This window comes from Muscardinus avellanarius, assembly GCF_963383645.1.
Source record: "Muscardinus avellanarius genome assembly, chromosome: 19".
In the NCBI taxonomy this organism is placed as follows: domain Eukaryota; kingdom Metazoa; phylum Chordata; class Mammalia; order Rodentia; family Gliridae; genus Muscardinus; species Muscardinus avellanarius.
The window spans coordinates 13,215,317-13,285,947 of NC_137805.1; the positions used below are offsets into that span (position 1 = coordinate 13,215,317).

The following is a 70,631-nucleotide window of genomic DNA, read 5'->3' on the forward strand; positions in this document are numbered from 1 at the left end:
CCACTTCCCTACTGACAACCTTCATTAATGAGGGAGAAAAATCAATGCATCAAAATTGACCCAGAATTGACTCAGATGTTATGTGTGCAAAGATACTAGGGCAGTTACCATCACTCTATTCTATATATTCAAAAGATAAATATATACATTGAAAATATTTAAAAGACCCAAATCGAACTTATAAAAAGAAAAATTATCTGGGTGTGGTGGTGCATACCTGTAACCCCAGACTTAGGAGGCTGAGACAGGAGAATCAAAGGTTTGAGGTCAGCCTCAACAACTTAGCAAGGCCCTCAGCAACTTAATAAGAACTTGTTTTCAAAATAGAATAGGGCTGGGGGCATAGCCCAAAGGTAGAACATTTCTGGGTGCAGTTCCGTGTGTGTGTGTGTGTGTGTGTGTGTGAAAGAGAGAGAGAGAGAGAGAGAGAGAGAGAGAGAGAGAGAGAGAGAGAGAGAGGAGAGACTAAACCATCTTAGATGGAAAATATTAATAGCAAATTAGACATTGCAGAAGAAAAATTAATAACATGAAGCCATAGCAATAGAAACTAGCTAAAATAAAATACACAGAGAAAAAATAATTAGAGAAGAAGAAAGAAAATGAGAAGGAGGAGGACAGGGAAGAAAAAAAGAAAAAGATGAGGAGGAAGAAAATACAGCATCAGTAAGATATGGAGTAACTTCAAGTGGTGTAACATATGCATAATTGGAGTCTCTGAAGAGGGGGAGGGGGAGACCAATCAATCCAATATACATCATCATCAAATTGAAAAAGCATTAAAGAAAAAATCTGAGAGCAGCCTTGATGCTCTCTATATAACATATAAAGAACAAATTTAAGGAAGAGCAGATTCAACTATATGCTGGCTACAAGAAATATAAAGTACCTATATAGACAAAAGCAGATTTTAAAAACACCATTATGACCTAGCCATTTCATTCCTACATATTTACCCAAGAAAAATGAAAACACACGTCCATACCAAGACTTGAATACAGATGTTACAGATGTTCACCATAGCTTTGTTTGCAGCATCCAAAAACAGAAACAGCTTAAATGTCCATCAACAGATGAGTAGGTAAACACATTGTGGCATATGTGCGCACACACACACACGCACACGCACACACACACACACATGCACACTGATGCATTGCTCAGCAAGAAAAGATGAATTATCATTTCATAAGACAACATGGATGAGTCTCAAGATAACTATGTTGAATGAAAGAAGCCAGACCATAAACATTAGTTCAAAGTTCTTAAAAATACAAGCTAATCTATAGTGACAAAATTCAGATCAGTGAAAGATAACGAAGGCGGAAACTTGGGGAGGAATGTATATGTTGATTATATTAATCGTGATGGTTTCACAGTGTACTCACACGAACATTTAATGAGTTAAGACTATCAAGTTGTATACTTAAAATATGAACAGTTAATTGCATGACAATTAAGTTGTTTTGGGGGGAAAATGTCAGTATTACCCAAAGATAACAGCTGAGCCACTCTGGTTGGTACAATGGAGGGGGAAACCTCCAAAACCTCACCTGCCTGCCTTAAATGGCTTCTTGGACTCTCGAGACCCATCAGATTATACGGCATCTACCTCCTTCTACCATAGAGAAAGATAGGAACATTGAGTCAAACTTGTCATTTCTCCCACAGAATCCCTAGCTATTCGGTCCTTCCTATCCCATCATCTCCCAGGCACAGAGCAGACCCATCTTTTAACTCTTTGGTTGCCATATCCCAAGCTGTGGGGCCTTATTAGAAAGTACCGCAATGTTCTAAGTTTCTTCTCCCGGCAGGACCTTTGGGTTACTTAGCAATCCTACTTATCCTTGGACAATTCCCTTTCCTTTTTCCCTCAATATTTATTAAACATTTTCATTACTTCTTTCAAATCCCCCATTACCCACCACTCCCTTCAGGCAGGATTCTTAGATTTCCTCCCAAGAAATCCACAAGCATCTCCAACTTCCCCTCTGCTCATTTTCTTTCTGAAGCCAGCTCCCAGTGTAACCTTGGTCTCCCCATTCCTGAAAACCGCTGAGCACCTTTCTCCACTCATGTGCTTCCTGCTCCTGAACCCTCAACTTTTACCTTCCTTCTGGCTCAGAAATAACACTCCAAGCTTTCCCAGCTGGAAAAAGCCATCTTCATCCCACCCCTGCCCGTCTCCAGCACAGGTCTTTCTTCTGTTATTCCCAATAACATCCTGTCTCTCCTCTCACTCCCATTCCCTCCTTAACCTCTTGTGATGGACTGAAGTACATTTGGGTTATTTTTAGCTTCTGGTATTATGAGCGAAATGCTATGAACATTTTGTACATATCTATTGGGGGACCTAAGACTGAATTGTTATGTCACTGGCCATTTGCACATTAAGCTTCAGTATGGGTTGCATTGTGATTCAAAGGCAGCAAATACTTTTCCCAAACTGTTAATGTCAACAGAGTCTGAAGTCGAAATGACTCAGTGCTCCTTGTATGAGTCAGCCCTTGATACATAACAAACGACCACAAGACCTCAGTGGCACGTATTTCTCATTCATGGTCTGCCGGTTGGTTGGGGAGCTTTACTCCTGGCACCTCATTCTGGTGCCGGGTATGGAGATGCAATGGCCACCTGGAATGTGGTATTCCCATAGAGATGGCAGAAGCAGGAAAGCACAAACCTCACCACACAGCACCTTCCAATCCGGGCTTTCATCACTCTGCTAACTTCCCATTGGCCAAAGCAAGTCACGTGGCCAAGCCAATGTCAAAGGTCAGAGACACGAGATCAGGAAAAAAAAATGTGTAGATATACAATACTGCTATAGGAGAATGCGCTTTGGTGACTATTTAATCTTCAGATACGTATAGACAAATCTTTGCCTGTCATAATTGCTCAGGGGACATGTATATGCACAGTAGGCTGAGTGTCCTCCTTGAGACAAAAACCCAAAGCTTACTGGAATCTTGCATCTCCTCTGAATCCCAGGCCTCGATGAGGCCCTAAAGAGCCTGTTGATGGGGCCCAAAGAGCACTACACGCAGGCAGACCTGCCTATGTGGAGAGATGGGCTTCACCTAAGGAAGGGCTTCCTAGAGAGGACTTACAGCACACAGAGCTGCAGAGAAAGTTCTGCTTTCTCTGGGCAAGTCTCTCCCACGGTGGGAACAAGGGCATGAGCCACTCTGTCCCAGCTCCCTGTCTCCTAGTAGGAGAATGGGACCCCGTCCTGCCCCTGAGACATCAGGCTCCCTGGAATGCAGAAAAGCCCTCCCCACCCATCTATTATTACCAAAGGAATGGCACTCTGGGACAGAGGCATGGGCCTGAGCCCTCGGTGGCACTCAGCGTACAGTCCGAGCTTCCATTCGTTCACTCATCTGTTGTTCGTGACTCAACAAACATTCGCTGGGCAACTTCAAAAGACCAGCGCTGCACTGACTGTGGAGATAAAATGATCGGTCACGTCACAGAAAAGCCCAAGAAACTCACTCTCCAGACAGAGCAGGTAAACAAAATTGCATCGCAAGACATCACCAATGCATACATCAGCGACCATGGAGAAACAGAGGAGGTAAATGGGATTCTTGCAGACTCCTTAATCCCTAGATGGGATAGGATTATTATCGCCATTTTACAAATGAGGAAATGGGAGATCAGAGAGCTTAAGTGACTAATGCACAGAGAAGATTGAAAGGAAGAACCGTCGGGGCCCAGGGGATACGGATGGAGAACATTAAAGCAGGGAAGGCCAGCCTCGGCTCCTCATTTTATCCTGGGACAGTTGAAGTTTTCTGCTTCTTCCATTCTTCCATTCCTCCAGGGAATCATTATCAAGGGAAATCCTCCTTTCTTCACTTTCTTCTCCAGAGACTGAATCTTGGCCCAGGAGAAGGGAAGTGGAAAATGGCTTTGGGCCATCTTCTTCATGGATGGGAAGGTTGACATCCCAGCAGGACTTGTCTCAGCCTCCCTGATGGGACTGGAGTCCTGTAACCCTGCCTGGCCTCTCCAGTTGATCATAGACCACTTCCTCTACAAGAAACGCGCCTATTTTAATTCTGAGTTAGGAAATCTCTCTCATTAGAATTTGCTGCTCCATTTGGGGGTCAGAAAACCCGTCAGGTTAGAAAAGTGCATCCCTGCCAGGCGTGGTGGCGCACGCTTGTAATCCCCGCGCTTGGGAGGCAGAGACAGGAGGATCGCGCAGGTTCGAAGCCAGCTGCGCGCACTGGCTTAAGAGACCCTGTTTACAAATTTTAAAAAATGTAAAAATAGGTCTGGGAGTGTAGCCCAGAGGTAGCAGGGCTTCCAGGAACCCCAGTACCACCAAAAAAAAAAAAAAAAAAGAAAAAGAAAAGAAAAGAAAAGAAAAGTGCATCCCTGCCGGGCGTGGTGGCGCATGCCTGTAGTCCCCGCGCTTGGGAGGCAGAGACAGGAGGATCGTGCAGGTTCGAAGCCAGCCTCGCTGGCTTAAGAGACCCTGTTTCCAAATTAAAAAAATAAAATAAAATAGGTCTGGGAGTGTAGCCAGGGTTCCATCCCCAGTACCAGAAGAAGAAGGAGAATGAGGAGAAGAGGAAGAGGAAGAGGAAGAGGAAGAAGAAGAAGAAGAAGAAGAAGAAGAAGAAGAAGAAGAAGAAGAAGAAGAAGAAGAAGGAAGAAGAAGGAGAAGGAGAAGGAGAAGGAGAAGAAGAAGAAGAAGAAGAAGAAGAAGAAGAAGAAGAAGAAAGAAAAGTGCATCCCTGGAACTTTCTATCACCATGGAACAGTCTCACAGGACATCTTCCTCTCTTCTCCCACTATCCCATCCCACCATGGGTAATCAGTTCCCGGGGATCAGAGATGTTACCTTGTATGTCACCCCTACTAGGAGGTTGGAAAACTCTGTAATGTAACAAGAAACACATTGGCTCGTGGAGTTAGCAGACCTAGATTACTAGGACGGAATTTCAGGCACCGATAAGGGAAAGTGGGATTCTCACTGGTTTGGGTGGATCCTAGAAAGAGACATTTCTTACTCTCCATGATGGTTTAAACAAAGCTAGCCCTCTGTATCCTCCTTAATTCTCCTATTGTATTTCAGAGCTAAGCGGGTTAGAACTGTCACTGTCACCAACACATTCCCAAACGGCATTCCCCAGTCTCCTTTTTAATTAGTCATGCTGGAAAGGTACATATTGGGTGCGATCTAGAAGGACTAGCACGTGAAAAGCCATTGAACTAGGTTCGGAGCTGCTGAGCTAACTGCTCTCTTCACAGTGCGCCCATCGGGCTTGCCCAGCTCATGCCCAGCGGAGCCTTTCTGGGCTGCTTGCCCTCCTGCAGCCACACAGGCTGGACCGTGACTAAGCCCATTCTCTATTCCTGGGCACTTGGCTAAACCACATCTAAGTGGAGACGTGGACTGCTGGGCTTAGATATAACTTCTGTCCTTGGCTCTTAAAATATCCCCATTCTCCCTATTTTCTTTGGGCACTGATATAGGCAATCTGCAAGAGGTCCCCAGGGCTCTGGAGGACTCTAAGTCTCTAGGAAGCAGTGATGCCACATATTGGAAGCACCTGGCTCCCTGGAGTCCTACTGTGGAAGAGATCTGCCCAAGAGAGCTGCCCAACCAGAAAGAATCACATTGGACTTTGACTAAATGAGTAAATTGTATTATTCTACACCACTGAAATTTGGGGGTTTCTTAGTACGGGTTTTAATATACCCTGACTAATCCCCATCCCCAGAGTTTTTCACTCTAACGGGTCTTCCAGCTCTGTCCAATATCCTGCTTCCCAGCTTATTTCCTCTCTTGAAGAAAATAAAAAGAAACAAAACAATATCTCTTAGGAGCAGAAGAAAACACAGCTGCAAAGCAAACAGCTCCCCACCCTCCACCACAAGGATCCCCAGAGCAACGGGCGCCTTGCCAGGCTTTGAGCGGGAACATCATCCTACCGCTGCCCTCTACCATTTCCACTAGAAGGGGAGATCCAGTCACTAATTCCCAACTCCATTAAGTTTAGGCAAATATTAGCATAAACAATCAAATCATAACTGGCCTCAAATTCCCTCCAGCCTCTGTTGAAGATAGGAATGGACCACCCAGTATCTCCTCCCCGCAAGTAATATCCTTCCCCCAGATATTCCCTAAGCCATGACCCCTGAGCGCCAAGATCTCTGAAGGTGGTACTGAGCCCTTATCCCTGCTTCCAGTGCCCTTGCTGACCAAAGGGATAGAAAGGCTTAGGTTATGGGTGGTCCAGATTATGGGCCGGGGTGTAGCCAGAGTTAGGATTGAGTCACCACGGTAAGGTTTAAGGTCAGGCCAAGGCTAGAGATGAGTTTGTGGCTGAAATACAGAATGGATATCCACATTTTTCACAGGGACTGGTCCCAGGAAGCGGTAGCTTTAGCCAGGTTTTCCAAGAATGTGCATCAGTTTTACACCACATGTATATGCCATGTGCATACATTTTACACCATGAGCATATATTTTTACACCATGTGCATACAGTTTATACCACGTGCATACTTTTTTTGTGGTTCTGGGGTTCCTAGAAACCCTTCTACCTCCAGGCGACACTCCCAACTCCCAGACCTATTACAGTATATATATATATATATATATATATATATATATATATATATATATATATAAATTTTTTTTAAAACAGGGTCTCTTAAACCAGCAAAGCTGGCTTCGAACCTGCACAGTCCTCCTGTCTCCGCCTCCCAAGCGCAGTGATTACAAGTGCGCGCCACCACGCCCGGCACACGCATACATTTTTACAGCTTCAGGCTTGATGCTCAGCTCCTCTCTGCTACTCTTAGCTACATTGCTACTTTACTCTGTTAAATACTCTGCTAAGAGGTACTGAAAAGAGTTCCTATGGAATTAGGTTTTCTTTGAAGAGTTCGTTGAAAAAAAGATCTCCAGGACCCAGATATCAAATCCAGAGAAAATTTTTGTCCCTGGCAGCAGGAACGCTTTCCTCTTAACTCCTCTTGGTAGCATTTTCTGCCATTTGAATGCCAACTGCAAGTTGGCAGGGACTTTATTCAACACCGTACCTCCAAGTGCCCAGAACAGCTCCTGGCACACAGCTGATTAGCTTAATCTGTCTTGAATAAATGACGTTGCACAGGACTGGTGATGTGGCACTAAGGGTGGACCAGCTGGTGCCAGACCCAGAATGTACCTGGCACAGTTGCCTTCCCAGTCGGCACTGCCTCTTGTTCACATCCTGACTCTGAGTGCCAACCAATCGTGCCCTCGTCATGAGAGGGGGGCTGGTCCAGATGCTTCAATCCCCTCTTGACATTTTATAGGGTTCCTAAAGTCTGCTTTTATTTAAGAGTCTAGAGTCTCCGGGCATGGTGGCACACTCTTGTAATTCCAGCACTTGGGAGGCTGAGACAGGAGGATCACGTTTTCCAGATAGCCTCAGCTATGTAGTAAGGCCCTTTGCAACTCAGTGAGACCTTGTTTCAAAATAAAAAAAAATTTAAAAATAGGGCTGGGGGTGTCGCTCGGAGGTAGAATGTCCCTGGTTCCATCCCCAGTACTGCAAAAATAAAAAGAGTCTAGAGTCTGCCAGCCTAAAAATTAACTTCTTACTTATGAGAAAAACCTTTCCCCCCCCTTTCTTTCTATACTACCACTTTTCAGGGGTCGCATAAGGGAGAAAAGATAAATATAGGTGCTTAGTCTCCCATCTTAAACTGGGAGCCCTGCCACTGAGTCACAAAGAACCCGAAGGCCAGCAGGGTCCCCAGAGGCCACGGCTCCAGCAATTTTCCCACAGGGCTCCTTGTGCTCTCTGACTGAGGTGCCCCGGGGGTGCTTTGGGAACCAGAGGGAGCCTTGAGAGAGAGGCCAGAGGACCAGATGTAGGGGCTTCCCCAAGCCCACCAGAGGTTCTCTGCAAATATCTGCTTGTTGATAGTAGATTTTCTGCCATTTCTGCCAAGACTTCACCTGGAGCAAGAGGTCCAGAGCTTTAATCTTCTAGGCATTTGCCCCCCCCCCCATTATAAAGACAAGGGGGCCCAGAGATATGCCAGAGACCACACAGGGAAGAGGGCAGAGCCTGAATGTCACTATAGGGCTTCCCGCTAAGATAAGAGCTCCTACTGAGGATATCCTGCTTTCCCCAGGAAGGCTCTGCAGTTGGAAGTCCAAATGTCGGCCAAGGGCTCAGCTCTAACAGGAGAGCTCAGTGCAGGTTAGATGCAGCAGAGGGCGCTGTGCACATCGCATCCCAACGGACCACAGCGGCTCTTGCCCATTCTCCTACTGACTTTTTTTTTTTTTTTTTTTTTTTTTTTTTTTTTTTGGCAGTACTGGGGATGGAACCCAGGGGCATTCTACCTCTGAGCTACACCCCCAGCCCTATTTTTTATTCTTTATTTTGAAATAGGGTCTCGATGAATCGCAAAGGACCTCACTGAGTAGCTGAGGCTGGCTGCGAACCAACACCCTCCTGTCTCAGCTTCCCAAATGCTGGGGTTACAAGCGTGCACCACCATCCCTAGCTTGTGATAAATATTTTAACCAAACAAATAAACCCAATCGTAAGTGTTGTTCAGCTGAGCACATCGATAGGTCACATGCAGGGCAGTTTCACAAGGCACCCAACATTTCTTTAAAGGGGGAGTCAAGGTCAGGAAGGACAAAAGACAATTCTTGATCCATGTAATTTCTCCCTGAAATTCAGTTCCTCCAGGAAGTCTTTGAAGATGGTTACAAGGAGGCAGATTGGCAGGGGACAAATGGAAAGGCACTGGGCATGTGCCTAGGAATCTGAGTTCCTAGACCTGGAATTCTAGCCTTCTGGGGAGACAGTCTGTCTGGACAGCGTCTATTCACATATGCAAGTTTAAAACACAAACCTCACATGAGAACCACTTCAGGTATGAAAGCCTCTGGCTTGCATGTATCCATTTGTAGTCCAAGTAAACTCTGGGTAGGGCCCCAGGAATAGCATCTTCTAAAAACGTAGCACTTCGTTGCACTCCTGGGGGACCACCTCCTAAACTAATTACCTGGAGCACTATCACAACTCTTTTTTTAAAAAAAGAAGTTTATTAGAAAGATAGAAATACAGAAAATAGAAATACAGCTCCATACCAGACTGGCATGAAGGGGTGACTCGAAATGAGTACACCCACTATCACAACTCTTAACAAAAGAGATTTTTTTTTTTTTTTTGGTGGTACTGGGTTCCTGGAAGCCTTTCTACCTCTGGGTTACACTCCCAGACCTATTTTATATTTTGAAACAGGGTCTCTTAAGCCAGCTGAGGCTGGCTTCGAACCTGCACGATCTTCCTGTCTCCGCCTCCCAAGCACAGGGATTACAAGCGTGCGCCACCATGCCCGGCGCTCAAAAGAGAATTTTTTTTAAAGAGCAAAATGACCTTATTTCGAACTGAGAGGAGATATTGTAAGTGTAGAAATGAACATTGGAATGAGAAATTTTTCAGCCTGACCTGAGGTTGAGACTGAGGAGAGAGGAATGGACTCACAAAGTCAGGTAGGCAAAAACAACCAGTAGAACCTGAAGACGGGCTAGATCTGGGGTAGAGGGTGACTGGGAGGAGGAATCGGGGTTCCCGGCTACAGCAGCAGCCTGCACAGTGATTCCATTTTTTTTATAAGGAAATGGAGCAAATTGAGGACTTGAGTATCTAAGATGGTGAGTTTACTTTAGAATGAGTTTAATTTGAGGTGCCCATAAGGCACCCAAGCAAAAGTATGGGTATGGATGGCGTGCCTGGTGGGGTAGTGAGCTCTATCCCAGCCCTCCACCACTGAGACCTCCCTTCAGAGAAACACAGTTCCTCTCTTTGCCTCAGCTGGCAGAACATGGCCCCTGCCCCTTCTTGGATTTAAGCATCATATAAGCTGCCACAGGAGCCGACAGATGACCCCACAGCTTTCCTGTCCCCTTCCAGGTCCCTTCCCCAAGAGCTCGGGAACCTTGTACACGGAGGACCACCCGGCCTGAAGTGGGGTGAGGCTGCCCCATCTTCTTCTACATCTCCCTCTCCCCCCCTGTTGGCAAAGATCCCTAAGCCTTCTGCTGGCTCTCTGGATATAGGGAGCCAAGCAGGCCCCCAGAACCCCAGCTCTAATTATCCTAGTCACAACCTTCTTTGAAAACTAACCGTACCCAAACCCCAAGCCCAGGTGGATTCCACCAGTTGTGCCTACCCCACACTCTGAGAGCAGAGCCCACCACCCAGCACTCCCAAGAGGGGCTCCTGGCTCCCCTCCCAGGCCCTGTCTTCCCCTACGGAGAGGAAGCCCAAACCCGGGGTTTTGCTTTGGGTCCGCTGCCAGCTAATCCTCCTGAGTCACACTGCTTACACTGCCACCCTCCATGCTAAGTTCCAAAGACCCAGGGAAAATACGGGTGATTTAATAGGGCAGCCTCTGGCCTGGAAGACCTGTTTCTATGCTGTGATTGCGACAGCCCGGGCTTCCTAGGCTGGGAGGAGGGCTTTACCCATCTCGCAACAGTCCTCCCGCGTTCCGTTCTTTCTCCAAAGCAGCTCCTCATCGGGCACTCAGGCATCCGCCCCTGTGACGGCCACGGCCAAATGGGCACCAAGGCCGCGGGTTCTTCACCTGTCCCGGACCACTCTGCAAAGCCTGACCCCGCCGTCTCCACCCTGGCCCTCGCCGCAGCGTCCAGGCTCCCTTCCTAGGCCACACGCAGTGTCCAGCACAGCGCCCACACCGACACCGCGTGACCGCGGCCAGATAAGTACTTTTATGTTAACTGAATGACTGACCTCCAGTGTCTCTTCCTCTGGACCTGCCACTTAATGAGGCTCCTCCTCCCCTTCCCGGCACCTGTGCGCTGGCTTCGGACCAGCCGCGCCTCCTCTGTCCCGCCCTCCCGTTCAGGTCCAGCGTCCTCCAACTAAGACACCCGCGACCCCCGGGCCCTCTCCCAGGCTAATCGGCCTCGCGGCCCCGCTTCTAGGTGGACGCCACTCTTCCCGGGTCCACCAGCTCGGGAGGGCGGAGCCTGGGTCGGTGCAGCCCGCCTTCTCCCTCCCTCCAAGGCTGTCCATCCCGCCAAGTGACCTTTCCCACCCTCCAGCGCTTCGGCCCGCCCGCCCCGAGCGAGGGCCCCGCGTTTGGCGGAGTAGGAGGAAGATTCATTTCAGCCTTTGATGGGGAGTAGAGTAAGAGCGCCGAAGTTGATGTTCTGTAGGTCGCTGTGCCCCGGGCGGGTCGGAGGACCGTAACCCCCCAGGGTCGGGTCCTGCGTCCTGCGCGCCCAGCCTGGGTCAAGCGGGCTCCCTGCAGACCCCGCACGGGCTCGGTGTCGCCGACCTGGCCCGCGGCCGGCGAGGGAGGAGGTGCGGCGGCCGGGGCCCGCAGTCCCAGGTGGCTCCCGCCGGCGTCCGCAGATCCCGGGCGCCTGCTGCTCCCTGGCGGACGGAGTCGGCAGCCGGGGCCCGGACTCGCGCCTCCAAGGCTCCTGCGCGCCCCGGGGCAGCGCGCGAGTGACCGGGGGCTGGAGGGGGGGACCCAGGGGCAGCGCGCGAGTGACCGGGGGCTGGAGGGGGGACCCAGGGGCAGCGCGCGAGTGACCGGGGGCTGGAGGGGGGGACCCAGGGGCAGCGCGCGAGTGACCGGGGGCTGGAGGGGGGACCCAGGGGCAGCGCGCGAGTGACCGGGGGCTGGAGGGGGGACCCAGGGGCAGCGCGCGAGTGACCGGGGGCTGGAGGGGGGACCCAGGGGCAGCGCGCGAGTGACCGGGGGCTGGAGGGGGGGACCCAGGGGCAGCGCGCGAGTGACCGGGGGCTGGAGGGGGGACCCAGGGGCAGCGCGCGAGTGACCGGGGGCTGGAGGGGGGAGCGCGGGAGCCGGAGGGAGCCGAGCGCAGGGGCCGGGGGCCGGCGAGGCGCGGGAGCGAGCCGGGCGCGGACTCGGGCGCCCCCTCCCCGCCGCCCCGCCCCGCCCCGCGCGCCCCTCCCCCGGCCCGCCCGCGCCGAGCCGGGAGGGGGCGCCGCCGTGGCCGGCGCGCAGTGAGGGCGGCGCGCTCCGCGGGTCCGGCTCGCGGTCCGCTGCTCGCCCGCGCCCGGCGATGCCCGCAGGGCCCCCGGCAGCCGGCGGCGCGTCCTGCGGGCCCGCGCGGGCCCCGACGGCGGCGCGCTGAGATGCCCTTCCGCCACCTCCTGGGCGCCACCTTCGAGGGACCCCGGCCCGACGGCGGCGGGGGCGCGGGCGCGGGCGCGGGCGGCGCGGGCGGCGCGGCCGCCTCCGAGGCCCGGGCGGTGGGCGGCGTGCCGGGGGCGGCGGGCGGCGGCGTGGGGGGCGCGGGCGGCGGCGAGGACAACCGCAGCGCGGCCGCGGAGCCGGGGGGCGCGGGCGCGGGCGGCGAGGTGAACGGCTCGGCGGCCGTCGGGGGGCTGGTGGTGGGCGCGCACGGCGTGGGCGTGGGCGTCTTCCTGGCGGCCTTCATCCTCACCGCCGTGGCGGGCAACCTGCTGGTCATCCTCTCGGTGGCCTGCAACCGCCACCTGCAGACGGTCACCAACTACTTCATCGTGAACCTGGCGGTGGCCGACCTGCTGCTGAGCGCCACGGTGCTGCCCTTCTCGGCCACCATGGAGGTTCTGGGCTTCTGGGCCTTCGGCCGGGCCTTCTGCGACGTGTGGGCCGCCGTGGACGTGCTGTGCTGCACGGCCTCCATCCTGAGCCTCTGCACCATCTCCGTGGACCGGTACGTGGGCGTGCGCCACTCGCTCAAGTACCCCTCCATCATGACGGAGCGCAAGGCGGCCGCCATCCTGGCGCTGCTCTGGGCCGTGGCCCTGGTGGTGTCCGTGGGGCCGCTGCTGGGCTGGAAGGAGCCGGTGCCCCCCGACGAGCGCTTCTGCGGCATCACGGAGGAGGCGGGCTACGCCGTCTTCTCGTCCGTGTTCTCCTTCTACCTGCCCATGGCGGTGATCGTCGTCATGTACTGCCGCGTGTACGTGGTGGCGCGCAGCACCACGCGCAGCCTCGAGGCGGGCGTGAAGCGCGAGCGCGGCAAGGCCTCCGACGTGGTGCTGCGCATCCACTGCCGCGGGGCGGCGGCCGGCGGCCTGCGGGGCGCCAAGGGCCACACGTTCCGCAGCTCGCTGTCCGTGCGCCTGCTCAAGTTCTCCCGCGAGAAGAAGGCGGCCAAGACGCTGGCCATCGTCGTGGGCGTCTTCGTCCTCTGCTGGTTCCCCTTCTTCTTCGTGCTGCCGCTCGGTGAGTGACCCCTCCCCCGCCGGCCTCCCCCGCCCGGGGCTGGAGAAGGGCGCTTCGGCCGCTTCCCTGGTCTCTTACTCTGTAGAGGAAGAGCGAGAGGTTCTTAGTGCCTGCCCGTTTCGGTTTACAGGTTCCAACTCTTAGACACCATGGCCTGGCCTGGCCTTCCTAACCCTGTTGAGTAAACAGAAGTCTGTTGAGATCTCTGCAGACCTCTGTCGTAGTGTGCGGTCAGCGTGTGTGCGCCCCTGGTGTTCCCCGCCTGGGGTAGGTTCAGAGCTAGGTGGGCCCGCAGTGTGTGCGCCCCTGGTGTTCCCCGCCTGGGGTAGGTGCAGAGCTAGGTGGGCCCGCAGTGTGTGCGCCCCTGGTGTTCCCCGCCTGGGGTAGGTGCAGAGCTAGGTGGGCCCGCAGTGTGTGTGCCCCTGGTGTTCCCCGCCTGGGGTAGGTGCAGAGCTAGGTGGGCCCGCAGTGTCTGTGCCCCTGGTGTTCCCCACCTGGGGTAGGTGCAGAGCTAGGTGGGCCCGCAGTGTGTGTGCCCCTGGTGTTCCCCGCCTGGGGTAGGTGCAGAGCTAGGTGGGCCCGCAGTGTGTGTGCCCCTGGTGTACCCCGCCTGGGGTAGGTGCAGAGCTAGGTGGGCCCGCAGTGTGTGCGCCCCTGGTGTTCCCCACCTGGGGTAGGTGCAGAGCTAGGTGGGCCCGCAGTGTGTGTGCCCCTGGTGTTCCCCGCCTGAGGTAGGTGCAGGGCACACGTGGGCCCACGGTGTGTGTGCCCCTGGTGTACCCCGCCTGGGGTAGGTGCAGAGCTAGGTGGGCCCGCAGTGTGTGTGCCCCTGGTGTTCCCCGCCTGAGGTAGGTGCAGGGCGCACGTGGGCCCACGGTGTGTGTGCCCCTGGTGTACCCCGCCTGGGGTAGGTGCAGAGCTAGGTGGGCCCGCAGTGTCTGTGCCCCTGGTGTTCCCCGCCTGGGGTAGGTGCAGAGCTAGGTGGGCCCGCAGTGTGTGTGCCCCTGGTGTTCCCCGCCTGGGGTAGGTGCAGAGCTAGGTGGGCCCGCAGTGTGTGTGCCCGTGGTGTTCCCCGCCTGGGGTAGGTTCAGAGCTAGGTGGGCCCGCAGTGTGTGTGCCCCTGGTGTTCCCCGCCTGGGTTAGGTGCAGAGCTAGGTGGGCCCGCAGTGTGTGTGCCCCTGGTGTTCCCCGCCTGGTGTAGGTGCAGAGCTAGGTGGGCCCGCAGTGTGTGTGCCCCTGGTGTTCCCCGCCTGGGGTAGGTGCAGAGCTAGGTGGGCCCGCAGTGTGTGTGCCCCTGGTGTTCCCCGCCTGGTGTAGGTGCAGAGCTAGGTGGGCCCGCAGTGTGTGTGCCCCTGGTGTACCCTGCCTGGTGTAGGTGCAGAGCTAGGTGGGCCCGCAGTGTGTGTGCCCCTGGTGTACCCCGCCTGGGGTAGGTGCAGGGCGCGGTGGGCCGGCCTGTTCACTCACTCCTGGGCGGCAGGCCCTGGCCACTCAACCTGTACCTCAGCAGACACCCGCCCCTCCTTTCTGCAGCGCTCTTTTGGTTTGGAAGCTGACCCCGCTGGCATCTGGGGGGATGTCCTGGGCTCCCCTGAAATCTTGTGGAGGAGACACAGGAGGGGACTGTGTGGGGACAGAGGGAAAGGAAGGGGCAGATTATGAATTGAACAGTTAATGATCATGGTCGCTGACTGAACGCTCCTGGTTCCTTCTCAGGGCAGCTATTCTGGTGGATTCCTTCCACCCCTTGAGGCCTGGGGGCTGGACCAGCACTGGGAGGGGAAGGGAACGCCATCCCTGGCGACATTTGCCCTGAGTGAGTTCCGCCGTGGCTACCATCCAAACAGGGCCTCCTGGCCTCTGAAGCTGAGTGAGGCAAGACGCAATGGCCTCCCTCCTGCCCCCTGCAGGCGCGCAGCCACAGTGAGCTTTATGTGTCATCAACCAGATGTGTCACTCTCCAACTACATGCCTCAGTGTTTTCCCACTGCCCCAGGAACAAAACCCAAACTGGCCTAGACACAGTGGCCTTTGAATTTGTTATTTTCCAACCAAGACGGGACGCTGTGAGTACTGTCAATATTTACGATAGGACCACAGGCATGAGCTTCAGCAGCCTTGAATATGTGGTTCCCCTCCTGGGAGGGAGGTACCAAGCAAGGGGCCACCTCCCTCTGCCCTGCCCCTGCCCTCTCTGGGCTCCTTGCCCAGCCCGGGCCTTGCCCTCAGCCCCTGCACTTCCTCTTCAGTCTGCCTGGACCGCGCCCAGCCCCTCCTGGCCAACTCCCCCGCCTTTAGGCCTCCATTTAAGTGTCCCCTCTTCCTGGAGCTACCAGTCTTGGTCGTGTCCTTCCTTTTAATTCCCCTTGAAAGAACAAGGTTCTCTTTCTTCACTAGATCATTGCTTGTAACTACATCTGCGTGTGTGGGCTTCATCTCACATTTGACGCCCCCACTGGCCCTGAAGGTCTGTGAGGGCAGGGCTCTGTGACTGTCCTCACCGCACCCACCGCACCCAGCATGGCATGTGAGGAGCAATAGACTGCTATAGAGAGGGCCCAGGTTCTGGTACCAGATAGCCTGGTTTTAAATCCCAGCTCTGCCTCTAAATAGCTATGTAACTTCAGGCAAATCCCTCAGTGTGTCTGCTGTTTGTTCATATGTAAAAAGTGATGGTGGGGAGGATCATAAAGCTGGCCTAGAGGAATGGCGTGAGGCCCGGGCATGTAATTGCGATCCATAGTGAGTGTGGGTATGCTCATGACTAGCTCAGCGTACAAGACAAATACAGCCTTCTCTCAGAAATCACCTGCCAAAGGCTGCTATGGGAATAGGAGCACAGAATGTTCTCAAGCAACAGGACCTGGAGGAGGGGCAAATGCTGTGCCCTTCACATACACCTACTCACCTCCCCAAACCCCTGCTCTGGCCTGCCCAGCGGTGGGCACCCTCGTCCTCCTGCCTTTAGTGGACACCAGCTCCCTGTAGAGAATGCCACTTCTCTTTTTCTTTTTAATTTCTTTTAAAAATTTAAACAATGCCCAAATGCAGAGAAAATAAAGTAACAAGTACCTATGTGCCCACAGCCACCCATACCTTCTGCCATACTTGCCTTAGATCCCATCCTCTCCTTTCAAAGAAATAAAGAGTCCAGCTGCAACTCTGTGCCTCCTCTCCTTCCTCTTTCTCCTGCCTCCCCAGAGGGGAAGCTGCTGTTTATCATGCCCGCATACTTGTTTTATACTCTTACCACAATCGTCTGTATTCATAACAAACTACAGCATTGCCTTGTGTGTCTTCAGAATTTATATCAATGGCACCTGCCCATGCATGTCATTCTTTGGTTTGCCTTTTTTTACCCAACATTATGTCCTTGAAATGTATGCACTACTGGCCCATTTTTGTTTTGTTTTGTTGGTGGCACTGGGGTTCCCAGAAGCCCTTCTACCTCCGGGCTACACTCCCAGTCCTATTTTATACTTTTTTTTTTTTTTTTTTTTTTTTGCGGGTCTGGGGATGGAACCCAGGGGCATTCTACCTCCAAGCTACAGCCCCTGCCCTATTTTTATTCTTTATTTTGAAACCAGGTCTCACTGAGTTGCAAAGGACCTCACAAAGTAGCTTGAGGCTGTCTGCGAACCGCGATCCTCCGGTCTCAGTCTCCCGAATGCTGGGATTACAAGGGTGCGCCACCACGCCCCGCTTTTTTTAATTTTTGGAAACAGGGTCTCTTAAGCCAGCGCGGCTGGCTTTGCGAACCTGTGGGATCCTCCTGTCTTCGCCTCCCAAGCGCGGGGATTACAAGTGTGCGCTACCACACCTGGCTACTACTGGCCCATTTTGATGGCAGTACATTTGGGAGTAGTCCAGATGCATTGATCGAATCTCCTGCTGAATGTTTGATTTTTCTCATCTTTCACCACTGAGATCAACACGACAAAAGGCTCCTACTAGTTTGTTTGTTTGTTTTGAGGTACAGATCACACATCCCCCTTCTTCCAGGAAATCATCCCTAGATTTCTATGGTGGTTAACCCTCCTGGACACACACCACTTTTTCTCAAGTCCTACAACTCTGCTGCACCAGGGCCTTGATAGACGTTCTGTATCTTGCTCTGGGAATAGACTGCAGGGGCATTTGCAAATGTAAGGTCATGGAGCTGTATGTTTAAGATATGCACACCAGAGCTTGGCACACTGGTGGAGCTGAACTGAGAGGAGCTGTCAATCATTAGCCAGCGGCACAGCCAACAGAGGCCAGGCAAGGAAACAGAATATTCCAGTCTTCCCCATGTGGTTTGGGGGGGCTAACAGGCGGGCAGGGGCCACTGTAGGATCAGGGTATGGGCAGGATGTCCTGATGCGACCATGCCTCTGGACCTGAGATACGGAGGTGCCTTAGAAAGAACCAGCAGCATTTTGAGCAGCAACCCTTCCAAGGGGCTGGCATGCCTTGGCAGAGAGGTGCCAGGTATGTGATGGGGGAAGGGGATGTGAAGAACTTCGATACAGGGGTCAAGAATGGGTATGCTTGCAGAAACATGGGTGAACCAGCCTCAACCATGGCAGGAGTTACTGGCAAGTAGCCCCAGCAGCCCAGGGGGTACCAAGAGCCTTAAGAAAAGGCTGGAGCCCTGGGGGCATTGGCACAATGGGCCACATACCACCTGCTCGATGCTGTGGGTAGTGAGCAGCAGAGAGAGACAGGGCCACCGATGGGTGTCCTGAGTTATGAGGGCCTCTGGGGATCCAGACGCTAGACACCTATCATCCTGAGGTCCTCAGAGAGGCTCACCCCCACACTTCTGGCTGCTCCACTTTCCCAGCGAGGAGGGACCACAGGTCACGCATTCTTCTGAGGCAGGCCGAGGGTCACTCAGTGGAACCTTAGATGTCACATGTCCAGCACTGTGATGCCAGGCAGCAAGGGTTGCTGTGGGTGCCAGGGCTGCCTGTGGACACATGAGGCACCCCCTCCCCCAGTGACGGGCACACCCTGCCCGGCCGTCTGCCATGCATAGTGACGGCATGCCCCCCACTCCTGGGACTCTCCTGCTATGTGCCTTCCAACCAACCTGATTATGAGGCACACCCCTCTTTCAGTCTCCAGGGTGGCCCAGGTTGGACACTAGTCTGTGAGGCCTGTGGAGGAGGGGCTCTTGGCAGCCCTGCCCAGGACAGACGCATACCCCTGGCCTCTGCAAGCTGGCACAGGGCTGAGTGCCATGGAAAATCACAGACAACTGTGTAAATGGCCCATCTCCAGCACCTTGTAGCCCAGTGTCTAGAGCAGCCCAAACCCACAGTGTGGAGGGGAGGGTCGGGAGGGTCAGCAGGCAGAGACCTTGCCTAGGGCTTCCCTGGGAGGCCAGCAGCCTGGTGCTACAGACCTGGGAGGCGGACAGTGGGAAGTGTGCCCAATCAGAGCCTTTGGGCCCTTGACAGATGAGTCTTCTCATCCCCAGAGGTCTGGGCCAGTCTTTTGGTGTAGATATGCATATCACCTTTCCTGTGAGCCATAGAGGGCCAGGAGGGATAGGGGAAACCCCGCCCCCATGAGCACCCATCCTTCCTCTTCCTCCCCAGAGCCTCCAGAGGCCACGCCTCCCCTCAATGCAGTACTTTGACTTTGGCCTGCCTGGCAGTGCCCCAGCCAGGCCCAAAACTGGAGCTGTCCTGTGAGACCTGTACGCACACCAGATCCCCCAGTCACTTCTGATGACCACTGGCAGGCCCTCCTTGTTGGGCAGGTCACCAAGCCTTGCTGACCTCTGATGTCATTTTTCAGCCCCCCCCCCAAGTGTACTTCAATGTACTTGAGCTGTCCAGAGCTCCAACATCTTGATTCTGGTTTCAAAAGTCCCAGCACAGCTGGCCATGGTGGCACAATCCTATCACCCTAGTACTTGGGAGGCTGACCCAAGTTTGAGACCAGGCTAGGTAATTGAGCAAAAGCTGTCTCATAAAAAGGGCTGGGGTATAGCTCAAAGGTAGAGTGCCCCTGGGGGTTTCAGTCCCCAGTACACACACACACACACACACACACACACACACACACACACACACACATGCACAGTCCCAGCCCAGCCAGTGTCCCAGGACCACACTCCAGCCATCAGGAGGCCACACATGGGTCTCTCTCTTATACTGTCAGTATGTCCCTGTGATACGCATACCTCCCTGACCCCCCAAGACTTGGGTGTGCACATGTTCCTCAAACACCATGCACACTTTGCCCATAGTTCACGGCCCCATCGTCACTCGGCGTGTATCACAAAGTAGGGGCAAAGAGAGCTTACCCCACAGTCATAGAAGAACAGCAGCGGTGTGGCTGGGCGTTCTTGGTGTCTGAAGCCTAAAATGAGTAATTTGTGAGAAGATGCCAGAAAGAGAATGGAGAAGGTACAACTCCCTATGTGCACCACGACGTAGGTGAAGTTTGCGTACGTGCTATTGAACAGGATAAGCCAGATCTAAAGCTTAAAGCTTACGAACGGTATGGTTCTATATAGACAAAGTTCAAAAACAGGCAAAACTAGTCAGTAGCAATAAAATTCAGGATGACTGCCTGTGTGTGTGTGTGCGTGGTGTGCGGCACCTACTGGAAGCCACGCCCCAGGGCTTCATCAGGGCCAGGAATGTTCGGTATCTCACTCTAAGCATTAATGTACTACATTAGTGTGTGCGTATATAAGGCATCAGGCTGTGCACTTAGAACGTGTAAACTTGAGTCTGTCAACCTGACTGCCTTAATTAGAGCCAGAGAAGGCGGGAGGAAGGCCGTGAGCCATGCTGAGGGTCGACGTGCAGCAGCAACAGCTGGGAAGGCACACTTCAACAGTCGGAAAAGGAGCGGTGTGCGCGTGTGTCTGAGAGTTGGCCAGGTGCCAGGGGAACCCTCTCCACGGGCTTCCTGGGATCCTTCTGGGGCTTGCAGATGCAGGGAAAAGAGGTGGGGTGCTTCGTGTCCCTCCTAGGTAATGACATCATCCCCCTCCCACTCTAAAGCCTGAAGAAGAGGCCAGAGCTTTAACTCTCCCCTCTGTGCCTTTGTGGCTTCAGCAGGTGCTCAGTAAATGTGTGCAGAGGAAGGAAGGGGCAGAGCCCACGGCCTCTTCATGTTCTGCCGTGCCAAGGGTCTGTGTGGCAAAGCAGTTGTTTCTTTACTTTATTGTGGTAGTATGGCATTCTGTTATTTATTTTATCCACTTAATGTGAGATACCCGCTTAATAAAAGTTTAAGTGTGTGTACAGTTTTGCTAACTATAGGAACAAGGTTATATGGCAGATCTCTAGAACTTATTCATTTTACTGAATTGAAACTACACCTGTTGGTTACCAGCTCCCCTTGAGGAACTGGAGAACCACCATTCCACTCTGAGTCTATGAATTTGACTCATTTAGGGACTTTATATCAGTAGAATCATGCAGTGTTTATCTATAACTTCTCTCTACCACAAGTGACCATCCTTACTAGTGATGGGTGGGGGTGACCCTCTATATGGCCTAAATTTTTAAAAAATATAACATCTAACATTTATTAAGTGGCTGTTATGAATAAGCAATAAGTTGGGGTTTTTTGTGAAGCTTTAGTTGGTGTAGAGTGCTGGGGATTGAACCGAGGGCCTTGGGCGTGCTAATCACGCACTCTACCACTGAGCTATATCCCCAGCCCTAGGTTGTTTTGTGCTTTGTTTTGTTTTGTCATTTACGTTTTCATCATGAAAAGTTTTAAATGCATACTTAAGCGGAGAGAACAATTTAAAGAGCTACCATGGCTAGGTGCGGTGGCGCACACTTGTAATCCCAGTACTTGGGAGGTTGAGACAAGAGGATCACGGGTTCATAACCAGCCTCGGCTACTTAGTGAAGCCCTCTACAACTTAGTGAGACTCTATTTTAAAATGAAGAATAAAAAATAGGTCTGAGAGTGTGGCTTGGAGGAAGAATGCCCCTGGCCCAATACCCAGTACGCAAATATATACATACATACATACATACATACATACATACATACATACATACATACGAACCTCTATGTACCTGTGACCCAGTTTCAAAACAAGGCTCATCTTGGTTCGTCCCAACCCCCATCCACTTTCTCACCACTGCAGATTATTTTGAAGAAAATTCTAGATATCACATCACTTTATCTAAAACATTTTCAGCATGTATTTATAGAAGATAAGAACTTTTTAAAAATAACTCTAATCCATTATAACACATTAAAAGAATGATTTAATATCATCAAATACCTTCTCAGTGTTTAAAGGTAGCTGATTACTTTATAAACTTTTAGTTCATTTGTTTGAGGACCCAAGGAAGGCATACACATCAAACATGTGGTCCATTTGCCTACTAGATTTCTTTAATTGGTAAATCCTCCTTGGTCCCACCCCCGTTTTGATTTATTTAATGAAAAAACTAGATTGCTTGCCTCCCATCATGCTATTTACCATGCCCCTCTGTTCCCTGTACTTCCTTTAAGCTGTTTGATGAGGCTCGGGTTTGATGGTTTGGACGTGAATTCTCTTGTGTGGTGTCAGGATGACCAGGGTTCAGGTGCTGTCAGACTCATCCATCCTCTGAAAGGGGTCACATCCATCTCTCACTTGCTGGTCTTAGCAGCCATTGACCATGGCATGGACTTGTTATATCACTGGGCTTAAAATGGTGGTAGTCGGCCGGGCGTGGTGGCGCACGCTTGTAATCCCCGCGCTTGGGAGGCAGAGACAGGAGGATCGCACAGGTTCGAAGCCAGCCACGCTGGCTTAGAAGACCCTGTTTCCAAAAATAAAATAGGTCTGGGAGTGTAGCCCGGAGATAGACGGGCTTCCAGGAACCCCAGTACCACCAAAAAAAAAAATATATATATATGGTGGTAGTCTAATCCTGTCATTACTTCTGCATTTATTCACTTGAAAGAATTCCAAAAAGAAATCACAGCTAGCTGTTTGGTTGAAATAGAATCTATAGGAAAAGCAGGAGGAAGACTCAGTTCTTCTCCTTACTTATCAGAAGAGGAGCTGATTCTCGAGCATTCTTCCCAGAGGTGAATTTTTAGACATTCGTGCTATTTTGACACTTTATAGACATGATTATTTTGGGTTTGGCCAGTGGGCACCTTTTTAAGTAAGCTACTTGGCACAGCTGGAAGAATCTTGAATACTTCCTTGCTTTCTGGTTTGATGAGACATTTCAGGCCCAGCTTATAATTTTTCTGCCCTGGGCCTAGAATTAGCGATTTCTCTAAAGAGCCCTGGTTTCTTTTAGTGGAAAATAGCAATTCAGAGACCACAATCTGAACTCCCACCTGTTCACTGGTATTGAGTTGGTCATTGACAAGTGGGCAGAGCTAGAAAATATTTCATTTTTTGTAAAAGTAAAAATACACCACTGATGGTGGTGGGCTTATGTCTTTGGACACAAATTCCTTCCTCCCTGAGGGTCTTATCCTCTCCCAACTCCTGCTAAAGTATTTGTCCTGAACATTCAATGAACTGGTAATTGCCCTGCCTCATTCATTAAAGATTTAGGTGTTGGGGTCACAAGGTTTATCCCCATTTCATCCCTACTCTGGTCATCACGTATGTGGCGCCACTATATTGAGGCTGACCTGTGATGATATCTGGGCCTCAAAGTACGGTGGCCATCCCCTCCCCCTTCCACCATAGCCATGCCCAAGCACGCTATGCCTTCCTCCCCACAAATCCCCGGTGCATCTCTGCAATAAAAGTGCCATCTGCTCCTGGCCTCCCTGACTCTCATTACACCTGCTCATTGATCTCAACCACAACCAAACCTTCACCTTCTTGCCCTTCATTTTGCCCTGTGGTCAGTTGCACCTGCCTTCCCTGGATAGTTAGTCCCACGATCCATCACTATATTCTAACCATCTTTAACTCCCTCCCCTCCACCTACCTCTGTGAGACCCCAATCCCAATTCGGACCATTCATCCATGTACACTGGTGTGCTGGCAGTGCTCAAGCATGCCGGTCTGTTGCTTTCTTCCTCCTCCTCCTCCTCCTCCTCCTCCTCCTCCTTCTTCTTCTTCTTCTTCTTCTTCTTCTTCTCTTTCTTCTTTTTTTTTGTGGGTCTGGGGATGGAACCCAGGGACATTCAACCTCCAAGCTATACCCCCAGCCCTATTTTTTATTCTTTATTTTGAAACAGGGTCTCACTAAGTTGCAGAGGGCCTCACTAAGTAGCTGAGGCTGTCCGCGATCCTCTGGTCCCAGCGTCCTAAATGCTGGGATTACATGTGTGCGCCACCACACCCAGCTCTGCTACTTACTTCTTTAAAGAATCATCTGACATTGACCCTTCTCCAGATGCCCGAGCACATCAGCCCCACGCAGGGCAGCTCCTGGGTCCTTGCCCCGCCCCACCCCGCAGTCACTACCCTGGCCCTGCTTCTGCACTGTCTCTAGCTTAGAGCCCTTTCCGGCCTGTTTTCATTCTCCCGTGGTGCGTCAGCTGCCCTCTCTCCTGGCCTCTCATGACCCCTGTATCTCTCATTCCATCCCACTCCCCCGCTGAGCCATCTCGGCTGCCCTAAAAGTCCCCTCTGCCCCTTAGGTCCGTTAGTAAGTTCCAGGCCATCTTCCAGCCACCGAGGCCCCCAGCCCTTCAGACACCCCACACTACTTTCCCATTGCTGCTATGACAAACTATTGCAAGCTTCATAGCTTAAAGCAATGTACCATCTCCTAGTTCTGAGGGTCAGAAGCCCTAACACCAAATCTCCGCAGGGCTGTGTTCTGAGGCCTGGGGGAGACTCATTTCCTCACCTCTCCCCACCTCTGGAGGCAGCTGTGTTCTGGGCTCCTGGCCTTTCCCCATCCGGCAGCTGGCAGCGAGGCCGGCTCTGCCCCAGCTCCCCCTCACCCTCCTGCTCCCTCTCCCCCACGGGGCCTCCAGTGATTACTCTGAGCACCTGGATAATCGAGAATCAGCTCTCCATCCAAAGGTCCTTAGCTTGTGTTTGCAAAGTCTCCTTGGCCAGGGAGGGCAGTATGCACAGGGCCACACATCTGGGACAGCTGTTCCCTGTACCATCTTCCCACACTCCAGCCGCACCATCACCTTGAGCCTGCCACATGTGCACGTACACACACACACACTGCCGCCTTCCACGTATGGGCAAGGGGCATTCCTGTGCGTCCTCTGTGGTCCAGGCTTGATCCTGAGCAACAGCCCCCTTCCTCATCCCCTGGTCATTCACCAGGCTTCTTAAACATTTCCTCAGTCTTCATCTTCATCTTTCCATCACCTCAACTAATTAATCAGTGATGCCACAGAGCCCACGTGCCGGACGCTGTTCATCCTCTAAATGGTCCTATGAGGTAGACAGTCCCAGCTGCTCCATTTTACAGATGAAGAGAGTAAGGGACTGGAAAGTTAAGTAGCGTGACCAGCGCCCCCAGCTCCTAAATGTCACGTGTGAAATTGGAACCCAGTCTGGCTCCAGAGTCCTGTTACTTCCTGCCTGGGTCAGAGGTCAGGCTGGGGCTAGGGGAAAGGGTCAGTTTGCAGCCATACTCTCACTGAGCCCCCAGCCCCCGCACACATGCCCCGGGCCAGCGTCCGCTCCCTCCTGCCTGGATGCACGCCAGGAGCACGTCCTGAGCGTGGGCCGCGGCTGCTTCCTGTCTGTCCTGATCCTCCTACAGACCCCTGCAGACCACGGAGCTCAGGGCCCCTAACGCCTCAGGGCGCCCATCTTCAGCCCACAGGAGCCCTGTTTACCCTCACCTAGGGGGTGGAAGGTGTCCCTTTCCTCGTGGTGTGGGGACAGACCGAGAACGCGAAGTTCAGGGCCCACAGAGCCGTCCCAGGGCTGCGCAGGCAGTGCCCAGGCAGCCGTGCCGGGTCGCCCAGGCAGCGGCCATTGCCGGCAGCCTCCTCCCCTCGCAGGACTGCTGTTCTGTGCAACCTGCTCAGCCCAGCGCCTTGCTCAGCATGGCCCCAGAGCTCAGACCTGCCTGGTCAGCGTCCGTCCGGGTGGCTGAGCAGAAGGGCTTTTCGGCTGGACCGTAAGCTTGGTCACTCAGAGCTCAGGTATGGCCAGGGACTGGCCACAGATTAGATCAGGGGAGATCAGTGAGGAAATGGTAACAAAGAGAGAAAGAAGTGGGAAGGAACAGGCAAGTGAGGAAGAGAGGAGGCGAGGGAAAGACAAAAGAGCGGATGGGGCCGGGCAGGAGCCGGGCAGGCCCCAGGGAGGCGAGAGGACAGAAATCCGCGCTCCTCCGCCACGGCTGCCAGCCTCTGTGCTCCAGGAGTGCCCAGCCCAGAGGCCAGACCAAGAGCTCCCTGAAGGCCCCAGGGAGCTCAAGGATCCTAAGGCCATCGTGGGGCACCGAAGGACTTCTGATCTATTCCCGGTCCATCTCGCACAGAGGAGCCCGCCAGTTACCCCTCACCGTGGAAAATTGGCAATGCCAGGAATCTGAGAGACTTGGCTTGGCACTGCTGACCTCGAAGTGCCCTTGGCAGTCCATAGAAGCTCTGGATCTTACTACCCAGGACACCGCTTCCTGGGAGTCCCCCGTGACTGCGCCCACTTCAGAATGGCCTTGTCCCTTAGCACTCTCCCCGTCCCCTTCTCTGCTGCACCTCCAAACTTCCAGGAACCTTGATGTCCCAGGAGCTTGGCTCATCTCCTTGTCTCTCCCAGAATGCTATTTCCTCAGACAGAGGCGTGGCTCGGTCTCCACAGCGTCCTCGGGTCTCCACGGCGTCCTCGGGTCGCGGCTCCAGTGTGCTATAGTAGAGAGGTTTGTCTGACCCTTTCTAACGTAGCAAAGAGGGCTTCTTCGAGGAGGCAGAGATCCAGCCCCTCTTGGGAAGTGCTCCCACCGAGGGAGCAGCTAGAGTCTGGGGCTGGAATTCCTCCTTTCCAGCCCTGCTGGTGGGACAGGGTACTTTTAACAGCCTGTGGGCATGGCGTGCTGTGGACCCAAACGTGACCAGTAGAGGAGAGGGTCTGCAGAGTGGGAGGCCGGGTGCAGCCTGGTATTTCATGGTTGGCTACAAGTTATGAACAAGGCTGGCTGTGAATTCTGACCGTCAGCCAAGAATGAGTTCTCTTCTGGTGATGCCAAAAGACTGCTGTTAATCACACAGCCCCCCTTGGCGTCGGCGCTGTCTGTCCTCTGCTGGGCTTGGCTGGTTTGCTGGGCTCTGGTCACCTCTCCCCCCTCCCGCCCGCCTTCCATCCGCCTTAGCATCTCAGCAGCTCCTCCTGAGCCTGGCCATTCCCATACCTTAGGAGCGAGGACTGAAACAATCTAGAGTGCAGACCACACCCCTGCCTCAGTTTCTCCAATAGTTCATGGGCCAAGCTCATGGGCCAAGCTCACCCAACCAACATGCTTGTTTGATGACACAGGAGAGGCCCAACCTCTTCTGACCAGTGAATGTCTGGTCCCCTGGACACTAGATTACGCCCCTGAACGTGCCCGTGTTAGCTTTGCCTCTCTATAACAAATGCCTTCAATAATTAACATATAAAAGATGTTTCTCTGGGCTCAAGGTTTGGGCGGCTGCAGCCTGTGATTGGTTGGCCCGGTTGCTTTTGTTTCCGTGTCAAGGCAGCGCATTGTGGTGAAAGTGGGTGGCAGGGCAAAACCACTCACCTCATAACCAAGAAGCAAAAGAAGAGGAAGAAGGAAGGTCCAGGGCCCCACAGTCCCCTTTGAGGCCACGCCCCAATAACCTGTATACCTCTCACTAGGCCCCACCTCTTAAAGGTCCCATCACCACCCTATAGCTCCACCCTATAGGTCCCACCACCACCCTATAGCTCCACCAGCTAGGGACTGAGTTTAATACATGGATCTGCAGGGGGCGCTTATATAAACCATAACAACCCCCATACAAAGGATGGGGGGAGGCAGGCAGGAGCAGTCAGCCCAGCTGATGGACACCATTTGAGAAAACAAGGTCAAGGATCAGAGAAGCAGCAAGAACTTGTTTATGATCATCTCCCTGTGTCCTTCCGGTTTCTGTAGGCGATGAGTGCAGCCCCACCCTACCCCAAGCCACCTGTTGAGTGGGAATAAGTGGACAGGAGTGTACACTCTTCTGTCCCCCTTTCCCAGCAGTAGGCAGAAGTTAGGGTGATAACCTAGGACTCATCGCTGGATGGAAGTTTGGTACCAAGCAAAGGATCCTGGAGACATGTTCATGAGCATCTTGGGACAGGAGCCCTAGAGGCAGAGTTTGAGATGGGAGATTTTTCTACAAAGGAATGAGGGAGTGCTCTCAGGAAACAACTGGGAGGGAGCCAAGTGGGCTCAACACCCAGGTAATGGCCTCCAGCAAAGGCTGGCCTCGACCTCACTCCTCCATAGATCTCTGGAGCAAGAAGGGCAGCAATGAATTGTGCCACATTGATGCTAGGGGCCTGCATTTTCTATCCCCATGTCTGTCATAGGCTGCAGGCTGCCCCTTAGGGGCAGATGTCATCTTCCCAGTTGAAGTCACTCCTGTTGGTTAAGGACAGTTCTCCAGAGAAGAAAAGAGCAACTAGGAGCCTTTGTCAGCAGCTGGGGGTGGGGCACTGGGTAGAGAGACCAACAGCATTCACTTTATGCCCCAAAGGTAACTTTTGAGCAAAGAAGGTAAAGGAGATGTCCAGGCAGCAGGCAACAGCTCAGCCCTTCTGAGCCCCGTAGGGTACCCTTGAGGACATACAAAGCCATCAGTGCCACATCAGCTTCTGGGAGGAATAAAGGGGCTGAATGTAGCCCCTGACCCCAGCAACCATGTTGTTTCCATCTTTAAGTGATGTCATGGGAAGACTAAAAGCTTTAGGGCTAGACCAGCTCAGGTGCATATCCTGACCCTGATCCTTGCCCTTTGGGGTTACCTAGAATTTCTGAAAAGTATGATGTCTTGAGGATTCAATGAAAAACCCAGCAAGGGCCCAACCTGAAGCTTATTAGGTATTGAGCACTCAAAAAAATCATCTCCCTTTCCTTCCCAGTCACTTAGAGACCACCTATCCAAATGCCATTTATTTATCCATTCATTCAACAAACATGGGTCAGGCCCATGTAGCTAGACACTGGAACTAGAAGAAAAAATGGACCCTATCCCTACCTTCAGGAAACATAGCACCTCATAGAGTAATGGAGCAGTAACAAAAGTTGCTAAAGTGTAAGCACACACAACAGGACACCTAAGCAGCGGCAAAGGGAACTGGCCAGGAGCAGGAAGACAACACAGAGTGGCATCCTGGAAGCCAGCGTGAGATGAAGAGCTTCCAGCGGGAGAAGAGCATGGTGGGAAGGCTGGGGCCATCCTGGAAGCTGCCACGAGATGAGCAGCCTCCAGGGGTAGGAGAGCATGGTGGGAAGGCTGGGGCTAGATGGGTGGCAGAAGCACAGGTGGGAAGGAGGAGCAGCAAGCATGGGCTGGAAGGATAGAGGGAACAAGGTCGCAGCTGGAGACTGTGACAGGGTGGGTCAGAACCCCAACCCAAGCAGACACACCAAGCTTAGGAGGAGGGGAGACTCCCTTCTTACAAAGAGGACAAGAGGCCAGATTGGGTAAATGGCAGCTTCTGTTGCCTCTGCTTCTTCTGTGAGACAGAAGAAGGGGTGACAGAAGGCTCAGAAAGAGGGTGGAGGCTGGAGGACAGGGAAGGGGAAGGGAAAGGAGGACAGACCCCAGGACCCTGCACACTCTGGACACGGCTGTGGGGGAAGGAGGTTTAGATCGCTCCCAGTAAGAATCTGGCCGATAAATCCAACTCAAGTCAAGAGGGATGAGGATGTGGGAGGATGGAGCAGGCGTGTCAGCTAAGCAGAGAAGGAGGTTGGGAGGAGGGGTCCAAGGAGCTCACCGTGCAGACCAGAGAGAGGACTGGAATTGCCCTTGGCAGCAGAAAGTGGGTTTTAAGTGGAGAAAGGAATGCTCGGGCTTCTGTTTTCAAAGATGCCCTTGCTGCTGTGTGGAGAACAGGCTGTGGGGGCTCAAGGGCAGGAGCAGAAAACCACATAGCCGGGCACCACAGGTCGACCAGGATAATAGCTTGGTCCAAGGAGGTGGTGCAAAACTGGGGGAGCCTGGGAGCCATCGGGAGGTGGTGATGGATGAGATGCAGGCTGCTACAGGATGAGGAGAGTCTGTGACTGTATCAAGTGCCATTGGGTACCGAGCATTTAAGGGCAAGAGAGGAGGCTCGTGGTTACCCAGTGAACTTGGCACTGAGAAGCAAGTGTGATGTGCTGGCATGGGAAGAGAAAGCAAGCTGGGTTGGGAGGGGTTAGTACAGAGAAGGCTGCCAGGAGGAGGTGCCACTGGAGCTGGCACTACCAGGTATGGAGGGAGGACATCCAGGATGGTTCTGTGACAAAGCCCAGAGGCAAGTCTGGGGAACCTGCCAGCTGTGGCCATGGTGCATGAAGACGGGTAAGACTGCAGAGAGATGCTGGGACCACAGCGAGGAAGGAGACCATGTTAGGAACCCGGATGGAGAGGCAGGAAACTCTCCTGCCAGAAAGGCCACAGACGATGTGAAGAGTGGGAGAGGGAGCCCCTGGCCCGAGAAGGATGCTGCCCAGGGACTGGGAGAGAGTGGCCCTGTCCCCAAGCCCCCATCCACCCAGCAAGACTTTCATATTATCTTAGTCCATTTTGTGTTGCTATAACAAAATAACTGAGGCTGGGGATTTATTTCTTTGACTCACAGTTCCGGTAGATGGAAAGTCCAAAGAGCATGGCGCCAGCATCTAGAGAGGGCCCTCTGGTGGCATCAAAACTTGGGGAAGAAGTGAGAAAGGAAATGGCTGTGTGAGAAAGGACCAAGCATGCAGGGTAGCCTTGCTTCATAACAATAGTGAATACCACTCCCATCACACAAGCACTCCCCCAGACAGCATCACTCCTTTCCAAAGGTGGGGCCCTCATGACCCCACCTCTTAAAAGTTCTACCACGTCCACATCACACACTGGGGGTCAAGCTTCCAGCACACAAAGCTTTGGGGGACAGACTATGGCCAACCCTGATACCTGTATAGGATCAGCAAAGGTCTGCACTGGCAGCTGGTCAACCCGGTAGCCATAAATCAGACTGGGGAGGAGGAATCTGGTAATGGCTGAGATGGCTTTGTCCATTGACCCCCACCCCAAGAGCAGGGTAGGGACAAGTGCCCCCCTCTGAGGTCTTAGGACAGTTCTCCATCACAGACTCCAGGCAGGCGATGGGGAGGGAAACTACCTGACCCCAGAGGTCCCCGCAGCATCCAGAGGTGTTGGGGGGGGGAATGGGGGAGCGAGGCAGGGTGCAGGAGGTGCAGGCAGACACCAGAGTAGAAAGGGTTATGTGAGCCGCAGCCATCTTTGAGAACAGGGCAACTGTCTCACAGGAGCTCACCCTATGGAGTCCGAGCCTGAGGCACAGGCGTCTATGTCTTCTAGACAACGTGTGCATACAGTGGGCAGGGCAGCGGCAGCGCCATGTGGCAGAAGCCGTTGGTGCCCACCCACCTCCCCTGGATCTTTGGCACACGCAGGTCCACTTCACCTGAGCACCTGTCTGCACCGCTCTGCCCAGCGGCCTTCTCTGCCCACCAAAATCCTTGTCCACCAGGAAGTGAGCAAAAAGTAGAAAAAATTAATACCCAGGAACCGCAGCCCAACAATGGCAGATGAGTGTGTGAATACCCCACCTCCCTTCCCAAGCAGGGAGCCTCCAATGGGATTAAGCCCTGGTTGCCACCTTGCTAACCGACTTGATAGCCCACTTCTTATTAGCTTTCTGCTGCTCCATGTGTCTTTTCTCTCTACGCTCTAGGTTTGTTTGTTTGTTTGTTTGTTTGTTTGTTTGGTGCTGGGGTTTGAACAAGGCGCATTCTACCTCCACGATACACCACCTGCCAGCCCTATTTTAGTTTTTACTGTGAAACAGGGTCTTTCCAGGTTGCTGAAGTTCTTATTAAATTGCTGAGGCTTGCCTTGAACCTGGGGCCCTCCCGTCAGCCCCCCAAATCCTGGGATTACAGGCATGTGCCACCAAGCCCAGCAGAAAAATCTGGGGGGCTGTAAGGCTGAGTTTGCATTCCAGCTCCTTCAGATGTAAGGAGTTTCCAATTCATAGCAGACCCCACAACCAGTCAACTGTGCATAAATTAGAACATGAGTGTTTACAAGACTCAGGCCATATTATAAAGTGCAGTGTTACCCACCAAGGGGAATCAAAACCGCTCTGGTAATAATGTCGTTCGGCCAGCTCCAGGCTTACCACTGGAAAGCATAGTCCACTGATATGTCACCCTGGGCTAAATATAAAAGAACCGTAGCCTGAGTCAGAAAGTTATTTTGGGCATGTGGTCTGCCTTCGCAGCCCTTGAGGGATGCTGCTCTTGAAGGCGGCCCTCCTGGAGGCTGAGGCCCACCCCAGCAGCCTCCGCGTTCCAGAGACAGCCCGACTCATGTGTCCGACGCATCTACCCAATGCCCAGCCAGCCCCAAGCCCCACATCTCAGCTACTGTTTCTGGACACAGAAACTGGCTCCCTCCCCAGGGCTGTGGTCTCCATTCTCCAAAGCCACAGAAAAGGGTTGGAGAAGGAATAAATGGACAATTTTTGCTGTTAGTATTTTCCATGCCTGGGACCAAACCCAGGACTTTTGGCATGCTAGGCAAGTGTTGCACCCCCCAACCGCGCCCCAGTATTAAGAGCCTGCTGAGAGCTGAGCCCTGAAATGTGTGAATCCTCCCCAAAACCCTTCCAGAGAAATACGACTGTCTCTATTTCACAGAGAAGCCAAGTGAGGCTTTAGAAGGCCAGATAGCTTGCCTGGGCTCTGTGAGCGAGACCCCAGAAGCCTGGGCTGCTTGGCTCTGAGCGGCCGCCTCTCGCTCCTCGCCTCAGTTTGGGTTGGGGGGGGGGGTGTGCAAGGGTCCCGTCGTGTGCCTCTGACCCTTCAGTAGGGGATCCTGCTTTTATTTGGGAGAAGGGAGCAAAGAGAGAGGAGTCCATAATTTGTCAAAGACTGCCACCCTGCTGCTTAGTCCACAGGCAGCTGGACACCCTGGGCCTCTGCTGGAGACATGGCCTCCTTCAGAGCCATGCTGGGGATGGCAGAGAGGCTTGTGTGGAGGAGGGTCTGCCTGGCACAGCTCACATCCCAGTGTCCCTGCCCAGGAGCTTCCCCTGACCACAGTGGGGCAATCCTACTGTGGGGTGACAGCCGTTGACATCGTGAGGCTCAGTTCTAAGCCCCATCTCTGACCTGCTTAAAAATATCCATGGCTCCTGACTCCCCACAGATAAAAGCCGTGGCCATCCAGCATGTCAGACCCTTTGCCCTTTCCTGGGTCCTGTGGCACACCTTTTGCTTCCCCTGTTAACACCTGGGCCCTCCAGACTCCTGACCATCCTCTGAGGGGCTGGAAGCTGCCCTTGAGCCTGAACCCCTCCCTGCGGGCACAGGCTGACCACCACACTACCCACCAGCACCCCACCTGCATTGCAGTGATATTCAAATCACTTCCTGTGGGCCAGGGCCATGCACGGTGCCCAGCACAGCCCTGGCATGGGGCGGGACTTGCTCAGCATATAATCCCTGGGTTCTTACCTGTTCTTGTGCAGGGGGGGGGGGCTACTTAGTCATCTGATGAAGCCTACATCTGACGAAGTTCACCCATGCTTTCAAAAGCAGAAAAAATACAAACGATGCAAATGAGACTGGTGGTGTTGGAAAGGTTGTCAAAATATTTTTCTGTGAAATTTGTGACTTACTAAAGAAATGTGCCTCGACGTCAAGGCTCGAGCAACACGATCCGGTGGTGCTTTCTCATGACTGTCATTCCCAAATAGTAGGGAGCGTGGGGAATATCTCAAAACATCCCCGACAAGGACTAGTGGGGGGACATCTGCGGAGACTGTGCTCCTTTTAATCTACAGAAACAGCGGCTCCCATGGTTTTGTTCAAGCTGTCGCTGTGCTTACTGAGGATGCTGTTTTAGGTAGAGGAGGGTGAACATGGAGATGATCGCTTCTCCCCATCCAAGTTCATGGGGCTCTGAATTCTACCAGGGATCCGGGAGAGATCCTTTGGGAGCCCTTTGTCCCCGGGCCGGACTGGACCTCCCTTCCCGGGCAGCGGCGCAGCTACCTAACCAGCCTGGTTCTCTGCTCCCTACAGGCTCCCTGTTCCCGCACCTGAAGCCGTCAGAGGGCGTCTTCAAGGTCATCTTCTGGCTCGGCTATTTCAACAGCTGCGTAAACCCGCTCATCTACCCCTGTTCCAGCCGCGAGTTCAAGCGCGCCTTCCTCCGCCTCCTGCGCTGCCAGTGTCGCCGCCATCGCCGCCGCCGCCCCCTCTGGCGTGTCTACGGCCACCCCTGGCGGGCCTCGACGGGGGGCCCGCACCCCGACTGCGCCCCCAGCCCGAGCGCCGAGCTGCCCGGGGCCCCGCTGGCCCTCATCGCGCCCCCGGCCCCCGAGGCCCCCGGCACGCCCGAGCTGCAGGCTGCAGGCCCCAGCCCGGGGAAGCCCTCCGCCTTCTGCGAGTGGAGGCTGCTCGGGCCCTGGCGGAGGCCCACCGCCCAGCTGCGCGCCAAGGTCTCCAGCCTGTCACACAAGATCCGCGGCGGGGGAGCGGAGCCCGCGTGCGCCCCGCGCTCCGAGGTGGAGGTGGTGTCCCTGGGCGTCCCCCAAGCTGGGGCCGAGGGCGCCGCCTGTCAGGCCTGTGCCGACTACAGCAATCTCCGGGAGACTGATATTTAAGAAGCCCCAAGCTGGGCTGGGGAGTTGCGGGGGCAGGGCAGGGTGGGGAGGGAGGCCCGATGGATCAGGGATTCTGAAACTTCAGGATGGCCGCTTCCGCAGCTCTCATGAGCACCTGGGGCTGGACTTGGGCTTGGAGCCCCCTGCAAAGTGAGGTTATGGGGCCCCCTGCTGGACACAGGTGCCCGGAGCGCTTTTCCTAGTAGGGGCTGCAGGATCCGAGGAACCTTTGGCCCCCAATTCCTGTTTGAGAAACTGCCCGTCTGCCCGGCCCTGAAGCCTGGGTGGACAGTCCCAAGTGCCGCCGGGCAGGCTGCTCCTCTTGGGGAGGAAGACGCACGGCGGCCCTACAGTGGCTGCCACCAAGGAAAGGCGAGCGAGCGGGGCCAGGGCTGCTCGATGGACAGTTTCTCCTACTGCCGCCTGGAGGGACCCGGTGGGCCTGCCACCACTGTCTGCAAGCTGTGGGCACTGGATGGCCGGCACACAGCCTGTTGTACCGCCTGGCCCTGGTCCTCGCCACACACCCCGGCGCCTGTGGCCCTGGTCCCTTCCCTCCAGGGCCTTACTGTTTACACGTAGTAGCTCAGTGTGCCCATCACTTCTTGCTGGGATTCTGAGCTGCCAACTGGGGGGAGCTTTACTTGTCATTTTGAAACCTATTTATTGGTAAGAGTACTTATATTTTGTCCAGACTGTGCAACCTCTTTAGCACGTGATCCATAAAGAACTTTTTTTCCCAAAACCCTTAGGTCCACAACAAGATAGACTGGGTCTACATGCACCTTTCTGTTTCGGTTTAACTGTGTCTTTGATGACTACCATCCTTGGGGCCCCTTAGCATGACCATAGGGGCTGGCAGTTTCAATGGCTTTTAAAATTTACACGATTCACCAGGCATGGTGGCGCGTGTCCGCAATCCCAGTGCTTGGGAGGTTGACACAGGAGGATTGCCGTTTCCATGCAAGTCTCAGCAACTTAGACTTTATTTCGAAATAAAAAATAAAATAGGTCTGTGGGTCTAGATCAGAGGTAGAATGCCCCTGGGTTCAATCCTCAATACCAAAAAAAAAAGAACTTTTTTCACATAATTCTTGGGAACCAAAGAGTATCATAAATACAAATTTTGCCTTTGTTAGCATCCTTGATACTCTTGAGGGCCTCAGTGAGGAAGGTAGCCATCAGTTAAGTGGGTTAAAAAGTACTTTCCATGAAAAGATAAACAAGACCAAATAGCATACAAGGCTAGTGAGAGTGCCCACACCCAGGAACCACGATTGTTAGCTGTAACTAAAATCTCATATTCCCATGGATTGTATGCAGTTTGTCCTTCAGCTAGATAATACCAGCCGCATTTATATCCAACCAGCATGGCTGTGCTGACTGTGGCCAGCGGGCCCTTGGAGGGAGAGCTGGTTAAACCATACCCTGGGGTGCACGGGATTATTCTGAAGCTGGAAGAGCCAGCTGCTGGAGCCAACATGGAGCCATACTGTGTGCCAGAAGTTTCTGTCCTGTATGCAAAGGATAGTCTGTGTAATAAGTCACCACTAACAAGACTTTGGCAGCAATTTAACAAGATGAAAAAGGCAGCCAATAGCAGGGTTTGGACGCAGGTGCTTCATGTGGTCACTCTATAAAAGGCCTGGCCTCCCCGGCCCCTCTGCACGGGTAGGGCAGCTTGTAGCCAATGCTAGGCGCATGCCGCACTCCCCAGTGACGGCTCCACTCTGCACATACTGGCCTCCCTAAAGCTGGGGACGTCCTGGACTATCTCCTCATAGAGACAGGGTCCATTGGTCCAGTGAGGAGGCAGCCCCCAGGGTCTAATGGTCGAACATGGGTGCCCCAGGCATGGTTTTGGGGAGGACTCTGAGCACAGTCAACATTGGCTCTCACAGGCTGGGAGAGATGAGTCCACAGGCCAATGGGAAGAGAACCATATGAGAAGATACTTCATCAGGAGGATTTGGATAATTCAGTGGACGTGGAGGCTCGGTCCTTGCTCCAGGCATGATGTCATCTGCTGATGTTTCCTATGTTCAAGACTCAGCCCTCTCTCGTGGGCACAGCCCCTCAGCACACAAGCGGCGTGCCTGCTGACATACAGGAGGGCTGCGGAACCAACATGGTGCCTCCACAGAGGCACCTAGGGACCTTGCTGTGTAGAGCAGAGCTGCTGACCTTGCCCTGAGCTCAGCGGGCCACAGAACAGCCAACAGCAACAGAGGGAACCGCACCAGCCCTTCTAGAGGAGGGAGGCGTTTGCCAGTGACTTGGGTCACCGGGAAGAAAGGTATTTGATGCATCATTTCCTGGGCCCTCAGGCACCTCGGACCCCCAGCTGGAACCACACATCTGATTAGAGAGAGAGTCCCTGGGGTGTGCGCAAATGTGGGCCCATACCTTCTGGAAGAAGGAATTCCTTCATGTGAGCTTCAAGGGATGGTGAAGGCTGGAAGGAGTCTGAGTGGGAAAGGGATGGTCTGAGATGTAAGAGGAGGTGCGGGAGCGAGCTTCCAAGGACACTGGCATTGCCAAGTCCTCCCCTGTCCTTAGAAAGCCTCGTCCTGCTCCCCACCCAAGGACCCAACTGTGGTCTGCTCCTTGCCACCCACCTGGCCTCGCTCCCCACACTTCCAGGGACCAGAGCGCCTGCCCATTACCTGGGACGGTCCACTTCCCTGGGCTCTTCCCCTGCGTCTCTGCCAGTGTATGCCCACAGCCACCCCTGGCTTCCTGAGCTTGTCCACTCCCTGCTCCTCAGCTGACCAGCTGACCACTGTCTCTACCTCCTCCCAAGGCTCTCCTCCCTTCCCTGAAATGTTCCTGGAGTTTTACTCCTCCTTTCCCAACTCTCCACATAATCTCATCCACTTCACATCATCCCAGTGGCCTCTTGTATATAAATGACTCCCGGGAGGCTGTCTCCAGCTCCGGATGTGTGTGTGTCCTCCCCTGGGTGACCCCAAGACAGCCCGAGGCCACTCACCTCCTGCCCCGCCCTCTGCACTTTCCAATTATCAGTCTTCTCAGCCTCCCAACCCCCCTTCAGAGATTCCCCTTGCTGCAAATTAAGTCCTGTAGCCTCCCTGGGTGCTGGCACCCACATCGTCCTGGCTGGAGTCTACTCAAAGCATCCACAGAAAGCCAGCTGCGCCCTGCAGGGACCCTGCTCCCCTCCATCCAGAGCCCCTTGAGGGCCCCCTGCAGGCCTCTCAAGGCCATTGCCACCGGGCAGTCCCTGTGTCCTGTATCAGGCGCTGACAGGTTCTAGGGAAAGGTTTGAGACCTCCACCACCCTCCCCAGGGTGACCTGTCAGAGCCTGGGCTCTTTAGGGCCCTCCTGACCCTGATTCTATTCTCATCCTGTTATACCCCCAGGGGGCTACATGTTCACCATCCACTTGGAAAGAATTTCCTCCCCCTCTCCCCCAAGGCTCCAGAAAAGCACAAAACCAGATGCTTGCAAAGGCCAAGCTGGCCCCACAGCCCTGCCTGGAAGAGCTCCCTGGGGCCAGGGAATGGGGCCTGGGGGGGCCTGCTCTCCTGCCACCTGGGCTGGCCAGTCGTCCTTTCCCCCACCTGCCCCTGGGGGGAGCAGGGAAAGAGGAGCAGGACCCCACCCACCTTCTGAAACTGCTCTGGTCTTGTAAGAATGGAGGGGAAACAGCAGGATATGTTTGGAATCGAGAAGAAATCCAGGGAATGGGGCCATAAGAGGCTGAGCGTTCTGAGCCCAGAGCCAGAGGTAAAGATTCCCTAGAAACACCTGCAGGTCCCTCAGCGATGACACTTCTGGATGCACCATTCATGCATCTCCACCATACTGTTTGTGTTTACCTCTATCTGTCCCACCAGAAACTAGAGAAGAAATTTCAGTTCCTACTGAGCGAGAGAGTCAGACTGGCCCCATTCAATTTGAGCCAAGCCACAGAGATTCCCTAATTTGGGGTCAGGCTTAACAGCAAGGGCAAGCAGATGGGAGTGGGGTGGACGGGGGTTGGGCAGGTGAAATAGCCATCTGGGCACCAGCGCGGAGGAGCAGAGCCAATATAGTCGGCACCTCCAGCACACTGGATCAACTAAGAACACAGCAAGCAGTAAGCAAGCTGATGAGATTCCCCACTTGACAAGTTAAAAGACAGATAAATGGGCCACTGGAGGTGCAAGTTCTTTCTATCTGCTTCCTGATCTTTGTCCTGTGGCTTTTTATCCTGTTGTTCAAGGCAAAGGAAGGACAAGTGTCTAGGCTGCAGCACCTCCTCCCTCCATCATCTCCTTTCAAATGCTTTTGTCGAGAAACACACACACACACACACACACACACACACACACACACACACCTCCATTGAAACTCTTATTGGCCAGATCTGGGTCACATGACAGCCCTGCAGGGGTGACTGAAAACGTGGGTGTGACTGATTTAGAGGAGGGGTCTGAATATTCTATAGCCCAAATTCTGCCCACCATCTGCTTTGGTAGAGCTCCTAGATTGAGAATGAGGAGAAGTAGCCAGGTATGTGTGCCTGTAATCCCAACACTTAGGAGGCTGAGACAGGAAGGTCACAAGTTCAAAGCTAGCCTCAGCAACTTAGCAAGGCCCTCAACAACTTAGACCCTGTTTCAAAATTAAAAAAAAAAAAACCCTAAAAGAAGGCTGGGGATGTAATTTAGAGGTAGAACAGCCCTCTGTTCAATCCCCAGCATCATAAGAGGAGAAGGAAGAAAAAATACTATTTCATAACATGTAAAAATTATGTAAAGCTGCTACATAATATCCTCAGTTTTTCCAATTGGCCCACAAAGCCTAAATCTTTCTATCTTGCCCTTTGTGGAAAAAAAATCTGTTGGCCCTTGTTTTTTTTTTTTTATTTTATTTTATGCGGATCATATTGAAAATGGCATACATTCACACAGTGCTTGGTGCCCTCCCACCCCACCCCCCCGTGGCCCTTGTTTTAAAGCAAAGGTCACTGTGTGCCCTGTATTGGGAACAGTGTTATCCCAAACCAAAGTCAGGCAGCAAGAAACCACAGAGAGTGTACACTGGGCAGGCAGCTCCCAGTGTCTGCTCCATACACCATGGACACATTTCAAGCTTGGATCCTTTTATTTTATCTGCAAACAGCATAAACTTAAGAGTCTCTCTCTTACCAGGACCCTGGCAACACAAAGAGACTATGCTGGAAGTCCTCTGCTACAGGGACATCTTCCCTGCTTAACTGACTGTGTAGGATTTGGGAAGAGACCTGGGAAAAGAAAAGAGGGACATCAGGAAATACCTGGCTAGCTGTGCTGAGGTGTTGGTCTCTGTATCATGGCTCTCGAAAGCAGGTCCAGCGGCCAGTCTCTGCGCTGACACAGACCGCCTAACTCACTCACAAGTGAAGTTTTTAAGCCCAAGGCCGATGTGCCAGTTTTCAGTGGGAAATATAACATTATTATGCAACCAATGTCCTTGTGACAGTAAATGAGCTTGATAAGAGGCCAAAGACATGGTCTGAAAACCACGGAGCTCTGAGGCAGAGCCAAGGGGTTGATGGCTGGAACCCTGGGCCAGCTCCCACCCCCGCAGCTCCCCTCTGTCTGTCTCCCTTCTCTCTGTCTTCCTTTCTTTCTTTTCTTCTTTTCTTTCTTTTCTTTCTTGTTTTTGCTGCTGGTGATTGAATCCAGGGGCATTCTGCCTCTGCACTACACCTCCATCCCTATTTTATTTTCCTCACCATGCTGCAGAGGGCCTCACGAAGTCCTGAGGCTGGCCGCGAACCTGCGATCCACCTGTCTCAGCCTCCCAAGCCTGGGATTCCATGCGTGAGCCCTGACGTGCAGCTCCTCCTGTTTCCATGACACATCCCTCTCCATCCTCCAGTCTTCTGACTGGCTCGTGCTGCGTTCTCAGCTTTGTGCCTTGCTCCATGCCCATAAGCCACTTGCTTGTCTCGAAGCTCATCCAGAAGACAGTCCAGAGCTTGCTTTCCAAGCTCTTGGGAGCACCTTCTGCTCACCTCAGTGGCTAGCGTTTAACACCTTACACAGGCTAGGTACTCTGTGTCCCCTCCCAACCCCAGCACCCAGGAGGTACACAGGTGGAGCCCAAGTGCCTTCTGGACCCTTCAACCAGCCAGGGTGCTCCAACCAACAACAGAGAGCCAAGAGACGTCATTGAACAATGGGTGCATTTGATAATATTTACTGAGCACCTACTATCGGCAATACACAGGTACCCTGGACACCTTCCCAGTCTGTCAACCCATTACACATCCTATCACCCATGTCCAGAAATATCCCACTCGGGCGAGGTGACTCCCTCAAGGGAAGGTGTATCAGTCAACTAGTACCACGTTAATGCTGTGAAACGGGCCATCTCTAAACTTACAGACGATAACGACAAGAATGCCATTGTTTTGCTTGCATCTGCCCCCATTTTGATTCCAGGCTTAAACAAGCTCAGATCTGTCACCCTTTTCTCCATATTCTTCTTGAACCTTCAAGCTGTACGGAGCATGTACTTCTCATGATGAATGGCAGGTACACACAAGGTCAAAACCAACTGCAGGTGCATGTTAAAGGCTTCAGCTCCTATTGCATCTTGTCCACATCCCATTGGCCAGAGCAAGTCACATGACCAACCCACAAGTCAGTGGGGCAGGAAAACATTCTCTGCTCCAGTAAAGAAAGAAAAGCAATGGAGCAGTTGCTTTAAGAGTTCTCCAATGAATCACAAGGAGCAGAATCCTACAGGAGAGTCAGCCTTGTGTTCTACTCTAATCCCTGTCCTGGAGCCCCCAGGGTGCGACTGCTGATCGCCCAGGTATATCCTGAGGGACCTGGACCCTATAATTGATGAGGGCTGGCCAGCTTCCTGCAAGCAGTCTTTTTTCAAAATAAAAATAGGACCTCAAGCAGAGCAGCTGGGTGACTCCCATGCAGCCAGGCAAGGTGCCAACTATGGACTGGCAGTCAGGTCCAGAGGGTAGATGTTACTGGCAAGCAGTATGAGGGTCACGTGTCTACATCTTGAACCTCTTCTCAGAGCGCCCAGTGCTCAAGCCCCAGGCTCCCTGGATGTGGCTCTCGGGATTCTTTCATCTGCTCCTTTAACTCAACCTTCTAGGCTGCAGCTAAGCCACTGCAACTTCAGCCAGGCCTCAGTACTCCCTCTCCATCTCCCAAGGCTGGCCAAGCAGGTTCAAGGTCGTCTTCTATACCACTGAGGCATTACATAACGACCATCCAGGAAATCTCCCCATCTCCCTCACAGACCTGGGTCAGCTGGGCCTGGCGAGGTGCATTCCCAGTCTAAGCACTGGCTGGCTACTGGCTGATCTAGACTGGCCCTGGGCGGGAAGGCCCATGTGCCTGGAGTGACATGTCTCTCAACCTCCAGCAATGTCGCATGCATGTCATCGTCGTGGTGACCACAGAAATGCAAGTGCACAGCTGAATGCATGAGACCTCTTTCAAATAAAATATAAAAAATAGGTCTGAGGTGTAGCCAGAAGATAGAAGGCCCCTGGGTTCCATCTCTAGTACCCCCCCCAAAAAAAAACTCAGCCAATGGGAACATGGTAAAAGAGCAAATCTGAAACACAACGGGGCCTAAGAAGTCACAAAAGAGAATATTATGAACGTCAGAGCAGTATATGTTTAAACCAACACAAAAAGGCCAGTGCTTTATGAAAATAAAAAATTTTAAACTGGATATCTGCCAAAAAAGTAGAAAATCTTAACAAAACATTAACCAGAAAACATTAAAACAGCAGTCATATGTCTACTCCAAAAAACACAAGACACTAGGCCGAGTTCGTTTCACACAAATTCTTTAACTCTTCGGGAAGCAGATCATTAATATTTTATATATACTTTCTCAAGATATATAACTAAAAGATATAAGGATACTCAAATTATTTTTAAAAACAAAGAGAAAATAATCTATAGGCCAGTTGGGCATGGTGGCACATGCCTGTATTCCCAGCACTTGGGAGGATGAGCCAGGAGGATTGTATATTTGAGACCAGCCTCAGCAACTTAATGAGGCCCTCAGCAACTTAGTGAAACCCCGTTTCAAAATGAAAAATAAAATAAGGCTGGGGGTGTATTTCAGAGGTAGAATACACCCAGAGGGTTCGATCCCCAGTACTTAAAAAAAAATCTACAGAATACTTGTGAACATAGATACAAAACCCCAAGTAAATGTTTACAAAATAAATCCAACAACATTAAGCAATGCATCTTGACCAGTGTGGTCAATTGTATTATTGTCAAACCACTTGCTGCCCCTACCTACCAGAGTCCCGGCAGGCAAATCACAGCCAGCCTCGCTGACGTCAGACTTAGTCACAGACTGGCTTTGGCCAGTGAAACCTGATACTACTTCTGAACAAAAGCACTGGGATGCTCTGGCAACCCTCTACCTCAGTCCATCAACCAGGGTCCTGGAACTCAGAAGGTATCGAATCCATTCTCATTGTTCATGTGATGTGAGCAAGAAATAAACTTTAGTTGCAATTCTCTAAGATTCGAGAGTTGTTACCACAACAGAACTTAGCCTAAGCTGACTGATACAAGGTTAAGACTATACCCAAAATACCAAGAGATCATGAGAATGCTATCAGTGTAATTAACACACTGCTAGATTGAAATAGAAAAACCCTATCATAATCTCTCTCTCTCTCTCTCTCTCTCTCTCTATATATATATATATATATATATATATATATGTATGCAGAAGCATTTGAAAAAATTAATATTCATTCACAATAAAACATAACTGCATATAGAAATAAATTTATTTAACCTGATAAAACATACCTACTAGAAGTATAGAGCAAACAGCGTGGTGGTGCAGGCTTATAATCCTGTGCTTGGGAGGATGAGACAGGAAGATTGCACAGGTTCGAGGCCAGCCTCAGCTAATGAGGGTCTCAGCAACTTAGTGAGATCCTGTTTCCAAATAAAATATAAAATAGGTCTGAGAGTATAGCCCAGAGGTAAAAAAAAAAAAAAAAAGGCCCTGGGTTCCACCCCAGTACCACAAAATAAAATTTTTTGCAAATATGAGCCTCTAGTGTTAGGAATCAAGTACTTTGGGGAGAAGAGAGGAATTTGTGTTTGGGAAGTACTATAGTTTGATTCCCTCGAAGCTCATGTATTGGAACCTTACTTCTTCAGTGAAAAAGTGTCGGAGGTGGGGCCTCATGGGAGAGAACTGGGTCAGGAGGATGGGCCTCAGAGTGAACTAATGCCTTCTTTTAAGAGTTCTGACTCTCATGAGAGCAGGTTATCATAAAGAAAGTCCACCTCCCATGTTCTCCCACTTTTACAGACACCCACTTCCACTTCTGCTTGCATCTGTAGACGCAGCCTGAAGGCCACCCCAGAAGCAGAGCAGGTGCAGTGCCTGATCTTGGGACTTTTTTTTTTTTGTATTAGGAATTAAACACAGGGGCATTCTACCTCTGAGCTAGACTCTCAGACCTTTTTTTAAATTTTGAAATGGGGTCTTGTTAAGTTGCTTAAAGTCTAAGTTGCTGAGACTAGCCTCAAACTTGTGATCCTCCTGTCTCAGCCTCCCAAGTAGTGGGATTACAGGTGTGCACCACCACATCTGGCCTGTTCTTGGACTTCTCAGCTTCTAGACCCATGAGCCAAAATAAGTCTTTACAAATCACCTGGTTTCAGGCATTGTGTTATAGGCACAAAAAATGGACCAAAACACGCAGGCTCATGAAGGGGGCTTCGGTGGTGCTGGCAATGTTTCATGCCTGTATGTGGCTGGTGGTACAAAGCGGCCCCTTCCCGTCTCTCTTTGCTCCCAGCCACCCTGAGACGAGCAGTTTTCTCTACAACATACTCCCCACCATGACGCCTGCCTCATCACAGGCCCAGAGCAATGGGTCTCCCCAACCATGGGCTGAAACCTCCAAAACTGTGAGCCAAAACAGACCTTTTCTCCTTGTAAGTTAATCACCTCAGGCATTTTGTTACAGTAATAGAAAACTAACACACCCTAGTGGGAATAATCAGTGGGAAGGGTACTTCTGACTCACGATCTGGGTTCTAGTTACATGGGGAGGTACAAAATTCATAAAACTATACACCCACGATCTGTGTGCTACATCTGCAATTATATTCCAATAAATATATTTATTTTTCAGTTATATTTATCAATAAATATATTTATTCTTCAGTTGTCCTTCCTTCCCTAGGAGGAAGCCAGATAATGGGGTTCAGTAAATGTAGTCATACCTACTACTTAAGTCCACACATACAAGAGTTATATACACAACCCAAAAGTCCAGCTTCACTTGGGAAACAAGATAAAGCCGCATTATATCTTATTTGCTTATTGATTTGATAAACTTATTTCTTGAAGCCATAAGTAAACTTTCTCATCGCTGAACCCAGCATGCCAAAGGAAGTCACTAAACATCGGATGAATAAGAATGAACAACTGAAGGAATGGACAAAAGAAAATAACTTTAGGATCCAATAAGGCCTCGTTTTTCTATTGAGAAGAAAAAGTAGCCAGCGTGGCCGTGTAAGCCTGCCTGTAACCCCAGGACTTGGGATACTGAGACAGGAGGATCACAAGTTCCAGACCAGCCTCAGCCACTTAGTGAGACCCTGTTTCAAATTTTAAAAAATAGGGCTGAGGCTATATCTTGGAGGTAGAATGCCTCTGGGTTCAATCTCCAGTATCACAAAAAGAGAAAAAAGAAAAATAAATAGTACTTTAGAATTCGTTTATTCAATATTAATTAAATGGAGGTCCTGTGATTAAATGTTGTTTGGTGTTTGGCTCCTGGGTTTGAAATCTGAAAAGCTCAGAGGATCCTGACACATGCTCTCAGCACAAGAGGGTTTTGCTCTCACATATGGCCAGGAGATGGCGCGAGAGGACGTGGCTTAGTCCCTGGTCTGCGCTGCCTTCCAGATATCCAGCAGGGGTCCCGCGCCTATTGGGCCTCTCTCCCTGTGAGTCGCCCCCCAACATTCGCCAAGGTGGAGGCTGCAGAGAGCAAGTGCAGAAAACGCCGTGGTGAAGCTTGACTGCACGGGAGCAAGGGAAGGGGGCAGGAAGGGGAAGCGTAATAGGAAAGACAGGAGTAGCCTGAGACAGGAGGGCCGCGGGTTCAAGGCCAGCCTCAGCAACTTGGCGAGACCCTCGGCAACTTAGCAAGATCCTGCTTCCGACACCAAAAACAAAATTGGGCTGGGGGTGCCGCCAGAGGTAGAATGCCTCTGAGTTCAATTCCCAGTACCAGCAAAGGAAAGGAGGGAAAGGGAAAGGGAAGAAGGCGGGAAAGGTGGAGTTGCGGCGAGGAGCGGGAAGGAGGCGGCACGCCCTGCACAACAGTTCTGTGTTTGGAGCACAAGGGCACAGGTGGAGAGCCACCCCAGGGGAGGCCGATGCAGACGCCTCACCTCCCAAGCGTCTGAGCAGTGAGGTCCACGGGAGGGTGTGGAGCCCGGTGAGCTGGCCCGTTGGGTGAGCCAGGAGTGGCGCGGGCCGTGGGGACTGTCCCGAGCATGGAGGACGGGTCTGCAGCCCCTTGCCCACCCAAGCTGCAGATAGCCTTGATTGCTTTGCTCTGGGCACCATTGGGACACACTGGATATGCAGCAGGGACAGGGGACTCTCATTACGGTGGGGAGAGGGTAGGGAACATAGACATAAGCAAATAAACACACACACACCTCAAAATGGCCTTCGGAGACCAAGAAACAGGCACAGGGAGGGAACAGGGAACAGGACACGGTGGAAAGAGGGTGCTCCGCAAGTCTTACCAGAGAAGGGATGTCTGCGCAGAGTTCCAAAAGCAGCGAGGGGAGCCTTGCAAATACCTGGGGAGAAGTATTCCAGACATGGAGAAGAGCCGGGGCTGAGGGCAGGGGAGAGGGGCAGGAGGTGGGAGCCAGGGGAGAGACACCAGAGGGCGGCTGCTGACACCCCTTCCCTAGAGCGATGGCTGTCGGTAGTAACAGGGAAGCAGCGAGGCTAGGCTGTAGTTTGGCCTCGCTGGCTGGTGGCCAGAGGGCTAAAGGTGCGGGGTGGACGAAGGGCTGCCCCCGAGAGTCCGCTGCAACCATCCGAGGGCAGATAAGCCAGAGCAGCTGCCGGGCCCACAGCGTGACTGATTCGGGGTTTTGTAGAGAGCCAACAAGATGTGCTGGTGGCAAACCTAACCATCCGATCTGCAGCCTGAGCTAAAGGGGTCAGCGAGGGCGGCCGTGTGCTCTGAGGCAAATGGTGGGCCAGACCAGAGAGGTCTGCCTCCGCCGTGCCGTTCGTGGGAAGATGAGGCAGGCCCCGTGGGCTGTGCTGATTGGTTGGCCTTGCTTTTACTCCGGCCAGCAGGTGTGCTGTTTTTCTCTAGCCGCACCTGTTGGTGGCCCAGACCTAAGTGCGACTCGATCTATGCCCAGGTTTAGGCTGACGGGCTTTAACAAAACAAAGGTCAAGAGTGTTGATGGGCCCGGAAAGAGGCCAAGAAATGAGGAACCCAATGTAAAACTCCCTGTCCTGGGCCAAGCTCAACGAGTCAGTACTGCGCAGAGGACAGGAACTTAACCCGAGCTAATTAAAGCAAAGGGAGGAAAATCACTGCCGCCACCCTGGAACGGACACTGACATCACTCACAAAAAAGAGGACACGAAGTGACCACGTGGCCGTGGACTGGGATGGAGATGGTGAGCTCGTGGGGCCCCGTGCTTCGGGGAGGGAACAAAGCAGATCGAAGACAAAAATGAGTGATGAGGTCGGCTGCGAGTGTGTGGGGATCCCCAATCCAGCGGATTAAACTGTGCCTGTGCTGAGTTTGCAGAAATAAATTCTCACCACCTGGCATTCCCTGAGAGATCTGGGTTTTGAACCTCTCCTTCAAACTTCGTGTTAACCAACCACCACTAGAATCACAGGAAGTGAGAACCGCTTTTGTACCCATGAATCTCCTGTTAACCAGGAGAAACAAGGCAGTGACCGACTCCTTTCCCCCCCCCTTCCTTCCTTAAACATATAACATGTTTGGGGCATCTCAGCAGGGCAACAACTCTGTGTGTTGATGGTTTTCTTGTCCAACACAAATCAGGAGGAGCTTCAACAAACAGCCCAGCTGGTCATTATAAGAAACCCCAGCCTCTGTAACTCTACCATTAAGTCTGGCAGACCATTAATTAGGCAGGCAGTTCTCAGGACTGAGCCAGCAGCCCACCCACCTCACTCCGCACCTCAGGGTTACCCTGGGCTCATGCCACGAGCCCATGTAAACGCAGGGTGACTGCTGTAGTCTGGATCCATGTCCCCAAAGGCTCATGTGTTGAGGGCTTGGTTGCCAGCCTGTGGCACTAGTGGGCGGTGGTGGAACCTTTAAGAGGTGGAGCCTAGTGGGAGGAGTTAGGTCACTGGGGCGTGTCCGTGAGAGATGTTGAGAACCCAGCTCCTTCCGGTCTCTCTTTGCTTCCCAGCCAGGGTGAAGTGAGCAGCCCTCCTCCACCATACATTCCCACCATAATGTAAACAAACCTTTCCAGCTGGATGGGGTGGCTCACTTGAGCGCCACGTGTGAGTCAGTACTTGTGAGGCTAAGACGAGAGGGTTGCAGGTTTGAAGACAGCCTCAGCAACTTGGTGACTCTCAGCAACCTAGCAAGACCCTGTTTTAAAAATAAAAAATAGCCGGGTGTGGTGGCGCACGCTTGTAATCCCCGCGCTTGGGAGGCAGAGACAGGAGGATCGCGCAGGTTCGAAGCCAGCCGCGCTGGCGTAAGAGACCCTGTTTCAAAAATATATATAAAAAAAAAAGGTCTGGGAGTGTAGCCCGGAGGTAGAAGGGCTTACAGAAACCCCAATACCACCAAATAATAATAATAATAATAATAATAATAATAATAATAATAATAATAAAATAAAATAGAATGGGGAATGTAGCTTGGAGGTAGAATGTCTCTGGGTTCAATCCTCAGGATCACAAAAAAATAAAAATAAACCTTTCCTCCTTTCAATTATCTCAGGTCTTTTGTCCTAGCAACAAAAAGCCACCAATACAGGGGCTCAGACCAGAGGTGTTTCACCCCCTACGCCCATGGCAGGGCACACACGCCAGGCGGCTGCCATGATGTGCAAGGTAATGTCCTGCCCACCTGTCATGTGCCGGCAAAGGCAGAAAGACGGGGCCTCTGAGCGGGCACTCCCCAGGCTTCACAGGCCACCTGACCCTTGACCATGTGCTCCCCAATGCCTGCAGCACAAGAATCCACGCAGTGAAGCCCACACCCCCGGCCCGGGAGGGACGTCTCCAGGTGAGCGTCGCCATGTGGCTAAGCTGGCCGGGGCTGGCCTGGGCATCCCGTGTGACGGACACCTTTCGCTTTCAATCAATGTCACATCTGCTTCAAAGACGTAATGGCCACCCGGGATGCATCCTGTGCCACTGCACATGCGGCGTCTCCTCTCTTCCGAGAGACTCTTCCTTTCTCATCCACCTTACACCTGCTTTCTTGGAGCTGGAAACCATAGACGCTACCCACATCATGCATTATCTGATGTGGAAGAGCACACTGGAGGGCTCGCCGCTTTGGCAGGCTCTAGAGAGCCACCCCTCCCATACCGACCCCACCTGCGTGTCCAGAGGGACCCGTGGCTCCCTCCCAGGGTCCTGCCCCTCTCCAGGCTCTATGGCCGTGTGCCAGCCCCGGGACCCTCGATTTCCCCTCCCTGCCTCCACACACAGCTGCAGATACAGAGAGGATGAGGGACCCAGTAGAAATGGACCTGAACCTGAAGGCATTCTAAACACTCAGGTCAACGCCCACCCCCGGGGCCAGGGCAGCCAGTGGTGCATGAGCCTGTCCTCCTCCCTTTACCCGCCCTCAAGATGGGTCACCTCACTGCCAGGAGGAAATGAGTTAAGTCAGCACCACCACATCTTGGGTTGGGAGGGCGTCTGCCACTTAAGCCTCTGTGTGTGGGGGGTTAGGGGGACTGGGAACTGAACCCAGGGGCATTCTACCTCTGACCTCCACTTCTGCCCTATTTTATTTTTTTATTTTTGAAACAGGGTCTCACTGCGTTGCAGAAGGCCTTGCTAAGTTGCCGAGGCGGCCACGAGCCAGCCTCCTCCTGTCTCGGCCGCCCAAGTACCAGGATTTCAGGCATACGCCACCCGGCTCCTACTTTTAAATTGAGTCACACAGAAAAGGGCCTAAATCTACAGTGAGTAGCCTGATGCGCGCTCTTCAGTTCCTACCAACTCCCTGAGCTGCCCCGACTCGTTGCTAACACCATAAATTAGTCTTGCAGGTTCTTCAACTTCATACAAAAGAAATCACCCAGCGCATAGCCTTGTGTCTGGCTTCTTTCATTCAACCATGCTTTTGAAATTAATCCACATTGTTGCCAAAACCCAGTTCATTTTATTCAATCGCCCTGGTGTTCAGCTGTGTGAATGCACCACCTTATCCATTCTCCAGTGGGTGCACATCTGGGCTGTTTCCAGTTTCTAATTTACGAACTTCGTTGCTATGAGAACACTGGTGCAGTGTGGGTGGGCACTGCACTTGGGTTCTCTTGGGTGGAAACGGGGTGGCAAGGCCGGCAGGCACGCGGCCGGCTTGGGTCACCTTCCAGCAGGCTTCCTGTGGTGCCGTGCCCAAGTCCATGCTTTCCAGCAATGGCCTGGGTTTTGTTTGTTGCTTTCCTGGCACCAGCCTCTTCTTTTCATCAAGTACAAGAGAATGAGCCTGCACCGTGCAGCCAGGCCGAGGTGGGTGCAGGTCTCAGCGTCACACCTACCTGAGCGCCGGCGGGCACGCGAAGGCTGAGGCTTTACTTACCTCAGGGATGGACCGTCGTCCCAAGAGGAGCTGGCACCCAGGCCAAGAGACCCTGTGCCTGGCACTTCTGACTGCATCCTGCCAGTGGCGGCGGCCCCAAGCGGACATTCTCCCTCTCCTTCCTACCCACACCCTACATCCAGTCACCAAATGCTCGCAGCTCTCGCCCCGTGGAGTCCTGGGCAATTCCCATGCCTGCGGCCGGAAAGCCTGTGTCTCTTGTGTTCCTTCATACTTATACCACGGTGCGGGGGCTGCTTCTGCCCACTCATGCGGTTGGTGGGGAAATCCAGGAACTGGGGAGGATGACAGACGGCCGGCGCCTCCCAGGGCACAGAGTGGGTAGGAAACCAAGGAAGGAGACAGACCTGCTTTGACTAGAGTGAGATCAAAATTTACACTGTCTCTAAGTACCATGGAAAGATGGCTGACACGTATTAGTTTAAAATAATGCAAGATAAGATTAATACTTGGGCACTTTTGTATAAAGGGGGGTAGATGACATCTTTATACTGGCATACCTAAGAACAGAAATACAAGACACTACTGGCAAGGGGCTGTCGGAGGCACAGTGGTGGCTTGGATGGCTTTGGGGCCTGAAACATGTGGATAGATGCCTCTATTCAAAATAATGTTTCCAATATATCTACTCTTACTGCCTCCCATTATGCCAGCAGGTGGATATGAGTCCTCCACGGAGCTCAAGTGAAGACTTCCATTGGGTCAACCTCGGCACAGAAGCAAGAAGTGAGGGGTGAGCATGGCAGAGGCCTGGCCCAGGCATGGCCCAGGCCGGAGGGCAGAGGACAGGCCCTGGAGGGCAGAGGACGGGCCCTGGAGGGCAGAGGACGGGCCCTAACACCTGGGGAGGGGCCAGACCTGCACTCACACGAGCGGGAAGAGAGGGGCCACCCGGGTTCTGCTTCTCACCACCCCACCTTCAACTCCATAGAATCCAGATGTCTCTAGACATCTGAGTGAGGACACGACTAAATGTTCCTGGAGGCTCTGTGTACGTGAGTGGGTCGTGAGCACGCAGGTGTGTGGGTGAGTGTGCGGGCAGGTGTGTGGATGAGTGTGCGGGCAGGTGTGTGGGTGAGTGTGCGGGCAGGTGTGTGGGTGAGTGTGCGGGCAGGTGTGCAGATGTAGAATCATCATCTGTAGGAGGGGGAGAGTACAGAGGTGCGGGCGGATGTTTTCACTCAGCAAAGAGACGAAAACCTGCCCCTGTGACAAGTGGCGGCCATAGAATGCGGCAGGTGGCGAGCCTGGGATCCCCCTGCCAAATGGCCAGACCATCCCGAGGTTCCAAAGCCAGCCCGGGGGCCCTGGGGCAGCGACAGGTTAGAAATGAGCAACGAGAGCCCGCAGGGAGCCGCAGCTGGGGTCCCCTCCCCGGAACTCACCTTGCTCGCAGCCTGCCACCCGTCCAGCTCTGAGAAGTCTGCCAGCGGACCCTCAGGCAGACCCAGGCCCGCCCTGGAGGAGCCTCGCGGGGCAGGGAGCCTGCACTCCTGGGGACCTCGCTGCACAACCATACGCAGGCTGGGATGAGGGGCCACCCCTGCCAGTAAATGCAGATGCCCCCCCCCCTTCTGGGACACAGCTTCCCCCACCGCCCCTTCAAAGGAGATGGGACTGAAAACATACCCGGAGGTCAAGGGGACCCGAGGAGAGGAGCGGAGCAGCACAGGAAGGGTCGCCTCTTTTATTACCCCAAAATGCAAAGTATTGAAGGCACTTGAAATAAAAGGGGGGGAGGTCTGCAGGTGGGGGTGGAGGGGGCAGGGCAGCATCCCAGCACAGAGGTAAGTCACCAGCCCCACCTGGTCACCACCCAGCCTGGAGAAAAGGGAATGCTACAGGGCCAGTCCCAAGCTAGCCAGGGTGTCTAGCTCTACAAAAGATAAAAATCCATCTACAGAGGACTGGGGGTTAGGAGCACGGTGGGGGGCGGACAGGGGCCGGCGGTCACGAGTTAGTGGTTCTCTGAGGAGCGAGCTGGCTGGGCAGGGCGCACAGCCCTCAGGGCCCCTGCTGGAAGAGGTCCCGGTACATCTCAATGAGACGAGCAGCCTCGCGCTGGCCAGAGAGCAAGGCACCATGGGTGGTGGAGTAGTACTTGCGGTGAGTGGCCTCCCCGGAGAACAGCACCTGCATGGGCTGGGCGGAGGGAGGGTGAGGGTGGAGGCGCAGCAGAGGCCAGAGGACACAGGGCGTCTGTCCCAGAACCCCCGTCCCTGCTATGAACCAGAGGAGGGGCAGGCGTCTCAGGTGCAGGCACTGCTGCTTCCAGGATGAGGAGTACCCATCCCACCTGCCACCTTCCCTGCATCTGCCCCACACATCCAGGCCTCAGTTCTTTCTGCCCTGAGGCTATTAGAAATCCTGGCTCTGCACTCCCAAAGGCTCTGCGTGCCTCTTGTCAGGAACTTGGGGCAAGTGGTTTAATCTCCCTAAGCCTTGAATGTCTCGTCTGCCAGATGGGTTTATACCACCGACTCCTGAGGGTGTGTAAGAATTAAGTGGAGTCATAGAATCTAAGCACTGAGAACCTGGAAGAACATAAGCCCTTGACAGAGTTAGGCAGTAATTTAACAAACCTTTCTGGAGCCCCTGATAGAGTCCAGGGACTGTTCTGGGCCCTTGGATGATAAAAGGTGACCAGGCTGCTGCTTTGTGGAGCTTCCATGCTGGTGGGGAAGCCAGACACGAAACCCAGTTACCAAACAGCGTCATATGTGACGTGATGGGTGTTTTGGGGGGAGGTGTTGAAGACCAGAAAAGAGGCCCAGGATCTGGGGATCCCACAAAGACTCCCAGGGGCGGGACCTTTGGGCTGGCTGTCAGAGGATGCCGGTGAATAGACAGGCAAAAAGCATCCAGACAGAGGGAAAGTGGCGAGGGTGCGGCACGCTGCGGGCAGGGCATCTGCGGCAGAGCCGGGCCTGACCTGGGGAATCAGGCTGTCCTGCTGAGGTCAGGCAAAGCTCAAGCTCTGGCCTGCGCATGGGCCTCGTCCCGGCGCCTCTGAAACTGCGAGCCGGGGCACCAGCTCTGGGTGCTGCTGGAATGCAGAGTGTTTAATCCAGCAGGTCTGGGGGGACTGAGAAGGTGCTTTTCTAGCAAGGTCCCAGGCGAGGCAGCACAACCAACAAGGAACCACGGAGGCGGCGAAACGGGAAGGGGGTGGCTGTGGCCGCGTGGATGCGGCAGCTGCTCCCGACTCCACCTGTACTCCTGTCCCCTCAGCAACACGGCCCTAGCTTTCAGCTGGGCCCAGCGTCATCCAAAATAAAAGCAATGTGGCCCGGCCATGACATCAGCAGCGTGGCCATGTGGCCAAGCTCGGCCAGCGAGATGCACCGCTGCCTGGAGAGCTGTCTCAGCTCTGCGGGCTCTCCTTTTCTGCCCAGATATCTGCCCTTCCTCCTCCTTCCAGCCCAAGACGCAGAAGCGAGAGCCAGAGCCTCTTCAGCCCTCCTGGGCCACAGGTGGCCCTGAAGGCAGGAGCTGGGCACTCAGGACGCTGTCCTGACACCTGCCTCCAGATCTTGTCCCGTGATGGAGGCACACTTCTGAACTGCTCTGCTCAGTCCCGTGACATGCACTGGTCCTGAGGGGGGCGAGGGTCTGCTTCCTACAAAGGGCTGTGGTGGCGGCCAGGGCCTCTCTGGAGAAAGACTTCTGAAGAAAGAAACTCTTCTTTCTTCCTCTGAGCATAGCCAGGCAGACGGTGCACATTGGTGGACTAAAATCTCCTTCACCAATTACTCCAAAGAATTGACTGAAATATAGTCCTGTTAGGTTCTGACATTTATTGTATGTGTACACTTGGTTGGGAAAACTCAGAATCCAGTTATGGAGCCAAAATACATCTTTCGCTTAGATTCACTGCTTTGTAGTGTACAGATGACATAATCTGGGGGAGGGCAACACTCAATTTTATTGTGTAAAACACTGAGAAAACATCGAACTGGTGCCGCCCGTGTGATTACTGAACCTGAAACGTGACAAGTACAACCAAGGAGCTGAATTTTTAACCTCCTTCAGTGCTAATCGACTTCTGCTCAACGTGGCCAGTGGCTACCATATTAGCCAACATATTGGCCGACGCGGGAGAAGACGGCTCGGTCTCCACAATCTTGAGAAAACATTTACATTCTCAGTTTGATTTCACTTGTTTTCCTCCAGATAGTAAGTGCCTTGTGTTACTGTCTCTCGTTACAGAAGCTACTCCATCACTGCCGCACCTTAGCGTGCCCCGAGGCACGACCCGGGCCCTCCTCACCCCCACCGGACGCAGCATCCCCTCCCCTCGGGCAGCTCCTCCAGGCCCCACTCACCGCCATCTTGGAGCTCTCCGTGTAGGGCAGGGGCTTGGCCAGCTTCTCCACATCCGCGCCGCTCGAGCCCACCTGCGTGTACGAGTAGGAGCCTCTGAAGTAGGGGTTGCTGCCCCAGGATGAGCGCAGGATTCGCCGAGGCTTGGGAATGTTGGGGTTCCCTGTTGGGGAGTCAGAGGAACCAAGGGGAAGGAAGGTAAGACATGGTTGTTTGCAGAAAACATCCCAACATGGATGACTCCACCACCTCCAGGCTCCAGGAAGTCTGAGCTGCAGGGGGCGGGCATGTGAGGGAAGCGGGAGGCCGGGCTTCCAGTGGCTCCCCACCCATCACCTCCTGGTCATCCCAGCAAAGCAATCGTCTCTCAGGGATTTAATTTTCCTATCTTAAAAGTAATTACAGGCGCTGGGGAATGTGGCCCAATGGAGGAGGGCCTACTTATCATTCAAGAGGCCTGGGTTCGATCCCCAGCCCTGAAAAAAAAGAAAAAAAATTGCAGAAAACCACGTTTCCAGCCAGGTGTAGTGGCGCACACTTGTAATCCCTGCACTTGGGAGGCGGAGACAGGAGGATCGTGTAGGTTCGAAGCCAGCCTCCACTGGCTTAAGAGACCCTGTTTCCAAATAAAATATAAAATAGGTCTGGGAGTGTAGCCCAGAGATAGAAGGCCCCTGAATTCAATCCCCAGTACCACCAAAAAAAAAAAATAAAAATTAAAACCACGTTTCCTTTATTTGTGTATGATGCTGGGATTAAACCCAGGGGCATTATACCTCTGAGCTACACCCCAAGCTCTATTTTTTATTCTTTATTTTGAAATAGGGTCTTACAGCCAGGTGTGGTGGCGCACGCTTGTAATCCCAGCATTCAGGAGGCTAAGACAGAAGGATCAAGGTTCACGGACAGCCTCAGCTATTTAGTGAGGCCCTCTGCAACTCGAGACCCTGTTTCAAAATAAAGAACAAAAAATAGGGCTGGGGGTGTCATTTGAAGGTAGAACGCCCCTGGGTTCCATCCCTGGTACTGCAAAAAAATAAAATAAAAATCGCTCTCACTAAGTTGCAGAGGGCCTCACTAAGTAGCTGAGGCTGGCCGTGAACCTCGATTACTGGAGTTACAAGTGTGTGCCACCGTGCCCGTTTGTGCCCCTTCTAGAGTGAAGAGTCTGTCCCTATGAAGTTCTCCTGGAATACATTCAGCTAAAAGGCTCAGAGTAGAAAACACAAATGCAATTCCTAGCAAGCCTGCCTCGGAAGCGGGCAGTTGGCAGAGGTGTCCAAGTTCTTTGCCATCAGCCCTTAGAAAGGAAAGAACACAGAGTGCATTATTTTGGGTGTTTCAAGCTCCAAGCTGGAACAGCATCAGCAATTTAGGAGGCGGAGCCTGAGCGTGGTGCCCTGCGGGCTCTCCCGGTGGGCACAGCCGTCTGGCTTTCGTGATCTGGGGAGGGGAGAGCTGCCCGGGGCCCCACCGAGAACGGCGGCAGGAGAAGGGCCGGGCGCACCTGTGAACTGACGCAGCATCTCCGTGCAGATCTCGGCCACCGCCTCGTCGTCGCATCTTTCCATGACGAGGGCCTCCTCCCCGCAGATCCAGCCGCTCAGCACATGGCCGTAGCGCTCGGGCGGGTAGAGGACGTCGAAGCCGCAGATCTTGCGGTACCACAGCTCGGGCGGGTAGGTGAGGGTGCAGCTCTCTGCCTCGTCCTCCCACACGAACCGCAAGCTATTGCACTCGGGGCCCCAGAAGGGCTCCTCGAATTCAAGGAAGATCTTGTCGGTGGTGCCGATGCCCAGGCGGTGGATGGCGGCTACCTTCTCCGCCGGCAGGCCTGGCCGGAAGAAGCTCGTGTACTGCCTCTTGAGCACACCCAGCGACACGGTGACAATCACGTGGTCCGCAGGGATCACCTCGCAGTCCTCGCACTCCACCACCACCGGCCACTGCTCGTCCTCGCCCCACCTGCCCCCCGGGGGGCCCTCTCCGCTCCGGCCGCCCTCCCCGGCGTCGTGATTGTGGTGGCCCTCGTCCCGGGGCTCGATCTCGGGGCCCCGGGGGCGGGCTGAGGCCTGGTCCCAGTGAATGCAGCGGACGGGCTTCCCCAGCTGGATGACGTGGGCGGGGATGCCCTCCGCCAGCAGCTCCACAACCCGCATGAAGCCCGAGGGGATGATGTGGTGGGCGCCGGGGATCTCCGTCCACTCCCCGAAGGCGCTCAGCGACACCTCGTCCATGCTGTGTGAGCTGCTTTCACAGCTCTCCACCTGAGGGGGCCCAGAGAGAAGCCAGGTGAGCCCGGCAGGAGCAGCGAGCCCTCCCACCACGCTCCCCTCGGTCTTCACACTGCCCGGTTTCGCCACCGCCGCCATACCTTCAGGTACTGCTGGATCATGGCAAGCTTCAGGCGCTTGGTGGCCTCCGGGTCGTCAGGGTCATTCCTGATGCGATTCCGCACCTCCTCCCGGGTGAACACCCCGACACTGTTTTGACTCTCAGCATTGACTGGTTTACCATGCTGGAAGAACTCCTGGGTCAAGTTATAGACCTGCCAGAGAGACCCAGGAAACGGGACGCACACTCCCTCACTGCTCCGAAAGTCCTGCCTCCCAGGGATCGCCCAGAGGTGCCGCGCCAGGGGCCAGAAGTACCGCCAGCTAGGAAGGGGAGGCTGTCCTGGGCAGCCAGCCTCCGTCCACCTCGGCCTGCGAGAGTGGGGTGGGTCCCCAGGCCCAACTGCCTAGAACAAACAAACTACCTGGTGCCTGTACAATCTGGGGGAACGAAACTGCCCCCTCAGAGTCCCTGCCCGGGGCTGCCTGGCCTCCAGTTTGCCTTCCCTTTCCCTGCCCCCCACCCTCCCAGTGGAGCATCTGGAGCTGTGACTGGGCCAGGGCTGGGGGGAGGGCAGCAAAGGGGCCCTGAGATCAGGGACACACAAAGTGCTCCTTCCTCTTGGGTCTCAGGTGCATGTAAACAAGAGGGAACCCGAGGGGAGGCCCCAAAGCAGAAGAGACCCTCCTACGATGCCCCAGAGCACCAAGGGCTAGAAATCATCTTGCAAGAACTCCAGCCCACAGCTCATCAACAGCCAGTCCGTGGGAGAGAGTCCTTCTGTCCTTCTGCCCCCCCTGCTTGCCTGGAAGGACTACGACCCCTACCAAATGCTGGGAGGGTCTCCCAGGAAAGGGCAAGGCACGCCGGGGGCAGGCCCCAGCCTGACCCACCCACGTTTACTGGGCTTCCTGCTAGACATAGGTATAATAGTGAGCCAGAGAAACGGTGTCCTCAGCCCCGCCTGCACTCCGGAGGACGGATTCCATGCCACTCTTTCTCCAGGATGCGCCGTGGTAGGAAAGAGCCCACGGGCCGCAGGATCAACCCAGACCACCCTAGGCAGTGGGGAGGCAGCCAGGCTGGCAGAGGGGAGGAAAACCCAAGTGTGTCAGCAGACGGAACAGCACGTAGAGTCGAGCAGGGATGCACTGGGCAAACTCAGCACGGGCTGTGTCACCCAAGGGAGCCGCCAAGAGACCGGGGGTCCCGGCAAGGTGTCTGGGCCTCGGGCTGAGCACAGGGAGGTACAGCCCTTCCCGAGGTGAGTGCGGATTGGGTCAGGGCATCTGTGGGAACAGTGTCTGCCCTGAACCCACCCACCCAGGGCAGGCCCTGGGTCACAGTGAAGGGAGGCCCAGAGCCAAGAAGCCGCCGCTCCCACCCCCACACTCCCACACGGGAGCAACCTCCGCATGTGATGGAAACAGGAATTAAACTCGTCTCTGAAGTGCAAATTACACACAAGAAAATGAGTTAAATTGTTCCTCTGCCCTCCCCACAGTCACAAGATGCTGGGTGTTGGGCCGTAACTGGAGCCCTCAGCAAATTCCTCAGGCGGGAGCCCTGCCAAGGAGCAGGCTCCCCCAGGGCTTTCCTGGAGCGATGAGCAGCATGGGCCAGTCCTCAGCTCACGCTGACCAGGAGCCAATCCGCCCGGGCGCAGGCGTAACAAATGCGGGCCCAGCAAGGAAGTCTGTGCGTCCATCACCAGCTAGGACCTTCTCCACTGAACCGAGCTGCCATCTGGGTACGGTCCCCTCCCCGGGTTACATAACATTTTCCTAAAGCGAGAGAGAGGAAAATGGGCCAGACTGGTGACCCATTTTTTTCTTTTCTTTTCCTTTTTGGTACTAGGGATTGAACCCACCCCAGCCCTTTTTTATTTTGAAACAGTACCTTGCTAAGTTACTAAGGGTCTCACTAGGTGGCTGAGGCTGGCCTTGAACCTGTGATCCTCCTGTCTCAGCCTCACAAATACTAGGATTACAAAGGCACGCCACCAAGCCCAGCTACAACCCCAATTCTTATTAAGCACCTTTCATCTGGATCTCACTTAATCCTCATGACACTGTGAAGAAGGTACAACCACGTCCTTTTTACAGACAAGAAAAGGCTCAGAGGGGCTCAAAAACTTGCTCCAGATTACAAAGCTGATAAATGATAGACCTGTTATTCAAAGCAAGATAGTCTTCCTCCAGAGACCAAGCTCAATATGATGCCACTGTACAAATCCACTGACTTGCTTTAAAACCATAATGCATTCAAATGAATGGCCCTCCAAGGTCATCATCTTTGGGGCCCGCATATTTATCCCACGCCACCCTCCAGCAGGGCTTCCAGGCTGAGAGCACACCACCTCAGAATGGCCGCACTGGCTGGGAGCACCACAGAGCCAGCGTGGTGGCCCTGCCTATAAGCCCAGTACTGGGGAGGCGGGACAGAGGACCACAGATCCGAGGCCAGCCTCAGTGAGACCCTGTTTCAAAGTAAACATAAAATAGGGCTGGGGTGTAGCTCAGAGGCAGAATGCCTCTGGGTTCTACAAAAAGAGCCCCAGATGGAAATCCTAACCTCGTGTTGACACTGCATCCCTCAGACCCAAAGCACCACTGATGAGAACCCCGGGCATCCACACTACTCTACAACTCACACTTTGGGTTTCCAGAAATCAAACCATCTAGAAGAAAAGAAGTTGATGGTGATCTACTTTGTGTGAAGGGAAGGGAAGTACCAGGGACTGAGCCCAGGGGCTTCCACCTCTGAGCTACACCCCAGCCCTATTTTATATTTTATTGTGAAACAGAGCTCGCTAGGTGGCTGAAAGGCTTGCTAGGTGGCTGAGGCTGTCCCTGAACCTGCGATCCTCCTGTCTCTGCCTCCCAAGCACTAGGAGTATAGTGAGCAGCAGTGTGCCTGGCTCATGACCTACTTTTAAGGACATTTAAAGGAATAAGGACTGGGGTGTAACTCAGTGGTAAAGCACTTGCCTGGCATGCCCAAATCCCTGGGTCCAATCCCCAGTAACACACACACACACACACACATACACACACACGAACAAGTCATGTCCACTGAAAAGTCTTTCTCAAGAAGAATCCATGCTGAGAGCACTCTCAAGATGGTGTTGACCAGGAAAGTCTACTTTGAAAAATGCTAGCTAGTCCTTACTTGGTCCTGAACGACTCAACCTCCGCAGCTGTGTGAAAACGCGTAACCCCACGGAACTGCGCTCGACGTCCCGTGCCAGGGCACACACATGAAACGCTGAGCGCGCCCGTGCTCTACGGAGCGGGGACGGCCACAGTGAGAGACAAGCGCATGTCCAAGGTGCCTGCTGGCCCGTTTACTGACCTGGAGCGAAGGTCAGGATATTTCAAATGACGGGCTATAGAAAGCAAGGTCTACACACATGACCTTGCTTGTTCAGTGCAGTTCACAGCCCCACTGAAAGATACTAAAAACATTAACAGTTTTTTCAAAACCTGACTACTTCAAGGATGTATACCATTGCTACTTCTATCTACCATGGGCTTGAGATACTAACCCGTGGAGTAAGGTAAGAAGTCTGAGGCTATGCACCCAACAGCACGTGGTCACAAGACACCCGCAGCAACTCAAACTCAGTGTTTAGCACCGCCAGGCTAGCCACGTGCCAAGTGCCCAAAAGCCACAAGTGGCTAGTGACTATTGCGCTGGAGAGTGCAGGTCTGAAACATCTCCAGTACTGCAAAGAGTTCTATTGGACAGTGCTGGTCTAGGATTAAAAAGGAAAAAGACAAAATTCTCATTTTTCACATAGGATTATATTCATAAAATTTCAAAATATTACTAGAATATAAATGAAAATACTAATAGAGAATATAGATTAACATATTTATAACTACATTATTAGAGCCAAAATAACTCAGCAAGAGAGTTAAAATCAAAATACAGAAGTCAGTTCTATTGCTATATGCCAGCAACAATTAGAAGATAAAGTGTTTTTTGGGTTTTTTTGTGTTACTGGGGTTGGAACCCAGAGGCCTTCTACCTCTGGGCTATACCCTTAGACCTATTCTTTTTTTTCCTTAGGAAACAGAGTCTCAATATGTTTCTAAGGATCTAAGTTGCTGAGGCTGTCTTCAAACCTGTGATCCTCCTGTCTCAGCTTCCCAAGTACTGGGATTACAAGCATGAACCACCACACCTGGCTGAAAATAAAGTTTTAAGAAAACTATTATTTACAAGAATATCCCAAACAACCACAACAGTAACAATCAATACACCCAAGTATCTACCAATAAGTCTAACAAAAGATGTTTAACACCTTTTTGGAGAATATGACATCATACCTATCAATAATGTCTTGCTTAGCCGGGCGTGGTGGCGCACGCTTGTAATCCCAGCATTCTGAGGCTGAGACAGGAGGATCGCGGTTCACGGACAGCCTCAGCTACTTAGTGAGGCCCTTTGCAACTCAGCGAGACCCTGTTTCAAAATAAAGAATAAAATTAGGGCTGGGGTGTAGCTCAGAGGTAGAATGCCTCTGGATTCCATCTCCGGTAACACACACACACACACACACACACACACACACACACACACACACACGGTGATGATGATGATGATGATGATGATGATGATGATGATGTCGTCTTGCCTAGAATCTCACCGCTCGTTTTCGTCTTATCCTCAAACTGTCCTGCTTTTCCACACATGGGATCAGAGTGTGCAAAGACACAACCAGGATCACAGAAGACCCTGGAGGCTCCCACGCCCTAACATGTGTGCTCGGCTCCTGCCCGCCCTCACCTCGTTGTATAAATCGCTGAATTCCTCAACCACGTCCTTGGGGATCCTGCGGCCGTGGTTGGTAAGGTAGCAGGCCACGCCATTCCTGGAGTAGAGGCTGATGCGGCCCACGCTGCGCTCCCCATCGGTTGTCTCTTCCAGGAGGCCATTGGCTTCTGCTAGATGGTAGACGGGATTCCCGTGGGAGCCATGGATCCAGGTGGCTCCCAGCTCAAAGGTGGCGTGTCCTGATGGTGACAACGACAGGCCCTTAGAGGGGCCGGGCTTCCTCAGGGAAGGCCAGAACACTGCCTCCTCCTTCCCCCCAAGAGGGTCCCCACACACGGCGGGGCAGGACGGGGTTAGAAGGTTCTGCCCCAGTGAACTCTGCCCCAGTGAGAGACTCTGGGATGGAGCTCTCCAAAGCTCCGCTCTTCAGTCTCACCTTGCCCAAGATAACACCAGACGCCAGACCTTCTTCCTCCAGGTGCCTCCCCAACAGGAGTAATACTGTGGGCAGCTGGGGTGCAGCCGTCCCAGAGAAACACCAGGATCCTCAGCCGCCCTTATCTCAACTCCCCAACAGCCCCAAAGCCCCAGATTCTAAGCCTTCCCTAGAAAATGGCCTCTTCCGACATGCGTCTAGGGTAGCAGAGGGAGGGCCAGCATTCCGGTTTGGACTATTCCTCCCCAGGCCAGTCCACAACAGATCTCCATGGAAACGTACATGCTTACGAGAGTTTCTGGGGCGGGATGGGGCCTCCAGGATACCAGTGGGCCAGGCCTGGGCACTGGTGTGACTTCCCCGTCCCTAGCTAAGGCAGCAGACCTCTGCGCGGGGCTGCCTGTGCCTGAGCCTCAGTTTCCTCTGCTCATGCTGCAAGGGCTGTGACACATTTGTCTCCTTCCATGTTTGGCCCCAGAGACAATGAAGTAACTCAAGGAGACTAGATGGAAACATGTTTGGTGTTTTCTCACAAGCCTGGTTCAAGATGCGCGTGGTAAATTTCTCGCCAAGATGGTCATAATAACTCATCCTATCCCCATACACACGCCCCTCGGCGACGTGACCCTGCCAGTCCTCCCATTGAGAGGTGGAGTCCTCCTGCTCTCCACCCCTGGAATCTGGGCTGGACTTGCGCCTTGCTTTGACTAGAAGAATGTGGTGAAAGGGATATTAGTAAGCCAAATGTGGCCATAGAGGGATGGCTGAGGCAGGAGCGGCAGAAGACACACTTACCTGAGTCCTTCCCACATTTCTGGCCCGAAGATTTTGAGCAGATGAAACAATTTTGTTTTAAGCCACTGGGGTCGGTTTGTTATGCAGCAATAGCTATCCAATACATCCTAACAGCAGCATTAGCCTGCACCCCACAAACTGGGCATGCACTCCTCTATTTCATTCCCTCTCCTGGGCTGCTTCTAATTAACTTACCAGTTACTAAAAATAGCCCTGTATATGGGCATGTGCCAAAAACAAGAAAAAAAAATACAACCTCATGCCATAACTAATAACACAGAATGTCCTGCTGTCTCTGGAAGAGGCAAGAATGCACAGCCCCCTTTAGCCAAGAAAAGGCATGAAATGCTGAAAGCCCAACGCCTTGCCCGCAGGGGGCGCCAGTGGCCAAGAGCGGCATTCAATGACTAGCCCTCCTCTACAGCCCCAGGCCTGGGCTCCCCCAAGTGACAAGCTCGCCATAGGAAAGGAAAGGAACCATCACTCTCAGGAGGGACCTAAACCAATGGAGCTCCAAGTCACGCACCATGGACAGCCTGACAGAGCCTTCCTGCCTCAGATACTCAGCAGAAGGACGAGGTGGGCAGTGCAAAGCCAGGAGCCAGGTCAGCATCACACCCATCTCTAGGAAGCCCCATCTGGCTGGGACACAGCTCCTGCCCTCTCCTGCCACGTCCCATCCCTCCGCCCATCTCGCCAAAGAGGATCAGGCACCCAGAGGGTGCTGACACCACCTCCGTGCTGACCTCATGGACAGCGAGCCCTAGGGCAACAGGACTTGGGTTTAGGAGAGGACTGGGGGCCTGCTAGTGGGTAAGCTCAAAATCCGATGTCTGGTTGCAAATAACGAGGACCATCTAGGGCGATGTGTCTCAGCTGTCAGCCACCTCCACGACCGGGCCATGCATCTTGCCTCCCCCTGTCTCTATGGCAGATACTGAACACCTCCTCAAGACTAGAGAATCATAAATAGAAGTGCCCTTCCCGAGGCATCCAGCCAGCTGGTGAGGTGTCAGCAGAGTCCCAGGGCTCCTGTGGGCTGTACTGGGTTTATGAAGACTTGGCTGGCCCTGTCATCCAAGCTGCCAGCAGACACGCCAGTGTGTGCCAGGGGAGGAGGGACAGAACTTCCTGACACCGTGCTAGGGGAGGACTCTTAAGGCGATCAGCGTTTGCACACCAAGACAGAGAATGGCCCCTGGTGCCTGTGGGTCCTCAGCCTCTGCTGGTGCCCGGCCTGACCGCCCACCCTCGAGCAAGCGAGCACGTGGGTGCCACTTGCTGGCCAGGGTGGGAACAGACACGGGGCTTCCTTCCAAAGGAAGCTTCTGGAAAATATGTCAAACACACCCATGTAACCCACACAGTTCAGGCCACCCTGTGGTCGCACTGGGTCACTTTCAGGGTCCCAATAGGAAAGCCCTCACTGGTCAGACCCCAGGACAGCTGGGAAGCCCTGTCTCAGACACATTTTAGGTACTTTCTAAGATTCTGGCAAAATCTTCACACCCCAGGGCAAGCCTCTTACCTGGCTACTTTCTCCGGGGTCCTCATTATCTGTACCCTGAGCAGATCTTCACCGACAGTCCCAAGACCTGCACATCACCCACAAGGAAGCCCCAAGTCCCCCCACCTCTGCTAACCTGACCTCCTATTTCCTGAGAGCTAAATCTCACTCGTGATATGGTAATTCACACTTAAGTTAATAGGAACCTGTAGAATTCCCCCCCTCGTGATATAGAACCTGCCCACTGCTGACAAGAAAGCTTGCTGCTGGGTATTCCTATTCTCCTAAATACCGCTCACCCACCCCAGTTCACGCACCAAGCCAGCATTCTCCAAAAATAGAGGTCAAAACCCCACCATTCCCCCCTCAGTGGTAGTCCTGCGAGGAGCAAAGGAAGCTTCTGGAAAATACTGAGATGGATTGCACGAAGGTACATGCACCCCAGGAAAAGAGCTACAATGATGAGACCTCAGACAGGGTCAGGGTAGGGGACCCGAGGGGCCCTGGGGGCGCTGGGCCGCGCGAGGCTTACCGAGTCTCACGCTCTGCACGCGGCCTCCGATGCGACTAGAAGCCTCGAGCACAGAGACATCTGTGAAGCCCTGTTCCAAAAGCGCTTTGGCCGCAGCCAGGCCAGCCAAGCCGGCGCCGATCACCACCACGCGAGGCTGTCCCCTTCTCCGCAAGCCACGACTGAGAGGGTCATCTGCACTGTCGCCGCTGGATTCACAACTTTGCATGCCGTCCGCACTCACCTCCTAGGAACCTGCGGGGAAGGCGGGTGTCACGGGCAGCGGCTCGGCACACTCTGCCCTGCAGGATGATTCCAGATCTGGACCACATGAGCTACCTCTAAAGGATGCAGGGAAGGAGGGAGGAAGAGGCAAGTGAAGGGAAGACAGGAGGAAGGGAGGGATACGGAAAGAACGGGAGGGATGCACCTGGGACGCCCACCAGCAGGCGGGAGATGGAGTCCATCCTATGTCCCTGGCCATCAATTCCCACCCCCAAGTCATGCCTCCTCCCTGCCCACATCCCAAAGCGCAAGCCGGCAGTGACCAAGAAGGCCAAATCCAGAAGACGTGACCCCGATGCTGCTGACCCTGAGCTAGCTGGCCCAGCATGACTGTTGTGGTCCAGTGTGTGCAACCCCAGGATGCCCACACAGACCCTAGGAGGCTCACACAGACCCTCGGATGTTCATAACAGCCCTGGGGTGTTCACACAGGCCCAAGAATACTCACACAGAATCCAGAATTCTCACATGGACCCCACTCACACAGACCCAGGACGTTGACACCGACCCCAGGATACTCACACAGACCCAAGGAAACTGGTGGGGCCCCCAGGATGCTCTCACTAAGCCCGGGATGTCTGCACACACAGTGCTGGGCACTGCACTCCCTCTCTTGCAGACTCTTCCCTGGCGCGCGCTCTCTCCCTTGCCCCTTCTCTCCTCTCTGGCTTTCTGTGGGTCTTCCACAGCCTCAATGAGGCGGCAATTTGGTGGGGAGGACAAAGTCTACCACTCACCCCCCCCAAACTGCCACGAGGCTGGTACCCAACAGCCTCTGCTATTCTGGGTAGGTTATTTTCCCCCGGCACCCAGCCCCTCGGTCACCACAAACCAGTGAGGATCCCAGGAAACGGAGGACCATGAGGCCCCGTGGCACCAGAGGCCAGACATAAAATTGACAGTTACACTACACCAGCTTGCTCAGAGACGCCAGGCGAGGGCAGCTGATGCCGGGAGGCCAAGCGGCGCCTGAACCTGGCCCCAGAGCAGGAGGACGCTGCCTCTCTACACCCGGGATGCTCAAGAGGGTCTGGAGGTCCTGGGGGCCATCCTGAGGGGCCGCCCAGCTCTGATCCTGTCCCCTCCCTGACCCACACAAATTCGACCCCAGTTACCTCTTCTGAGCTTTGAGCAGCAGGGGCTGTAGAATCTAACAGTGCCCAAGATGGACCAGGAGAATTAATGCAGGTGGAGGGACGCGACCAGGCAGCAACCAGGGGGCAAATAAAAATGTCCACCCTCACCTAAGCGCTGAGCATGCCATTCCCAGCACACAGCAACGCACTCCTAATACGCCCCAGAGAAGCAGCGTGTGTTCAAACAGAATGTTCCTAGCAGCTTTATTTTAAATAACAAAAACCCAGAAACAATCCAAAGGTCTATCACTGGGAGGACAAGTAAGTGTATTGCACTATATGCAGTATATTAACCCAATGGAAGACTCTTCAGCAATAAACAGCTAAACTATCTGAAACACGTAGCAACATCGTATGTGGACCTCAAAGGCAGGGCACTGAGCAAGCAGCATAGGGCGCATCCTGTCTGACTCCATTCATCCAAATTCAGAGAACTGTCTTCTGTGAAGACAAGTCAGGAGGGGCTGTGAGGAGGGGAGCCACTGGGAAGGGTCCGGGGGAGCTTCCCGTGTGGAGGGAACGTGCGTCTTGGTCTGTGCCTCCATAACCATTAACACATAAAGCTCGCTGGTCGCACGCGGAGGATCTGCGCAACGCACGGTGCGTGTGTCGGTCTATCTCAATGCCCTGGCACCGCCTTCCCATCCATCGCGACCGCGGACTCGCTCCTCTGCACATCCCACCGACTGACCACTGAGATCGCCATTCTACCTGCAAAGGTGTTTTCTAACCCCCATTCGATACAGGTTTTAACAGAGGGTCCTGAGCAAAAGGATAAGGCTGAAAAGCTGCTCCTTCTGTCTCTGCCACCTGCCACGTGATGCCTGGGCCAGGACCGGGATGGGCCTCAGCCTGCTCGCCCTCCAAACCCAGCCCAGCCCCCTGGGGCAGAACAGGTCCCCGAGAGGCCGGAAGGTGGCGCCCGAGGCCCGGAACCCCTCACCAGTCTCCACTTTCAGGAGGCAGGGCTATTCGCCTGCGCTGAGGGGCCTCCTCCCTCCCCCTCTGCCCTCCCCTGCAGAAATACTGGCTGCCCCTCCCTCTGGCGCACCCGGTCAGGGCTAGTTCTCTGGAGTCCCCCCTCCCTTACCTACCCTGCCCTCCCCCGGGTTCTCCTTCCTGCGGACTAAATTTAGAGGCGAGGATGTGGCCGCCTGCACGCCGGCGGGCGGCAGGTCAGGGATGATGCTGCCGGATGTCTGCCAGCCGAGCGACGCTGCGTCAGGTCTGCAGCGCGGCGTGCTGTGCTGCGGGGGCCGCGGTGACGCCACCTGCAGCCGGGCAGCGCACCGAAGAGGCTGCAGCCACCCTGCCCTCCCCCAGGCCACCCCAAACTCCGGGGTGAATGGTGCTCATCCTGGAGAGCTGCTGTGGGGCCCGGGGTGTAACAGGGATTTAACTGGGGTCTGCTTATCACAGAGCCAACCAGGCTTCCTGGGGGACAGCCTCTGAAATCCAGGGCACTGGAGAGGAGAAAGGCCTGTACCGGAAGGGCTCCCCAGGAGGCGAGCCCTGGGCCTGGCTAGGCGGTGGGCAGTCCAACCAGGCCATGGCAGCCGGCACAAGACTCAGCATTTTAGGGGCTCACGCAAGAAACCAACTTGTCAGGTTCGGTAGCTAGAGTCTAAGTAGACCAAGCTTGGAGCGGGTTCTGGAGTGGATGGCGGGGCGTGCAGGGGGGCCTCCCTGTCAACGAGACCGCTCCCCCACTGGTAGCAAAGACCCTGAATTCAGGGGCTATCGCGTGAGTGGGGGCCTCGGCCCTGACCCTCACCTAACCCCACAGTCCTGACCTGCCCTGGGCTCTGTCTAAGGAACCACACACATCAGGCCAGATGACCTGCGGCCCCTCCAGCCAGAGCCAACACCCCTGAGGCCCCTGGAAGGAAGAGAAGGCACCCAGGAACACCTGCTGTGCGCTGCCAAGAGGACCCTGGGGCTCTACTGTCTCCAGCAGGAGGAGGCAGAAGCAACTTGTTTCTGTTGGTTTGCATCAATGTTTTCTTTTTGCGGTAATCGGGACAGAACCCAGGGGCTTTGTACCTCCAAGTTACACCCCCAGCCCTGTTTTTCAGTCTTTAATATTTATTTATTTGTTGGTGGTACTGGGAGTGGAATCCAGGGGCTTTTCTACACTCAAGGCTACCTTTTTTTTTTTTTTTTTTTTTTGGTGGTACTGGAGATAAAACCTTTTCTGGTGGTACTGGGGATGGAATCCTTCTACCTCTGGGCTACACTCCCAGACCTATTTTATATTTTATTTGGGTCTCTTAAGCCAGCGAGGCTGGCTTCGAACCTGTGTGATCCTCCTGTTTCTGCCTCCCAAGTGCAGGGATTACAAGCATGCACCACCACGCCCGGCCTCCCAGACCTATTTTATACTTTATTTGGAAACAGGGTCTCACTAAGTTGCTGAGAGCCTCACTAAGTAGCTGAGGCTGGCTTCGAACCTGTGCGATCCTCCTGTCTCAACCTCCCAGGCGCTGGGATTACAAGCGTGCGCCACCACGCCCGGCTTATTATTATAGAAACAGGGTTTCACTGAGTTGTGAAGGGCCTTGCTAAGAAGCCGAGGCTGTCCCCGAATGCTGGAATTACAAGCGTGCACCACCACTACGGGCCGCATCGATGTTTTTCCCTTTTGGATTTTTTTTAATTCATGAGAAGCTGCCTTACTGAGGAAAAGGAATCATTTAACTGGTCCTCAGTGCCCGCCTGTCCTTTTCTCGCTTTGGGGAAATAAATAAATAAATAACATCCGCTTCTTGATCTGTATGCACAGGAGAAACAGAACACCCTGTACTTTTCACACAGATAAAGGAGAGAAGGAAAAAGTGCTGGCTTAGCCAGGCGAGGAGGAGGGGGAGGAGGAGGGGTGGAGAAGGGAGGCCCGGGCCAGAGACACTGGCCATCTTGCTACTGCTCCCATGGCATTTGGGGGTGGGAGCCGGGGCATCCTGCCCAGGGCCTGTGCCAGGGCTCCCATGTCCCAGTGCAGGCCACGCCTGGAGCTGCAATAAGTCAGGCCGGCCAGGGCATGCATCCCTCCCACCACCTCTAGCCCACAGACCACCGCCATGACCGCTGCCCCGGACCAGCACCAGACTGGACCTGTCCAAGAAACGAGCTGGAAGAAGGCCGCAGGAGCGGAGCCAGGAAGAGAAGAAAACCCTGTCCCATGGCACGGGCTCCAAAGCTGGCTAAAGAACTGCATCCTGGGGAGCCAGAGCATTAGCAGCCAAGCTTGGGGCTGGCTGGCACCTCCTTGCCACCTCAACAGCCTTGCAATTTTATTGTCACCCTCAGAAATCAACTCCCAGCAAGTGACACCTACTAGCCAGATACCAGAGTCCTGCTCTAGTCCTGGTCTCCGGCCCTGCCCTGCGGAGCCCTCCTGCACACGCCTGGAACTGAACTGGGGCACCCTCCATCTCCTGGAACTCACCCCTCAGCCACCACAGTGCTGGGCGGCCCCGTGCTCAAAGCAGAGGCATTCTGAGTTGGAGACGCTCCTGGTCCCCTCCCCTGCAGCCTAAATCACCATACTTCATCCCCAACCTGCCCAGGGGCCCTCAGCCTCCTCTCTGAAACCCACCCGTGTCTGGTCTCAATCCCCCAGCCCCGCTCTCTCAAAGACAAGTGCGGCCAGGCCCTTGTAAGCCAGCCCATACTTTCTGGACCCGGCTGATCTTTCCAGCCTCCGTTCTCACAAGACACCCTCCCCCCAGGACATACACAGACCCACCAAGTGGGGGTCCCGGCGCAGTCCACCTAAGGCCATGAAAAACACCTCCCTGGCACGTGTCAGAGCCGTCTTGGCTTACCTAACAGAGGCGCACCCGTTGGGCAGCTCTGTGCCTATAGGGCTCAAGCCCACTCCATTCCTGTTCCCCAAAGCACAGTGAGTGCTGCAACAGCGAGCCCATCGCACTGGCTCTACACTGCGGCCCCCAGCCAGCCCCAGAGCACGCACATCAGTCAGGAGACCCTGGGCCCAGACCAGGAGTGAGGCCGCAGCCCCGGCGCCTAGCGCCACCATCACGGAGCAGGGCCAGGTCCCAGGCTGGCCTGCCCCGGGGCAAGCGTCAACAGCAGCAGGGCCAGACATCCCTTCCCACTCACCGTGAGGCCCACCTGCATCTCCCACTGGTACTGCAGCAGAAGTGACCCCACGGGTCCCTTCAAAGGCATCCCTCAATGACACAAAAATCTACCCACCGCTGGGCCTGCCGGACACAGGTCACTCCCAAGTGTGTCTATGCCCTGCCACCTCCCCAAGGTCCCTCAGGGCGAATTCCTCAGCCAGTGCCTAAGACAGTTTGCCCACATGCTCACTTTCCTGTCCCCACCCTGATGTCCAGGACTGTGCCAGTGGAAGCGCTCCACAGTGGGCTGCCCTGTGGACACCTCCAACCAGCGTCTCCCCGCTCCCCTCAGCCCCACGTCTGCTCTTGGGAGAGTTTCCGGGCTCAGCTCACCTGTACCCTCCCCAGCAACCCTGGAGACTTCTCCCCCGCCCCAGTGCAAGGCAGTTGCTGCGGGCCTTCCCCAGCACACCCCTCCCTTCTCCCCACTCTCAGTCTAACCGAGAGTCTAAGGAGGGGGGGAGAGGAAAGCCGGTGCTGGACCAGGGGAACATCTTTGGACTGCCTGGCAGGTCTGCA

At 53.7% G+C, this 70,631-nt stretch overlaps 2 protein-coding genes across 9 annotated transcripts; one reads left to right on the forward strand and one right to left on the reverse strand.

Annotated features, from left to right (window-relative positions):
- Positions 1-12,173: 12,173 nt before the first annotated feature.
- Positions 12,174-34,000, forward strand: ADRA1D (adrenoceptor alpha 1D; the record flags this gene model as incomplete). The annotated part of the gene is made up of 2 exons (XM_080716663.1): positions 12,174-13,254; positions 33,417-34,000. 2 exons carry the CDS (start codon positions 12,174-12,176, stop codon positions 33,998-34,000), a joined length of 1,665 nt encoding a protein of 554 aa, XP_080572789.1.
- A 17,862-nt stretch (positions 34,001-51,862) lies between these two features.
- SMOX (spermine oxidase) lies at positions 51,863-64,775 on the reverse strand (the record flags this gene model as incomplete). 8 transcript variants are annotated; one of them, XM_080716740.1, is made up of 7 exons in its annotated part: positions 51,863-52,000; positions 54,184-54,344; positions 55,689-55,803; positions 56,212-56,448; positions 56,556-56,729; positions 61,310-61,536; positions 64,568-64,775. In XM_080716740.1, the coding sequence occupies 7 exons, from the start codon at positions 64,773-64,775 to the stop codon at positions 51,863-51,865; spliced, it is 1,260 nt and encodes a 419-aa protein (XP_080572866.1). The 8 variants fall into 8 exon arrangements, with proteins under 8 accessions (XP_080572866.1, XP_080572862.1, XP_080572867.1 ...); XM_080716736.1 differs by adding an exon at positions 52,441-52,530 and having other exon boundaries at positions 55,689-56,448; XM_080716741.1 differs by lacking the exon at positions 56,212-56,448 and having other exon boundaries at positions 55,689-55,938.
- Positions 64,776-70,631: the final 5,856 nt, after the last annotated feature.